The 62,626-nt window shown below is 39.5% G+C and overlaps 1 long non-coding RNA gene and 2 pseudogenes across 3 annotated transcripts; 1 reads left to right on the top strand and 2 right to left on the bottom strand.

The window, feature by feature from the left end:
• Positions 1-2,414: 2,414 nt before the first annotated feature.
• Positions 2,415-4,017, bottom strand: LOC311070997 (baculoviral IAP repeat-containing protein 2-like; annotated as a pseudogene). Its single transcript has one exon. The product of its transcript is annotated as a baculoviral IAP repeat-containing protein 2-like (transcript).
• A 2,294-nt stretch (positions 4,018-6,311) lies between these two features.
• Positions 6,312-7,913, top strand: LOC311070996 (baculoviral IAP repeat-containing protein 2-like; annotated as a pseudogene). Its single transcript has one exon. The product of its transcript is annotated as a baculoviral IAP repeat-containing protein 2-like (transcript).
• A 20,403-nt stretch (positions 7,914-28,316) lies between these two features.
• LOC311071335 lies at positions 28,317-30,338 on the bottom strand. Its single transcript, XR_014603815.1, has 2 exons — positions 30,128-30,338; positions 28,317-29,602 (listed from the first exon to the last, which is right to left on the bottom strand). It is a non-coding gene; the product is annotated as an uncharacterized lncRNA (long non-coding RNA).
• Positions 30,339-62,626: the final 32,288 nt, after the last annotated feature.

Genomic DNA, 62,626 nt, shown 5'->3' with positions numbered 1-62,626 from the left:
GGTTTAGTATTCGTACATTTTACAACGTTATCTGAAAAAAGTTAGAATGTGGTCCTTCACATACAGATTCAAAAAAACGTTCAAAACAACATCAACTAAAATACAATATGGTAGGCTACTAAAGTTTAGTTTTAAGTTCCGTATGATACATCACTCATCGACGGTAGAAACATGAATGAGTATAGATCATGTGTGAAGCTGAGTCTCCGCCCACCTAACACTAGATTTATCTATAATTACACTAAATAACATTTATAAAATAACAGTTGTTTAAAAAAAAATAAAAACTCATGTTTTAGTTAATTTTGGACTTTTAGTGAAGTTAACAAATATTCACTAAGTAGGCTAGTGCTTTCTGTCCCTTTAGTTTTTCAAGATGGCGGAACGACATAGAAGCCTCCATGGACTTACCCGCCATGTAAATAAAGATAAGAAATGTTTCGCTTACGAGGATAAGTCGGATTATTGGCAGAGGTCATTTTACACCAGTGAGGACATATTTTATGAATACAGGCAAATTTCAGATGTTTAATTTCAGATGTTTAGATGACATAATACCATTTTTTCAACCGAGCGAATCTGCACATGAGAGGCCTTCAGAAGTCATAACTTCAGTGGTCAACGGTTTAGGCCAGTTGACGAATGTGTAAAAATCAAATACTGTATTACACTTTTTCAAAGGATAATCTAGCTTTAAAGTTACAATAAAAAGTAAAAAACCAAACGTATCTTCATACCTGTTGTGTTCTGACACAAGGCCATTAACTTGTTCTTTTTGTTTTATAAATGTATTTTGCTTATTTCTACAAATATCAACCTGATAAATATATGGACTGAATACACGATGATAACAGTCAGATGACAGTCGTACATAAATGCATGTTGATGACTAAGTTTCAGGCAACCACGCAATGTTCGAGAAATCTAATATCGGTGTAATCTTTGCAAGGTCTCACTCACAACGCACAACGTTGTGTTGGGTGATCCAGGCATACCTTTACTAAAATAAAATATTATGGAAGTCATTTTTAAACTGTAATTATACCATATTTTATATATTAATATTATGGATTCATGATGATTTAAAGTTTTTTGTCTGTTTGTTATTAACTTATACCTTTATCTTTTAACCAACACTTCAACATCCAGCACAAAATTAAAGAGATGTATGAGCTAAGGATGTTCTCTGACCCCAAATAAACAGATCTACAATACAGTTAGATATTCTCCTACTTAGTATGTGTGTAAATAGTTGTGCTTAATTCTTTGGGTGTATTTTTACACACCCTATGAACTAGCTTTAAAACATAATCTTTATACAGGAATCACACATGTCCTTACAAACCATGTAAGATTCAAAAGACCAAATCACTAAGAAAAGAGCCGTTTATAATAAATACACAAAAGTTTCCAAATGATGGTTTTATTACTCCGCTAGATTTAGTCATCTTGTTCAGATAGCACAATGCTGTTTCACATGTTGTATGTTGGACTGTATGTTTTAGGTGAAGACGTTTCTTTGAGAGCTGTCTGTAGAAATAAATGACAATTAAGAATTTAAGTGATAGTCTTTCTGTCTGACTAAATTGATACTTCATTTAGTGCAACTTTCCCTCTGTCTACGAATTACACAGTGCATGCTGTTTTACACTTAAAACTATTACAACAGAATCACATCTGACTATTGCACTGAGAGATGTATAGGGCCTATACATTAAAGGTTGAGACTGTTAAAGTTCCACACTCTGGTAAAACCTGTAGATACAATTGCACAAAAGTAAATTCTAGAGGTCAACTTACTAGAAAGTAAATACAGCATGAGTCATTTAAAACAAATATACAGAAAAGCCACTATAGTGATCAGTTTTAGCGTTTGAATTGACATTTTACATATTACACTGTTTACATCTTGTTTTTGTACAGTTTGCAAAAACTATAGTCTCCGAGCGTGGTCTAACATGTTCATATAGGAATTTATGTAAAACACAAACAAATATAGCATAAAGTGAATTAAATGACAGTCATTCTACATGAGAGTGTTTAAGGCTAAACAAATCATATTTATTTTAGAACATCTTTCTGCTATGTCTATGAAACATTGACGTGAAAGATGAGTATTACACTTCAAACTCGTCTAACTATTACACTTATTTTGTTATTATTACACAGTTATTTTGTGTGTGTCACTAAACAACATGGTTAAGCTAATGAATTACAGTTGATACGTGGTATTTTTACGTTAAAGGGGGGAAAGGAATATTTAACATATAAAAATAAAAATATTTTAACCTATCGTCAATTTCAATTGTTAGATAAATCATCTAACAATCAACAGTTATATGTGAAACAATTAGAGTTGGTGTAAATTTGCACATCCAAAAACTGTTGTTACTTGGATGATCAATATCTTCACTTTATGATAGGAAAGTACGGACTCCGCCTTTGACCAAGCCTCTACATATGGGGCACTTGCGCAGAGAAGGCACACATTCTTTGCACACAACTAGGTGACCACAGGGGATGAACACAATGTTCACTTCCTTATCCATGCAAACTTTGCTGTAACTGTTCCTCCATAGGCAAGTCTGAAAGATCTTGACTCGGTGATGCAGCTTCATTTGTCTGGGCCATCAGTTCTCTCAGCAGGCAGACATCATTCTTCTTGATCCAGTTGCGGAAGACCTCTGCTGCTGCACTTCCTTTCGACAGGACTAACTCAATGAGCTGCCCTGTCTGCTGCTTCACTGTAGTGCAGTTACGAATAATGTCATACTCTTTCTGTGAGATGATGTTCTCCTCTAGAAGATGGTCCATTAAGCTCTGCACACTTTTTAGCTGCTGTTACATGACAAGATGATGTTTCTTAAGAAAAGTAAAACCATCTGATGCCATCTCCTCAGCAAGAAGCTCTCGCTCCTCCTCTCTCTTCTCATCTTCTGCACTTAGTAAATCAGACACCAACTCTTGAACGGTTTTGTAATTTTCTCCACTTGCGAGAATTTTGCTCTGCACGGTTTGCTTCACCAGGCCACGCTCACATCCCATCTCTAAAGCAGACTTCACCACAGGATTGTTCATCATCACTGCATCTTCTGAACGGTCTTCTCCAGGACCCAGGTGTACAACAGGTGGATCAACAAATTCTCTCGAGTTGCTGTCTCCATTAGTCAATAGCTGTTCAAATAGTCTTGAAAATCTTGATTGAATCTGATGAACAAACTCTTGGCCCTTTTCTTGCAACAGGTATTCACATCTTGGAAACCACTTGGCATGTTCTACCCATGGATCATCACCAGACTCCCAACATCGGAGTCCACCATCACAACAAAAGCACTTCACGTCATCATTACGACCAACATAGTAAAAACCAGCCTTAGCCAATTGGTCTGGTCGAACAGTTATTCTTAAGGGCCAGTTGACAAATGTGAGCAATCTTTCTTCACACTGTTGCATTGCAGAGTTAGATACATTGGAAAGGTCGCCGCCAGATAAAGGTACATTATCTGCACGGTCACCTCGAACGAAGCGACAGTTGGGGTAATGCCTCTGGTGCTCTGATACTGCGCGATCTCCCGGTTCCCAGTTGCTAAGCTGGCCTCCACAACTGAAGCAAGCCACTCTGTCGCCCTGGCCAAGGTAGTAGAAAGCACTTTTGGCAAGCTCGGCTGGAGTTACTGTAGCAAGAGTCCAATTCTGAAAGGTGTCAAGGTGTTCCTGTTCCCGACGCATGTCAGGATTGTGACAAGCCGGAGGTCGCTGGCGAGACATATCCTGGTGAGACATATCCAGGTTTAAGTAACCCACCTGCTCCTCCGTTTGGCCTGAAACGGATGCCGTGGTGGTCGATGTTACGGCTGTCACAGGGGCGGAAAGCTGTAGGATGGCTACGTTGCGAAGCGGGGAAAAGGCAGAGTGAGAGGACGACAGGAGGTTTGCGGTGGGGGGTAAACTCTGGATGAAGACATAAAAATGTGACCACAGGGCGTGTCCACTCAAGCCCTTCTCTCTGATGGACATCCCATGACTAGTGTCTAGTCATCCATGACAGAACACATAATCTTATTAAAAAAATTTAATGAACTCCTGAACAGATAGAAGATCGACGTAGGGGGTATGTGCTTCCTCCCTCTATGATGCAGGAACTGATGCTAAGAACAAAATCGAATTTTGTTCAACACTACAAAATGTCCTTTCTTCTGTTCTGTTCTGTACACAGCGGGCAAATTAGTTGTATCATTTGAAAAATCACCACACATTTTTCAGAGACGCGATGTGCCTCTGTGGTCCGTGGCACAGCGCATCCAGACATGGTATGGAAATGGTTGCCACCTCGGGAATACAGTAATTAAAATGCAGAAAACATTCCGCAACTCTTTTCAAGGATCTCTGAAATATTTTATAAGTATTTTTAATTATTCTAAATATTATTATTATGTATACTATTATAATACTATTTTTATGAGCTCAGACATTAACACAACAGAAATGTTTGTTATTTTTTTATTTTTTTATTTTTTTATTTTTATTTCAACATTATACTTTCGAGTATACATTGAAGTAGTGAAGAAAATGATAGACTGGCAAACCGGGGTTGTGTGCGAAGTCCTGAAATATTTATCAGGACAACAGCTCACCCCGCCCCGCTGGAGGGGTTGTCATCATGACGCCGTAAACAGCTGTATAGGATTACATATAATGCCACATTGAATCAGAAGTAGCGTCATGGAGAAGTTATGCATATGCCACCGGAGAGATGTCTATAATTACACCAAAATATTTATATATATAAATATACAAAATATTTTTAAACATATGCATGGGTGAATTGTACGCCATAAGTTCTGTAACAAGCATGTAGAAAGTAGTTAGGATGTATTTCATTTTGCCTAGGCTTTAAGTTAATTTTACCAACTATTAAGATGTTAAAGTTCATAGACCTTTAGCGCATTCAAATGTATTGAGTTAAAATTAAAACGTGATATCAATATAGCATTACCGAAGTCAGGGGTGTTTAATAGCTTCAATAGTTATCAACCACCTGCTGATTTTAACCCTAAAACCGTATTCTGGACAAATGTGGGCAAAATAATTCCTTGATCTGAGCGGTACAAGACTTGGCCACTTTTCCTAAGTTTGCCTCCTGAACACACACAAATTTGTTTGACTCAATTCTACAATGTTAAGTGGGTAAAAAAAAAAAAATCCTTAATCTTGTATTTGGGTCAAAAATGGGCACCCATAGAAATGAATGGGAAAAAGTGGCCAAGTCTTGTACCGCTCAGATCAAGGGAAGTATTTTTTTTTTTAAAATAAATCAAAATTATTTTGCCCACATTTGTCCAGAATACGGTTTAAGGGTTAAAATCAGCAGGTGGTTGATAACTACTCTAAGGTCTATGAACTTTAACATCTTAATAGTTGGTAAAATTAACTTAAAGCCTAGGCAAAATGAAATACATCCTAACTACTTTCTACATGCTTGTTACAGAACTTATGGCGTACAATTCACCCATGCATATGTTTAAAAATATATGTATATTTATATATATAAATATTTTGGTGTAATTATAGACATCTCTCCGGTGGCATATGCATAACTTCTCCATGACGCTACTTCTGATTCAATGTGGCATTATATGTAATCCTATACAGCTGTTTACGGCGTCATGATGACAACCCCTCCAGCGGGGCGGGGTGAGCTGTTGTCCTGATAAATATTTCAGGACTTCGCACACAACCCCGGTTTGCCGGTCTATCATTTTCTTCACTACTTCAATGTATACTCGAAAGTATAATGTTGAAATAAAAATAAATAAATAAATAAATAAAAAAATTACAAACATTTCTGTTGTGTTAATGTCTGAGCTCATAAAAATAGTATTATAATAGTATACATAATAATAATATTTAGAATAATTAAAAATACTTATAAAATATTTCAGAGATCCTTGTAAAGAGTTGCGGAATGTTTTCTGCATTTTAATTACTGTATTCCCGAGGTGGCAACCATTTCCATACCATGTCTGGATGCGCTGTGCCACGGACCACAGAGGCACATCGCGTCTCTGAAAAATGTGTGGTGATTTTTCAAATGATACAACTAATTTGCCCGCTGTGTACAGAACAGAACAGAAGAAAGGACATTTTGTAGTGTTGAACAAAATTCGATTTTGTTCTTAGCATCGGTTCCTGCATCAAAGAGGGAGGAAGCACATACCCCCTACGTCGATCTTCTATCTGTTCAGGAGTTCATTAATTTTTTTTAATAAGGTTATGTGTTCTGTCATGGATGACTAGACACTAGTCATGGGATGTCCATCAGAGAGAAGGGCTTGAGTGGACACGCCCTGTGGTCACATTTTTATGTCTTCATCCAGAGTTTACCCCCCACCGCAAACCTCCTGTCGTCCTCTCACTCTGCCTTTTCCCCGCTTCGCAACGTAGCCATCCTACAGCTTTCCGCCCCTGTGACAGCCGTAACATCGACCACCACGGCATCCGTTTCAGGCCAAACGGAGGAGCAGGTGGGTTACTTAAACCTGGATATGTCTCACCAGGATATGTCTCGCCAGCGACCTCCGGCTTGTCACAATCCTGACATGCGTCGGGAACAGGAACGCCTTGACACCTTTCAGAATTGGACTCTTGCTACAGTAACTCCAGCCGAGCTTGCCAAAAGTGCTTTCTACTACCTTGGCCAGGGCGACAGAGTGGCTTGCTTCAGTTGTGGAGGCCAGCTTAGCAACTGGGAACCGGGAGATCGCGCAGTATCAAGCACCAGAGGCATTACCCCAACTGTCGCTTCGTTCGAGGTGACCGTGCAGATAATGTACCTTTATCTGGCGGCGACCTTTCCAATGTATCTAACTCTGCAATGCAACAGTGTGAAGAAAGATTGCTCACATTTGTCAACTGGCCCTTAAGAATAACTGTTCGACCAGACCAATTGGCTAAGGCTGGTTTTTACTATGTTGGTCGTAATGATGACGTGAAGTGCTTTTGTTGTGATGGTGGACTCCGATGTTGGGAGTCTGGTGATGATCCATGGGTAGAACATGCCAAGTGGTTTCCAAGATGTGAATACCTGTTGCAAGAAAAGGGCCAAGAGTTTGTTCATCAGATTCAATCAAGATTTTCAAGACTATTTGAACAGCTATTGACTAATGGAGACAGCAACTCGAGAGAATTTGTTGATCCACCTGTTGTACACCTGGGTCCTGGAGAAGACCGTTCAGAAGATGCAGTGATGATGAACAATCCTGTGGTGAAGTCTGCTTTAGAGATGGGATGTGAGCGTGGCCTGGTGAAGCAAACCGTGCAGAGCAAAATTCTCGCAAGTGGAGAAAATTACAAAACCGTTCAAGAGTTGGTGTCTGATTTACTAAGTGCAGAAGATGAGAAGAGAGAGGAGGAGCGAGAGCTTCTTGCTGAGGAGATGGCATCAGATGGTTTTACTTTTCTTAAGAAACATCATCTTGTCATGTCACAGCAGCTAAAAAGTGTGCAGAGCTTAATGGACCATCTTCTAGAGGAGAACATCATCTCACAGAAAGAGTATGACATTATTCGTAACTGCACTACAGTGAAGCAGCAGACAGGGCAGCTCATTGAGTTAGTCCTGTCGAAAGGAAGTGCAGCAGCAGAGGTCTTCCGCAACTGGATCAAGAAGAATGATGTCTGCCTGCTGAGAGAACTGATGGCCCAGACAAATGAAGCTGCATCACCGAGTCAAGATCTTTCAGACTTGCCTATGGAGGAACAGTTACAGCAAAGTTTGCATGGATAAGGAAGTGAACATTGTGTTCATCCCCTGTGGTCACCTAGTTGTGTGCAAAGAATGTGCGCCTTCTCTGCGCAAGTGCCCCATATGTAGAGGCTTGGTCAAAGGCGGAGTCCGTACTTTCCTATCATAAAGTGAAGATATTGATCATCCAAGTAACAACAGTTTTTGGATGTGCAAATTTACACCAACTCTAATTGTTTCACATATAACTGTTGATTGTTAGATGATTTATCTAACAATTGAAATTGACGATAGGTTAAAATATTTTTATTTTTATATGTTAAATATTCCTTTCCCCTCTTTAACGTAAAAATACCACGTATCAACTGTAATTCATTAGCTTAACCATGTTGTTTAGTGACACACACAAAATAACTGTGTAATAATAACAAAATAAGTGTAATAGTTAGACGAGTTTGAAATGTAATACTCATCTTTCACGTCAATGTTTCATAGACATAGCAGAAAGATGTTCTAAAATAAATATGATTTGTTTAGTCTTAAACACTCTCATGTAGAATGACTGTCATTTAATTCACTTTATGCTATATTTGTTCGTGTTTTACATAAATTCCTATATGAACATGTTAGACCACGCTCGGAGACTATAGTTTTTGCAAACTGTACAAAAAAAAGATGTAAACAGTGTAATAAAATGTCAATTCAAACGCTAAAACTGATCACTATAGTGGCTTTTCTGTATATTTGTTTTAAATGACTCATGCTGTATTTACTTTCTAGTAAGTTGACCTCTAGAATTTACTTTTGTGCAATTGTAACTACAGGTTTTACCAGAGTGTGGAACTTTAACAGTCTCAACCTTTAATGTATAGGCCCTATACATCTCTCAGTGCAATAGTCAGATGTGATTCTGTTGTAATAGTTTTAAGTGTAAAACAGCATGCACTGTGTAATTCGTAGACAGAGGGAAAGTTGCACTAAATGAAGTATCAATTTAGTCAGACAGAAAGACTATCACTTAAATTCTTAATTGTCATTTATTTCTACAGACAGCTCTCAAAGAAACGTCTTCACCTAAAACATACAGTCCAACATACAACATGTGAAACAGCATTGTGCTATCTGAACAAGATGACTAAATCTAGCGGAGTAATAAAACCATCATTTGGAAACTTTTGTGTATTTATTATAAACGGCTCTTTTCTTAGTGATTTGGTCTTTTGAATCTTACATGGTTTGTAAGGACATGTGTGATTCCTGTATAAAGATTATGTTTTAAAGCTAGTTCATAGGGTGTGTGTAAAAATACACCCAAAGAATTAAGCACAACTATTTACACACATACTAAGTAGGAGAATATCTAACTGTATTGTAGATCTGTTTATTTGGGGTCAGAGAACATCCTTAGCTCATACATCTCTTTAATTTTGTGCTGGATGTTGAAGTGTTGGTTAAAAGATAAAGGTATAAGTTAATAACAAACAGACAAAAAACTTTAAATCATCATGAAGCCATAATATTAATATATAAAATATGGTATAATTACAGTTTAAAAATGACTTCCATAATATTTTATTTTAGTAAAGGTATGCCTGGATCACCCAACACAACGTTGTGCGTTGTGAGTGAGACCTTGCAAAGATTACACCGATATTAGATTTCTCGAACATTGCGTGGTTGCCTGAAACTTAGTCATCAACATGCATTTATGTACGACTGTCATCTGTTATCATCGTGTATTCAGTCCATATATTTATCAGGTTGATATTTGTAGAAATAAGCAAAATACATTTATAAAACAAAAAGAACAAGTTAATGGCCTTGTGTCAGAACACAACAGGTATGAAGATACGTTTGGTTTTTTACTTTTTATTGTAACTTTAAAGCTAGATTATCCTTTGAAAAAGTGTAATACAGTATTTGATTTTTACACATTCGTCAACTGGCCTAAACCGTTGACCACTGAAGTTATGACTTCTGAAGGCCTCTCATGTGCAGATTCGCTCGGTTGAAAAAATGGTATTATGTCATCTAAACATCTGAAATTAAACATCTGAAATTTGCCTGTATTCATAAAATATGTCCTCACTGGTGTAAAATGACCTCTGCCAATAATCCGACTTATCCTCGTAAGCGAAACATTTCTTATCTTTATTTACATGGCGGGTAAGTCCATGGAGGCTTCTATGTCGTTCCGCCATCTTGAAAAACTAAAGGGACAGAAAGCACTAGCCTACTTAGTGAATATTTGTTAACTTCACTAAAAGTCCAAAATTAACTAAAACATGAGTTTTTATTTTTTTTTAAACAACTGTTATTTTATAAATGTTATTTAGTGTAATTATAGATAAATCTAGTGTTAGGTGGGCGGAGACTCAGCTTCACACATGATCTATACTCATTCATGTTTCTACCGTCGATGAGTGATGTATCATACGGAACTTAAAACTAAACTTTAGTAGCCTACCATATTGTATTTTAGTTGATGTTGTTTTGAACGGTTTTTTGAATCTGTATGTGAAGGACCACATTCTAACTTTTTTCAGATAACGTTGTAAAATGTACGAATACTAAACCATTGCATTTTAACTTTATACAGTGTTTTTAAAAAGTTTTAAATATATATGGAAAACAAAACTTTTCTTTAATTAAAAACAACTCGCTGATCTGTTACCCAATAGGCCTACATTGCTTCACTTTTTTAAAAGTTTAAAGCACGTTGTTTTTAACGTTTTAACATTTTACAAATGAACGCTAAATACGTGTATTTTAAATGTATACAACGTTTTAATGACTATAAACATTTTATAATTGTGAAAGTACAACTTTTCTTCAAATGTATGTTAGAAAATAGAAATATTTGCTTGATATAATTTTAATACATGTTGTTTTAGATGTTTTAATTCTAGAACATGTTTGCAATTCAAACTTTTTTAACATTTTACAAATGTGTGTTTACCACCCTTTGTATTTTAGTGATAAACATTGTTTTAATGTCTTTTTTGTATGTGATTGTGAAAAGTACAACTTTAAATGTGGACCGTGGGAATTTTCCCACGTTGGAGGGCTCAGTCCAAAAGTGGTGGGGTGGGGTGTTTGTGTGAGTGTGAGCCAGTTCTAGCGAGAGCATAGAGTTGTAAATTAAATATAATTTCTCCTGTGACATAGGCGAAGCAAGGTATAGCAAGTTTATTAATATAGCACATTTTATATACTGGCAATTCAAAGTACTTTGCATAGAAAGGATTAAATAATCACAAAATTTATTCAGCCAATCGATGCTTTTCTGTGGGTATCCATTCGTTGCAGCCGGTAATCCTATTGGTGCGTATATCCATCAACAGATCCAAATGCGTCGCTCCATTTAAAAAAAAGCTACGTGATTTTAGAAAAAATCTGTTCCAACACGGGTAAACCTTCCATTGAAACATGAATTTTAAATCGTAGTAGGCTATTTTAAACGCTCATCCTCAGAAATAGGCTACGAACATTTGGGTACATCCATTCCAAAAAAGTATGTAAACGTAATCCTCTGGGTGTTTTTTTAAAATATATAATCCGCGAGAAGTCGGTATCTTGAAACCGTGGTTAATCCAGCCCACTCTGCTATGAAAACCGGTTCACTCCCATCATCTTTCAAATCTCTCCATACTCATACATGTATAAAATAAAATCCAATCCCTTTCAGTAAAAAAACTAATTGGGATCCTCTGTTGTATTCGTTGTGAATCGCTCGTCATCCATTAACCAATCTGACTTCGCACGCACGTCCTCCAGACAAGTGAAAAGTATTTCACTTGCGCTCGGCCGGCTCATGGAGAAATCGAGTTAAACAGGGTCCATGTTTATTCTGCGGCACTAAGGTCAAATCCTCCATAGCTTCATCAATGTTTCTTTCAGGTGTTTTGGGGTCTGACGTAGCCATAGTGTTCTACTTGAATAAAACCACAAGTAGGCCTAGTATTTCACTTCAAGTTTGCGCTTCTTTTTAAACACTAGCTGTCACTGTGGGAGGGACGAAGGGAGGGAGGGGATTCCCCCGAGTGTGATGTCATTTTAGGGAGGCCCCTTAAATCGAAATTGGCCTCTCAGCTTTGAGAGGGGTGTGTTAGGGGGTGTGGTCTCTTCGAGCCGTTGCACCGGTTTTCTATGGCCATTTAAGTTCGGACACCGAGATGACCGGATGTGTTTTCTATTTGGGAGCTGAAAGGGACTGTGGGAATTTCCCACGGTGACATCTGTTGTGGGTGGGGTAGGGGCGGGGTTTGTGTGTGTCTCTCTGTAACCTTCAAAGAGTCTCATACCTGCCAGACCTCCGGAGTGAGTGGACGTTCTTTTACTCCAACACAAGGAAAACAGTTATATATCTTTTAAGCTCCGAGTCTTTAACAATTGGGTATGTCAAAACGTAAGACTTTTTAAACTAGTTTGTGTTTTATGTAAAAGTTTTACAAATACTGTCTGAAAGTTAAATGCTTACATTTACTTTTCTGTATATGACTGAACATTGAATTTTTAATGTTTTAACATCTTAAAATAAACACTAACTCATTTTTTTAAATAACTCTTTTAGAGAAAAATGCAATTTTAAACTAATTTCACTGTTGTTTTAACGTTTAATATGTAATGAATGTACATATGTCTTCTTTAATAAATAAAAACACTGATCTCATCTCTGACTATGTCTTTATTGTACAGTTCTTAAGAAGTTTTAAAAAGTCTTAAAAAGTTCTAACACCCGTTTAGAACTACTGAGCATGGGAGATTTTCCCACGCTTCAGATGTTCAACCCATAAGGAGGCGTGCCACAAGTCCGATTTTCCCACGGTGTACGTACAGCCCATAAGTGGGAGGAGCTAGCGTGGGAATATTCCCACGGTCAAAAAGGGGGTGGGCTTAGAGGGGCCATAAATCACTCAAAAGTGACATATGGTATCCCTCTATACTCTCTCTTAGGCCTATGCAATGTGATGTCTGATTAAAATAAATCTGAGAAAAAACATGAACTTTTTCTTTCATTTCCAAACTTCAATTTTGTCAATAAGGCCTATGCAAAAATGACAATGGAAATGTTCAATTAAACATTTACATTGTTTCATTTAGCAAACGCATTTATTAAAGCGATTTAAATCGCATTTAATGTATTTTCCCCCGAGGTACAGCTTGTATTCCCTGAATAGCGACGGTACATGAAGGGGAGATTATGTTTTTCTTGTCCATTGCTATATCATGAGTATAAAAGTGAATTAGACCAATGACTCTGAAAGAAACCCGCCAGAAAACATCACTTAAGCGGACGTTTCTAAAATAACAGGCCTAGGCCTAGGTTTGTTCTTACATGTCTGTTTGTTTTATTGCTTTTAGCGTGTATATAGCATATATAATTATTACAATTCATATTATTAGAATTATGTAATTATTAAATGCTACAACCCTGTGTATAATCATGATATTGGCAATCATCTAAAAATACATTTTGGTTACACTTTACATAAAGCCTTTATGCATTATGAAGGTATACGTTATACTTCATCATATCTTTTCATAAATAATTGTAACAAAAGTTAAAATGCATTATAATATTTACAGATTCCTTGTTACATCTGAAAATGGCTGTTTGTCATGCAGTTTTTCATTATTCTTTCCAAAGGGGTATTATAATAACTGCTACAATATTCATATGAACACAATGCAGTATAAGGTGTATTACGAGGCATAATTAATTATTAATACTTGTATAATGCATTATAAAGGCTTTAAGTGATGCCCAACCGAAGTTTTCAACTGGAAAGAAATCGATGAGATATAAAGGACTTTATGATCTTTTAATAAAAAATATATACATCTTTGACAAAGTCATGCTAAAAACTCAAACACATAATCGTTAATGAGCCACAAAGCACAAATGAATGGTTTTACATAATAATAGTGCCCGGGACGACTCGGACGAGGTTGTGAAAGTTCAGGAGATGAGATCAGATCAGGCGTGGGTTTCTCGTCTTGGTCAAAGTGACAGGCTGTCAAGATTGTCTGTCGATCCACTTTTGCAGATTGCGCCGTCAATAGTCCAATCGTCAGATTCAAGTGTGGATCGTGGATGAATGGAAGGAAAAATGTCTGCTGCCACATCTTTGTTCCAATCAGTTGTTATCTCCAACTCTGTATGGGGTGAGTATGATCCACTGCCAAACACGCCGAAGCGCGTATAAGATGGCGCTCAGACGGAACTGAGTTGGAGAGTTAAAGGCAGTGCTCACTCTCCACTGAAGTCCACGCCCATCATTCGTTATATCCACTTCCACTTTAACACTCAAGTTGAAAGTAACTGTGTCCATGCTGTAGATATGGTTCTCTTCAGGTTTTTGGAGAATAAAATGACATTCAATCCATCCGTGCTACAGTATTTATAGACTGGAGTCCGGCTTTTGATTTTCGGCTTACATTGCGGCTGCAAGATTTCGGCTACACACTGCATGGCGGGTGGACTTTCATCCCGTACTTGGTCTGGATCTCTGTTTCGGATCCGTTGTGCAAATGGCCTCAGTCCCGGACCTGTTTTGCGGAACAGGAAATTTCGGCTTCAAGATTTCGGCTACACACTGCATGGCGTGCACGGACCTCCTCTGGTGCAGTGGCGGAATTACGTTCCGAATCGCGGGTCTCCCTCTGTTGAAATCTCGTTCCGGGGGTCCCGCCACTTCGGAAACAAGGTTTCGGCTAGAAAATTTCGGTAAAATAAATGAATAAATAATAATAAAAAAAATCTATAAATGTGGTATAGCTTAGCACAGATGGATTTGAATGACATTTTTCTCAAAAGAAACTGAAGAAACCATGTGTAAAGGCATGGACACAGTGATGGTGATGGTAGAGCTCTCATATTATCGTCTGTCAAATGTCTTCAGAAAGCTCTTCTGATGTGCATCCACTGCCAAACACGCCGAAGCGCGTAGAAGATGGTGCTCAGACGGAACTGAGTTGGAGAGTTAAAGGCAGTGCTCACTCTCCACTGAAGTCCACGCCCATCATTCGTTATATCCACTTCCACTTTAACACTCAAGTTGAAAGTAACTGTGTCCATGCTGTAGATATGGTTCTCTTCAGGTTTTTGGAGAATAAAATGACATTCAATCCATCCGTGCTACAGTATTTATAGACTGGAGTCCGGCTTTCGATTTTCGGCTTAAATTTCGGCTTCAAGATGAGCCTACGGCTACGGCTTTTTAATTTATTTATTTATTTTTTAAATTACGCAGTTATTATGAATGAGCTTTTGCAGTTGGATAGTACCAACTGTGTTCAAGCCTGGTTGGATAATACCAACTGTGTTCACTTCTGTAAATGTAGCACAGATGGGTGCGAATGTCATCTTATTCTCCATATATATGTTTGCATTGTTTTAAGGGTAGATTTAGGTAAAGGGTATGTATGGATGTTAATAAAGCATCAAAAGAGAGCAGTTCCCCCAGCCCGCTGCTGAGAGAGCAGTACTCCGAGCCCGAAGCTGAGAGAGCAGTTCTCCGAGCCCGCCACTGAGTGAGCACGAGCCCGCTGGTGAGAGAGCAGTTCCCCCAGCCCGCCACTGAGAGAGCAGTTCCCTGAGCCCGAAGACCAGAATTTCGTTACAAAAAAAAATAAAAAAATATTTAATAAATAATATATATATATATATATATATATATATATATATATATATATATATATATAAATGTGGTTGCCTAGCACAGATGGATTTGAATGACATTTTTCTCAAATGCAGAGCAGTTCCCCCAGCCCAAAGATGCGAGATGATCGTGTGATAGAATCATTAATGCGTTATTTAGAAGTATTTCAGCGCATGAAGATAATTAGGCTACAAGACATATTTTAGGGCTAGGCCTACCTGTAAGGGCCATGAGCTAATGATATTTTCTTTCCCTAACCCTCATAAAATCTGTGTAGCCTACATTTTCTGATTTCTTAAGATGTTCTTAAGTGTATTTGTAAGCCCTTTGTCTGATCCGTTGAATAGAGAACATGACAGATAGATAGGTATGTTCTTAATAGGACTAAAGGAATATCACCAATTCATATAACTAAACAGTCAAATTAATAAAAAATAAAAAAAAATGTTTTATTGAGATTGAAAATAAACAAATTAGGCTAAATAAATGCCTCAAAGTTTTTAAAGGCACATGTAGCCGACTTAAAATAAAAATGAAATAGGCCTATGCAATATGATGTCTGATTAAAATAAATCTGAGAAAAAACATGAACTTTTTCTTTAATTTCCAAACTTCAATTTTGTCAATAAGGCCTATGCAAAAATGACAATAGAAATGTTCAATTAAACATTTACATTGTTTCATTTAGCAAACGCATTTATTAAAGCGATTTAAATCGCATTTAATGTATTTTCCCCCGAGGTACAGCTTGTATTCCCTGAATAGTGACGGTACATGAAGGGGAGATTATGTTTTTCTTGTCCATTGCTATATCATGAGTATAAAAGTGAATTAGACCAATGACTCTGAAAGAAACCCGCCAGAAAACATCACTTAAGCGGACGTTTCTAAAATAACAGGCCTATTGTTTAAAACATGTAGACCTAGGTTTGTTCTTACATGTCTGTTTGTTTTATTGCTTTTAGCGTGTATATAGCATATATAATTTTTACAATTCATATTATTAGAATTATGTAATTATTAAATGCTACAACCCTGTGTATAATCATGATATTGGCAATCATCTAAAAATACATTTTGGTTACACTTTACATAAAGCCTTTATGCATTATGAAGGTATACGTTATACTTCATCATATCTTTTCATAAATAATTGTAACAAAAGTTAAAATGCATTATAATATTTACAGATTCCTTGTTACATCTAAAAATGGCTGTTTGTCATGCAGTTTTTCATTATTCTTTCCAAAGGGGTATTATAATAACTGCTACAATATTCATATGAACACAATGCAGTATAAGGTGTATTACGAGGCATAATTAATTATTAATACTTGTATAATGCATTATAAAGGCTTTAAGTGATGCCCAACCGAAGTTTTCAACTGGAAAGAAATCGATGAGATATAAAGGACTTTATGATCTTTTAATAAAAAATATATACATCTTTGACAAAGTCATGCTAAAAACTCAATCACATAATCGTTAATGAGCCACAAAGCACAAATGAATGGTTTTACATAATAATAGTGCCCGGGACGACTCGGACGAGATTGTGAAAGTTCAGGAGATGAGATCAGATCAGGCGTGGGTTTCTCGTCTTGGTCAAAGTGACAGGCTGTCAAGATTGTCTGTCGATCCACTTTTGCAGATTGCGCCATCAATAGTCCAATCGTCAGATTCAAGTGTGGATCGTGGATGAATGGAAGGAAAAATGTCTGCTGCCACATCTTTGTTCCAATCAGTTGTTATCTCCAACTCTGTATGGGGTGAGTATGATCCACTGCCAAACACGCCGAAGCGCGTATAAGATGGCGCTCAGACGGAACTGAGTTGGAGAGTTAAAGGCAGTGCTCACTCTCCACTGAAGTCCACGCCCATCATTCGTTATATCCACTTCCACTTTAACACTCAAGTTGAAAGTAACTGTGTCCATGCTGTAGATATGGTTCTCTTCAGGTTTTTGGAGAATAAAATGACATTCAAATCCATCCGTGCTACAGTATTTATAGACTGGAGTCCGGCTTTTGATTTTCGGCTTACATTGCGGCTGCAAGATTTCGGCTACACACTGCATGGCGGGTGGACTTTCATCCCGTACCTGGTCTGGATCTCTGTTTCGGATCCGTTGTGCAAATGGCCTCAGTCCCGGACCTGTTTTGCGGAACAGGAAATTTCGGCTTCAAGATTTCGGCTACACACTGCATGGCGTGCACGGACCTCCTCTGGTGCAGTGGCGGAATTACGTTCCGAATCGCGGGTCTCCCTCTGTTGAAATCTCGTTCCGGGGATGGGTCCCCTCGGGTGGACTTTCACCCCGTGTCTGGTCTGGATCCGCAATAATTATCTGTTCCGGATCCGTTGTGCAAGTGGCCTCCGTCCCGGACCTGTTTTGCGGATCCGTTCAGGAGTCAGTTTGCGCGGCCATAACACGGCATGCACAGACGTTAATTCTGTTAACGTGCTGGGGCAGGGTCGGAATTAAGTTTCGAATCGCGGTTCCCTTCGGTTGAAATCTCGTTCCGGGGATCCCGCCACTTCGGAAACAAGGTTTCGGCTAGAAAATGTCGGTAAAATAAATGAATAAATAATAATAAAAAAAATCTATAAATGTGGTATAGCCTAGCACAGATGGATTTGAATGACATTTTTCTCAAAAGAAACTGAAGAAACCACGTGTAAAGGCATGGACACAGTGATGGTGATGGTAGAGCTCTCATATTATCGTCTGTCAAATGTCTTCAGAAAGCTCTTCTGATGTGCATCCACTGCCAAACACGCCGAAGCGCGTAGAAGATAGTGCTCAGACGGAACTGAGTTGGAGAGTTAAAGGCAGTGCTCACTCTCCACTGAAGTCCACGCCCATCATTCGTTATATCCACTTCCACTTTAACACTCAAGTTGAAAGTAACTGTGTCCATGCTGTAGATATGGTTCTCTTCAGGGTTTTGGAGAATAAAATGACATTCAAATCCATCCGTGCTACAGTATTTATAGACTGGAGTCCGGCTTTTGATTTTCGGCTTACATTGCGGCTGCAAGATTTCGGCTACACACTGCATGGCGGGTGGACTTTCATCCCGTACCTGGTCTGGATCTCTGTTTCGGATCCGTTGTGCAAATGGCCTCAGTCCCGGACCTGTTTTGCGGAACAGGAAATTTCGGCTTCAAGATTTCGGCTACACACTGCATGGCGTGCACGGACCTCCTCTGGTGCAGTGGCGGAATTACGTTCCGAATCGCGGGTCTCCCTCTGTTGAAATCTCGTTCCGGGGATGGGGTCCCCTCGGGTGGACTTTCACCCCGTGTCTGGTCTGGATCCGCAATCATTATATGTTCCGGATCCGTTGTGCAAGTGGCCTCCGTCCCAGACCTGTTTTGCGGATCCGTTCAGGAGTCAGTTTGCGCGGCCATAACACGGCATGCACAGACGTTAATTCTGTTAACGTGCTGGGGCAGGGTCGGAATTAAGTTTCGAATCGCGGTTCCCTTCGGTTGAAATCTCGTTCCGGGGGTCCCACCACTTCGGAAACAAGGTTTCGGCTAGAAAATTTCGGTAAAATAAATGAATAAATAATAATAATAAAAATCTATAAATGTGGTATAGCCTAGCACAGATGGATTTGAATGACATTTTTCTCAAAATAAACTGAAGAAACCATGTGTAAAGGCATGGACACAGTGATGGTGATGGTAGAGCTCTCATATTATCGTCTGTCAAATGTCTTCAGAAAGCTCTTCTGATGTGCATCCACTGCCAAACACGCCGAAGCGCGTAGAAGATGGTGCTCAGACGGAACTGAGTTGGAGAGTTAAAGGCAGTGCTCACTCTCCACCGAAGTCCACGCCCATCATTCGTTATATCCACTTCCACTTTAACACTCAAGTTGAAAGTAACTGTGTCCATGCTGTAGATATGGTTCTCTTCAGGTTTTTGGAGAATAAAATGACATTCAATCCATCCGTGCTACAGTATTTATAGACTGGAGTCCGGCTTTCGATTTTCGGCTTAAATTTCGGCTTCAAGATTAGCCTACGGCTACGGCTTTTTAATTTATTTATTTATTTTTTAAATTACGCAGTTATTATGAATGAGCTGTTGCAGTTGGATAGTACCAACTGTGTTCAAGCCTGGTTGGATAATACCAACTGAGTCATTCTACGAAACGGGTGCCATTTCCACTTTGCAATTTTCCAAATTTTCATTAAGAACAAACTTATTTTTGAAAAACTTACACCTTTAAAGATATGTTAATCCTCCCAAAAAATATATTTTCCCACCTCAGGCACGAAATCCTTAATAATATTATCCTTTTTATTCAGGCATGGGAGTCTTTCTTGTACCACCCCGTCACGGACAATATGCCATTAGAGTAGTAAAACAAGAAATATATTTTTAAAATCTAATGTTTTCCTTATAGTAAATTGTCCCTTTTTTGTAAACCATCAACCGAAAGTCTGTAATTTAATCCATTATTTTTTTTCTTAGTTTTTTAATCTTGAAATATGAATTCGACATGTCAATGGCCTCATTGTTTGTACTGAAAAAACAAATTCACTTAAAAAATACAAATAAAGTTACATTTATTTGATTAGTCCTCACAACAAGAACATCATTCAACATTAATTTATGCAAAATTGTATTTCCTTTCCCTAAAATTTTAACAAAAATGACCCCGTGACGGGGTGGTAACTGATGTCACGGAGTGGTTCACTGTGACAGGGTGGTATGGACAAAGTGTTTCTCTATATGATCTGTTGGTTTTAAACTTTATAAAACATATATAATATATTTAGAATATACACATATACACATTTATAATATACACATATTTATATAAACATTATAATTATATAACATAATAATTAGAGATTTAATGGAAAACTTTGGTCATGCTCTGAAAAAAAGAGCATCATATTAGTATTAGTAGACTGTCTGCTTAATATCTGCTAACAATTTATTGGTCTTTTACTTTTACAACTACTTGTCACTTTTACTAACTCGTACCCTGATCTATCAGTCTACTAACACTGTACTACAGTCTACTAATACTCAACTGAGAGTTAGTTGACATGTAGTTGAAAAATTACTTTTTTACTTTGTAAAGTAAATTGTACAGGTGAACAGTAGTGAAGTATTTTTACTTTATCAGTGTTTTTCTTTGGAAAACCTTGAGTGAGTGAGTGAAAGCGATATAGTGAGTGAGTGACATGTAGTGAGTGAGTGAGTGAGTGAAAGTGATATAGTGAGTGAGTGAGTGAGTGAGTGAGTGTGTGAGTGTGTGAGTGGGTGTGTGAGTGTGTGAGTGAGTGAGTGAGTGAGTGAAAGCGATATATTGAGTGAGTGAGTGAGTGAGTGAGTGAAAGTGATATAGTGAGTGAGTGAGTGAGTGTGTGAGTGGGTGTGTGAGTGTGTGAGTGAGTGAGTGAAAGCGATATAGTGAGTGAGTGACATGGTGAGTGAGTGAGTGAGTGAGTGAGTGAGTGAGTGAAAGCGATATAGTGAGTGAGTGAGTGAGTGAGTGAAAGTGATATAGTGGGTGTGTGAGTGTGTGAGTGAGTGAGTGAGTAATTGAGTGAGTGAGTGAAAGCGATAGAGTGAGTGAGTGAGTGAGTGAGTGAGTGAGTGAAAGCGATATAGTGAGTGAGTGAGTGAGTGTGTGAGTGGGTGTGTGAGTGTGTGAGTGAGTGAGTGAGTGATTGAGTGAGTGAGTGAGTGAAAGCGATATAGTGAGTGAGTGACATAGTGAGTGACGGTGAGTGAGTGAGTGAGTGAGTGTGTGAGTGAGTGAGTGAGTGAGTGAGTGAGTGAGTGAGTGAGTGAGAGCGATATAGTGAGTGAGTGACATGGTGAGTGAGTGAGTGAAAGCGATATAGTGAGTGAGTGACATGGTGAGTGAGTGAGTGAAAGTGATACAGTGAGTGAGTGACAAAGAGATGGTGAGTGAGTGAGTGAGTGAGTGAGTGAGTGAGTGAAAGCGATATAGTGAGTGAGTGACATGGTGAGTGAGTGAAAGTGATATAGTGTGAGTGAGTGACATGGTGTGTGAGTGAGTGACATGGTGAGTGAGTGTGTGAGTGTGTGTGTGTGAGTGTGTGTGTGAGTGAGTGAGTGAGTGAGTGAGTGAGTGAGTGAGTGAGTGAGTGAGTGAAATCGATATAGTGAGTGAGTGAGTGAGTGAGTGAGTGAAAGCGATATAGTGAGTGAGTGAGTGAGTGAGTGAGTGAGTGAAAGCGATATAGTGAGTGAGTGAGTGAGTGAGTGAGTGAATGAGTGAAAGCGATATAGTGAGTGAGTGACATGGTGAGTGAGTGAGTGAGTGAGTGAGTGAGTGAGTGAGTGAAAGCGATATAGTGAGTGAGTGACATGGTGAGTGAGTGAAAGCGATATAGTGAGTGAGTGACAAAGAGATGGTGAGTAATAGGTGTGTGAGTGATATAGTGAGTGAGTGAATGGAATAAAACAGGATTGAGTTAACAGTAAAACAAAATTTTGATTAGCCTATCTTAGAATCCTTGATCCTTGATCCTCGAAGCAGAACCACCCCGTCACATCCCTTACCACCATGTCACAATAAAATATGTTACGGGGTGGTATGTGACGGGGTGGTAAATTTCATCCCAAAATGGCCACAGATCTTCCATGTGGTCAAGTTCCTCACCTAGCATACATGCATTCAATCTGAAATACAATTTTCTTTGCATTAATAATGTAAAAAAAATAATAAAAATCAGTTTTCCCTCTTTATTTTGCGTGACGGGGTGGTTGATTTGAGCTTGACGGAACCTGCCTAATATGAAAAAGGAACAAATAACGAATGTAAAAGAATGTCAGTACTTGCCTGCTTTTGTTCTTGGTGGCTACAAGGTTCAAATGATGTCACTTCCACTTTGTGATGTCATTTAAATCAACAGTCCATGATTTATAGATAAAACAAGTTAGTGTGACGGGGTGGTAAGTCAAACTGAGGGACGCACACAAATCATAAAATATTTACAAAAAAAATAAGGTTTATTTTGAATAAATATATCTTATGTAAAAAGGGACACACATATAATCCTGAAAATAATAAATGTTTTATAAAAAACAATAACTTATTTGGTGATATTTTAGATGCAAATGTCATGTTGGTCAACACGGACATGTGAAATTGGCTATGTACTAGTGAAAAAAGTATTAAAAATAGTATGTTAATCTTTAAGAATAGTATTTTATCATATATCATGTTAACAAGAACACTTGAATTAATAACTTTAAGCTTTGGAAACACATTTTGGGACATTTTTGTGCCTTATGCATCTCATCAAATGTTGCGGACACAAATGGCACCCGTTTCGTAGAATGACTCAACTGTGTTCACTTCTGTAAATGTAGCACAGATGGATGCGAATGCCATTTTATTCTCCATATATATATATGTTTGCATTGTTTTAAGGGTAGATTTAGGTAAAGGGTATGTATGGATGTTAATAAAGCATCAAAAGAGAGCAGTTCCCCCAGCCCGCTGCTGAGAGAGCAGTACTCCGAGCCCGAAGCTGAGAGAGCAGTTCTCCGAGCCCGCCACTGAGTGAGCACGAGCCCGCTGGTGAGAGAGCAGTTCCCCCAGCCCGCCACTGAGAGAGCAGTTCTCCGAGCCCGAAGCAGTTCCCTGAGCCCGAAGCCCAGAATTTCGTAAAAAAAAAAAAAAAAAAATATATATATATATATATATATATATATATATATATATATGTGGTTGCCTAGCACAGATGAATTTGAATGACATTTTTCTCAAATGCAGAGCAGTTCCCCCAGCCCAAAGATGCGAGATGATCGTGTGATAGAATCATTAATGCGTTATTTAGAAGTATTTCAGCGCATGAAGATCATTAGGCTATACATCCAACGCTATCTCACGACCAATTCGTACGAATTCGTACGAATGATAAAAAGTTGGCTAATTCGTACTAATTCGTACGACCTAACTCGTACGAATTTGTACGATTTGTCTAAACCCATGTGATGGGTAGGTTTAGGGGCGGGGTCAGGGGTAGGTCATTCGTATGAATTCATACGAATTGGCCAATTCGTAAAATATGTACGATTTTGCAAAAATCGTACTAATTCGTACGAGTCAGGTCGTATGAATTCGTACGAATAAGCCACCTCGTAGAATTTGTACGTTTTCCCGTGAGATGATATTTTCTTTCTTTAACCCTCATAAAATCTGTGTAGCCTACATTTTCTGATTTCTTAAGATGTTCTTAAGTGTATTTGTAAGCCCTTTGTCTGATCCGTTGAATAGAGAACATGAAAGATCGATAGGTATGTTCTTAATAGGACTAAAGAAATATCACCAATTCATATAACTAAACAGTCAAATTAATAAAAAAAAACATGTTTTATTGAGATTGAAAATAAACAAATTAGGCTAAATAAATGCCTCAAAGTTTTTAAAGGCACATGTAGCCGACTTAAAATAAAAATGAAATAGGCCTATCCAATGTGATGTCTGATTAAAATAAATATGAGAAAAAACATGAACTTTTTCTTTCATTTCCAAACTTCAATTTTGTCAATAAGGCCTATGCAAAAATGACAATAGAAATGTTCAATTAAACATTTACATTGTTTCATTTAGCAAACGCATTTATTAAAGCGATTTAAATCGCATTTAATGTATTTCCCCCCGAGGTACAGCTTGTATTCCCTGAATAGCGACGGTACATGAAGGGGAGATTATGTTTTTCTTGTCCATTGCTATATCATGAGTATAAAAGTGAATTAAACCAATGACTCTGAAAGAAACCCGCCAGAAAACATCACTTAAGCGCACGTTTCTAAAATAACAGGCCTATTGTTTAAAACATGTAGGCCTAGGTTTGTTCTTACATGTCTGTTTGTTTTATTGCTTTTAGCGTGTATATAGCATATATAATTATTACAATTCATATTATTAGAATTATGTAATTATTAAATGATACAACCCTGTGTATAATCATGATATTGGCAACCATCTAAAAATAAATTTTGGTTACACTTTACATAAAGCCTTTATGCATTATGAAGGTATACGTTATACTTCATCATATCTTTCCATAAATAATTGTAACAAAAGTTAAAATGCATTATAATATTTACAGATTCCTTGTTACATCTGAAAATGGCTGTTTGTCTGGCAGTTTTTCATTATTCTTTCCAAAGGGGTATTATAATAACTGCTACAATATTCATATGAACACAATGCAGTATAAGGTGTATTACAAGGCGTAATTAATTATTAATATTTGTATAATGCATTATAAAGGTTTTAAGTGATGCCCAACCTAAGTTTTCAACTGGAAATAAATCGATGAGATATAAAGGACTTTATGATCTTTTAATAAAAAAATATATACATCTTTGACAAAGTCATGCTAAAAACTCAATCACATAATCGTTAATGAGCCACAAAGCACAAATGAATGGTTTTACATAATAATAGTGCCCGGGACGACTCGGACGAGGTTGTGAAAGTTCAGGAGATGAGATCAGATCAGGCGTGGGTTTCTCGTCTTGGTCAAAGTGACAGGCTGTCAAGATTGTCTGTCGATCCACTTTTGCAGATTGCGCCGTCAATAGTCCAATCGTCAGATTCAAGTGTGGATCGTGGATGAATGGAAGGAAAAATGTCTGCTGCCACATCTTTGTTCCAATCAGTTGTTATCTCCAACTCTGTATGGGGTGAGTATGATCCACTGCCAAACACGCCGAAGCGCGTATAAGATGGCGCTCAGACGGAACTGAGTTGGAGAGTTAAAGGCAGTGCTCACTCTCCACTGAAGTCCACGCCCATCATTCGTTATATCCACTTCCACTTTAACACTCAAGTTGAAAGTAACTGTGTCCATGCTGTAGATATGGTTCTCTTCAGGGTTTTGGAGAATAAAATGACATTCAAATCCATCCGTGCTACAGTATAGACTTGAGTCCGGCTTTTGATTTTCGGCTTACATTGCGGCTGCAAGATTTCGGCTACACACTGCATGGCGGGTGGACTTTCATCCCGTACCTGGTCTGGATCTCTGTTTCGGATCCGTTGTGCAAATGGCCTCAGTCCCGGACCTGTTTTGCGGAACAGGAAATTTCGGCTTCAAGATTTCGGCTACACACTGCATGGCGTGCACGGACCTCCTCTGGTGCAGTGGCGGAATTACGTTCCGAATCGCGGGTCTCCCTCTGTTGAAATCTCGTTCCGGGGATGGGGTCCCCTCGGGTGGACTTTCACCCCGTGTCTGGTCTGGATCCGCAATCATTATCTGTTCCGGATCCGTTGTGCAAGTGGCCTCCGTCCCGGACCTGTTTTGCGGATCCGTTCAGGAGTCAGTTTGCGCGGCCATAACTTCACGGCATGCACAGACGTTAATTCTGTTAACGTGCTGGGGCAGGGTCGGAATTAAGTTTCGAATCGCGGTTCCCTTCGGTTGAAATCTCGTTCCGGGGGTCCCGCCACTTCGGAAACAAGGTTTCGGCTAGAAAATTTCGGTAAAATAAATGAATAAATAATAATAAAAAAAATCTATAAATGTGGTATAGCTTAGCACAGATGGATTTGAATGACATTTTTCTCAAAAGAAACTGAAGAAACCATGTGTAAAGGCATGGACACAGTGATGGTGATGGTAGAGCTCTCATATTATCGTCTGTCAAATGTCTTCAGAAAGCTCTTCTGATGTGCATCCACTGCCAAACACGCCGAAGCGCGTAGAAGATGGCGCTCAGACGGAACTGAGTTGGAGAGTTAAAGGCAGTGCTCACTCTCCACTGAAGTCCACGCCCATCATTCGTTATATCCACTTCCACTTTAACACTCAAGTTGAATGTAACTGTGTCCATGCTGTAGATATGGTTCTCTTCGGGTTTTTGGAGAATAAAATGACATTCAATCCATCCGTGCTACAGTATTTATAGACTGGAGTCCGGCTTTCGATTTTCGGCTTAAATTTCGGCTTCAAGATTAGCCTACGGCTACGGCTTTTTTTTTTTTTTTTTTTTTTTTTTTTTAAAATTACGCAGTTATAATGAATGAGCTGCTGCAGTTGGATAGTACCAACTGTGTTCAAGCCTGGTTGGATAATACCAACTGTGTTCACTTCTGTAAATGTAGCACAGATGGATGCGAATGTCATCTTATATATATATGTTTGCATTGTTTTAAGGGTAGATTTAGGTAAAGGGTATGTATGGATGTTAATAAAGCATCAAAAGAGAGCAGTTCCCCCAGCCCGCTGCTGAGAGAGTTCTCCGAGCCCGCCACTGAGTGAGCACGAGCCCGCTGGTGAGAGAGCAGTTTTCTCAAATGCAGAGCAGTTCCCCCAGCCCGCTGCTGAGAGAGTTCTCCGAGCCCGCCACTGAGTGAGCACGAGCCCGCCACTGAGAGAGCAGTTCTCCGAGCCCGAAGCTGAGAGAGCAGTTCCCTGAGCCCGAAGCCCAGAATTTCGTTACAAAAAAATAAATAAAAAATAAATAAATAAATTATATATATATATATATATATATATATATATATATATATAAATGTGGTTGCCTAGCACAGATTGATTTGAATGACATTTTTCTCAAATGCAGAGCAGTTCCCCCAGCCCAAAGATGCGAGATGATCGTGTGATAGAATCATTAATGCGTTATTTAGAAGTATTTCAGCGCATGAAGATAATTAGGCTACAAGACATATTTTAGGGCTAGGCCTACCTGTAAGGGCCATGAGCTAATGATATTTTCGTTCCCTAACCCTCATAAAATCTGTGTAGCCTACATTTTCTGATTTCTTAAGATGTTCTTAAGTGTATTTGTAAGCCCTTTGTCTGATCCGTTGAATAGAGAACATGACAGATAGATAGGTAGGCTATGTTCTTAATAGGACTAAAGGAATATCACCAATTCATATAACTAAACAGTCAAATTAATAATTAAAAAAAATGTTTTATTGAGATTGAAAATAAACAAATTAGGCTAAATAAATGCCTCAAAGTTTTTAAAGGCACATGTAGCCGACTTAAAATAAAAACGAAATAGGCCTATGCAATATGATGTCTGATTAAAATAAATCTGAGAAAAAACATGAACTTTTTCTTTCATTTCCAAACTTCAATTTTGCCAATAAGCCCTATGCAAAAATGACAATAGAAATGTTCAATCAAACATTTACATTGTTTCATTTAGCAAACGCATTTATTAATAAAGCGATTTAAATCGCATTTAATGTATTTTCCCCCGAGGTACAGCTTGTATTCCCTGAATAGCGACGGTACATGAAGGGGAGATTATGTTTTTCTTGTCCATTGCTATATCATGAGTATAAAAGTGAATTAAACCAATGACTCTGAAAGAAACCCGCCAGAAAACATCACTTAAGCGCACGTTTCTAAAATAACAGGCCTATTGTTTAAAACATGTAGGCCTAGGTTTGTTCTTACATGTCTGTTTGTTTTATTGCTTTTAGCGTGTATATAGCATATATAATTATTACAATTCATATTATTAGAATTATGTAATTATTAAATGCTACAACCCTGTGTATAATCATGATATTAGCAATCATCTAAAAATACATTTTGGTTACACTTTACATAAAGCCTTTATGCATTATGAAGGTATACGTTATACTTCATCATATCTTTCCATAAATAATTGTACCAAAAGTTAAAATGCATTACAATATTTACAGATTCCTTGTTACATCTGAAAATGGCTGTTTGTCATGCAGTTTTTCATTATTCTTTCCAAAGGGGTATTATAATAACTGCTACAATATTCATATGAACACAATGCAGTATAAGGTGTATTACAAGGCATAATTAATTATTAATACTTGTATAATGCATTATAAAGGCTTAAGGTGATGCCCAACCGAAGTTTTCAACTGGAAAGAAATCGATGAGATATAAAGGACTTTATGATCTTTTAATAAAAAATATATACATCTTTGACAAAGTCATGCTAAAAACTCAATCACATAATCGTTAATGAGCCACAAAGCACAAATGAATGGTTTTACAGAATAATAGTGCCCGGGACGACTCGGACGAGGTTGTGAAAGTTCAGGAGATGAGATCAGATCAGGCGTGGGTTTCTCGTCTTGGTCAAAGTGACAGGCTGGGTCTTCTCAATATCCCTCCTCGTCTCCTCACTCCTCCGTCCTCCATCCTCCGCTCAGCCATCCTCCCTCGCATCCTACAGTGGGAGGAGCTGAGACGTGAGGAAAGGAAGCGAGGAAAGGAAACGAGGATGCACAAATAAGAATTGAGAAGCACCCGCTGTCAGATTGTCTGTAGATCTACTTTTGCAGATTGCGCCGTCAATAGTCCAATCGTCAGACTCACTGAGTGTGGATCGTGGATGAATGGAAGGAAAAATCTCTGCTACCACATCTTTGTTCCAATCAGTTGTTATCTCCAACTCTGTATGGGGTGAGTATGATCCACTGCCAAACACGCCGAAGAAGATGGTGCTGGAACTTGTTAAAGTGAACAGCAGTGTTTTACTGTAGCATAAGAAGTGTTATTTTAACATCAGTGTAAACCACGGGGTTCAGGTTATCCTACATTAGGTCTATTTAACAACAGAAACTGAATAATCAAATGTAAAAATAAAACACTGCTTAGTTTTCACTGTATGAATTAAATATATATACTGATTCTTATTAAAGCTAAAAAAGTTATGCATATTGCGATATATACATTTGCGATATTTTGATATATTGTGCAGCCCTACATGTTGTGTTTGGAAATTGCTCTCTGAAACACTTCTCCTCCATGATGTCAAGCGAACGCGAAATCACCTTGCTTACAATGGACTGAGAAACACCAAACCTTTCAGCAAGATCACCCTGCAATAAATTAAGACGCAGCTTCATCAGAGTCATCAGGAGCTGATCCCAAGTGTGTAGCTGAAAGCTATTGGTGTGTGAATTGGTAAGGTGCTCGGCAACTGAATGGAATGCATCCAATGTCGACCCTGTGTAGAGCTGACAAAGGTGGTCGTTTCTCAGCAGAGTTATGTACTATGGCGCTGGCTCAACGCATTGTGTTCCCATTTCAGATGTTGGTAGCTTCAGGTTGAGTTGAGATTTTGGAGCGTAGTTGTGGTCAGAGACAGATGGATCCTCCCATTGTTTCTGCATCACAGGTCTGGGGCATGTGGCTGTGATCCTCCTCACAGTTGTCCACTGCAACACTGGCACTCATCGAGGTTATATGGAAGTAATATAACCATAAACATTTTTACATTAGTACTTAAAATAGATCATGAGAATTAATTTATGATGGCACTCATACTTAGAACAGTGTGAAAAAGAGAGATGCATTAAAAACGAGACAGTATACACACAATCTCCTAACTCTGGGTAGGTCAATATCAATATCTGAATGAGAGATGTAGCTAGCTGGCCTCCTTACAGGAATAATGTGAGCTATTGTAAGACTGTAATGTACCATAATATATTGTACTATCGTGAATATTCATTCATTCATTCTTTATTTCAGACCCTTAGGTCCATATCACAAAGTAAACGTAATATAAGAAATATGATATAGGTGGGCAATGGTAATCATGCAAGATTCGTTGTATTTTGTTAACGGCTCATTACTAATCTTAAATGTATTCATAGAACGGACTTCACGAATCTAACGTTAGGCTAACAAGCACATAGATAGGTAAGTTAGGTAACAACAGTTAGCTTATCTTAATAAGTTAGCTTACCTGAATCTGACAACCTGTTCAGCACCCGGCGGGACTTCTTTACTAGAACATCGTAGCCGAGCCATTTCTCGGGGTAAGGGTGTTCGTCAATCGGCTCCCCGTCCATAAAATGGTACGAACACACATAAGAGCGCTTGGGTGGGCACTTCAAGTTTAGCACCTTCCGCCATTGCCTCAGGTGCTCCTCGTCTTCTTCTTCTTCTTCTTCTTTGGCTGCTTAACGGCGGATGCGGACTAACTTAGCGCACTACCGCCACCCTCCAGATAAATTGTGCCTGATCATCACTATGGCTTACATCTTTGGGAATAATGTAGCCTGCAAGCTAAAAAAAAAAAAAAAAAAAAAAAAACCGCTCTGTCACTGAGTCCGGTGTTCTTTCAAAATTCAAACATATATTTTATTAGGCTACTCTATGATCGGAAGCCTTAGACAAAATATCTCTAAAAATAAACCTTTCCCCACTGTCCTCTATTTTCCTTTTAATTAAAACCCTTTCTATATTAAATTTCCTACACATCATAAAGACATGTTCCACTGTTTCTGGCACATTACAAATCTCGCAGTTTCCTGAATTATGTTTTCCTATTAACTGTAATGTTTTGTTTAGTCTGGTGTGCCCTATTCTCATTCTTGTAAAAATTTCCTCTTCTCTTCGACACCTTGTTACTAGACGACCCTGACCAACCTCAGGATTTACAATGTAAAAACCCCTCCCTTTATCTCCCCTATCCCATTTATCTTGCCACAACTTTTTAACATGTTTTTTAATCATTGACTTAGCCTCTGATTTTGATATTTTACACTGGATAGACACATTTGTCGCTTTCAAAGCCTGTTTAGCAAACTTGTCTGCCAACTCATTACCAGCCATACCTACATGAGTAAACTAAATTCAAAATTTTCTACAGCCGCTTGCTTTACCTTCATTTTTCATTCATTTCTCTTTTATTCCTTTCATGAAAATGCATTATTTGTACAAGGCACATACAATTAATTTGAGTTTTCCTTTACATTTCCATGATCAGAAAGGAGCAGATGGAAGAATAATATTCTTATATTTATCTGCCCCCTTTATAAACATAAATAGTAGATGGCATTAGCATTGTTCCCTCCACCATCACCCAAAATTTATTAACTTAAATAGTAGATGACATTAGCATCACCCAAAATATATTAACATAAATAGTAGATGGCATTAGCATTGTTCCCTCCACCATCACCCAAACTCCAACATATCTGATATTTATTTAAACATTTTACAATGATCACATACAAACAAAATCAAAATTCAGTTTGATATAATTCAAGCTGTTTCTTTTTATAACTCCTTTTAAATTCCAAAATATTTTTGCAACTTTTTAAATCTTTCCTTAGAGAATTCCATGCTTTTACTCCAGCAACAGACAAACACATTTGTTTCAGGTTTGTTCGTGCTATTGGATGTTTAAAGTCATACGGCCGTCTGTGATTTCCATCTTCAGAAGTAAAAACAAATAACTTTTGTAAGTCATGTGGAAGAGCTTTGCTTCTAGCTTTGAACATTACTAATAAAGTTTGTAATTCTAATTCTATATTTGTAACCTTTTCATGTATACTTGCACTAAACGACTCTCTTTTACTTTTTGCCTGCTCCCATGTTGAAATGAGGACACTTTTAGTTGGATGGTCTTCCATATGCCCCTTTAAATTAACATAATATGACAATGACATTTGCAGTCGCCTCAACTCAAATGGCATTTCACCTACTTCAACCTGAAGCGCTGATATGGGGGAGGTTCTCATTGCTCCTGAACATATCCTGAGGGCCGAACCCTGAATAACATCAAGCTTCTTTAATTCAGACTTTGTAGCAGACCCATAAGCCATGCACCCGAAGTCAACAATAGACCTAATTAATCCAACATATAATCTTTTCATTGAAGTCATATCTGCTCCCCACTCCTTATTGCACAAGCACCTAATTATGTTAATGACTTTTTTACATTTGTCAGCTACCTTTTCAATATGATTAGGCCTATGCCAGGTAAGCTTAGAATCAAAATGCATACCTAAAAATCTCATACAATTTACTCTTTCTAAATCTCTACCATACAATTTAAATTTAAACCTTTCTTGGATTTTTTTAAACGAGAAAAATACTACCTTGGTTTTCTCAACAGAGAACCTGAATCCCCATTTCCCAGCCCATTCTTCAACAGAGTCGATAGCTTTTTGCAAATTTTTAACAATGAATTTAACATTTTTACCCCTTTTCCAGAGAACGCCGTCATCTGCAAACAATGATTTGCCTATACTATAATCAAGTGTATCATATATATAATTTATCATAATAGAGAACAGAATTGGTGAAATAACACTTCCTTGGGGTACACCATTTTCCACAAATACGCAATCAGAGAAGCTACTGTTTATCCTCACCTGAATTTGTCTATTGCTTAAAAAGTCCTTAATCCAGTAATACATTTTCCCGTCTATTCCAAGCCTTCAGATTTTAATTAACACACCATCTTTCCAAAGCATATCGTACGCTTTTTCCACATCAAAAAATATAGCAGCAACTACTTCTTTACACACTTGGGCCTTCCTTATATCACTCTCCAATTTAATAACTGGGTCCATAATTGACCTTCCTTTCCTGAAGCCGCTTTGGAACGGCGTTATCAAATTCCCAGACTCAACATAAAAATTCATTCTCTCCACAATCATTCTCTCCATTACCTTACCTAGGTGGGATGACAAAGCAATTGGCCTATAGCTAGAAGCCACAGTTGGATGTTTCCCCGGCTTTCTAATTGGAATAATAACAGCCATCTTCCAGCTCTTTGGAATTTTCCCTTGTTCCCACACCTTATTAAATAACTTCAACACAGTATTAAGAGCCTCGTTACTAAGATGTTTCAACATTGCATAACTTATTCTATCTTTTCCCGTAGCTGTTACCTTCGCCTTGCTTATAGCCTTTTTTAGTTCACTTACTGAAAAACTTGCGTTCATGCTATCATCTCGATCCTCTACATCACATGTGTCAAACTCAAGGCCCGCGGGCCTAATCCGGCCCGCCACATTATTTTATATGGCCCGCGAGAGCATATGGGTGTGTTAAAATTAGGGATGCAACGAAATTTAGGCTGCCGAAAATAACATTTTCGTTTTTTGGCCGAAAGATACTAAAAGCCGCCGCAACCAGTCCGCTTCCGAAGATGAATAACTTCTAAGCGCGTTCCGCTGTGTGTGTGCGCTGTGCTCTCCGCTCCGTGTTCACAGCGCGTTTTGCTCAATGTTCCGCAAGCAACCTCCGTGTGTGTGTGTGTGTGTGTGTTGCGAGCTCTGCTCACGCTCACCGGAAAGGCAAAGTCCGCTAAAAAAAAAAAAAAAAACGTGCCGACATGAAATTTCTCTGGACTTGTTTCTTTTTGCGATAGCACTACTGTGCTGTAACATGGTGTGTATAGCCATGCTGGGCAACACTGTAAAATTACACGAAACACGATCCTCTCCTTCTCCCTGCTCTGCTCATGCTCTGATAAAGATAGCTTTGTAGGACTACAATTGGTCAAAAAATAAATCTGTTAAATCTGATTCTGCTGCATAGAACTGATTGAAGAATAATATATTGATATTTTATAGTATTTTAATATAATAATATATTTATTTAAATATATTAAATATATTACATAATATTTAATATAATATGTACCAGTATTAGCCTTTTCACCATTTGTATCACTCCGCTTGTCTGTGTTTGCGCCACTTGCATCATTAAGCCAGTAGGTGGCGACAAGTGACTGTCTTTATGAGTGAACAATTGAACTTTAAACTAATTATTGCCAAAAACATTGATTAACTCAGGAAAGAAACAAGTTGCTGAAACCAATCTTTAATGCTAATATTGCTCATTTGCCTCTGGACACAAAAAGATTGCACTGGTTTTTGATTGAAATGTAACATCTATGCAAAATAATCCTTGAAAGATTTCTCATTTAAGGCCATTCCTGTTTGGAATATATGATTGTGTATTGTCAACAATAAGCAGAAACATTCTGCATTTCCATTTTGTAGTGTGGATCATTCATTGCAATATTTATCCTCATTCTCATTTTTAAGAATCTGTTATCTTGACAAATAATTTATGCTACTGCCCACTGACATGCTTTTAAAGCTATTGTTATCCAATTTTTTTTGGCCTTTAAACACCTTAAAATGCACATATGTAGGTCCGAGAAATCCAAATTTTATCGGGGGAGCATGTCCCCGAACCCCCCTAACTACCTCACATTTGAATATGACTGTGTGGTAATGTGTGCTGGTGTGGCTACAGTGCCAGGGCTGAATTTTTGAGCCAGTTTACCCCTGCATATATACAATAATACAGTATTCTCTGTATCAAATCATTACAGCCCCTGGTGTTTCGGGCTCATCCACTGAAGTTTTTTAAACCTAGAAACACCCCTGCAAATGCATATACAATATTTGTAACTTAAATAAGTAATAATCAAATAAAGAGACAATATATTAACATTTTAAAAGTCTTACAGTTACAACCGGCCCTTTGAGGGCAGCCATAATGCTGAAGTGGCCCTCAGTGAAAATGAGTTTGACACCCCTGCTCTACATTTTCTAAAAGATATTGATACTGTCTTTTTGTTGCCGCTCTTTTATGTCTTTCATCATCAGTTAAGTTGAGACTACTATGAACATTAGCTATATCTTTGACCATTAACGCTGCTTTATCTTCATCCTTCACTGCCACAGTCTCACCATTCTTAAGGACTGGATAGTTCCACGATTGCCGCACCCCACTCATTTTTTTAACAACTCTCCATACATCATTTACGGAGGTTTGCCTTCCTATAGTGTTACAATATTTTATACAGTAATCCTTTTTTACTTTCCTAATTACTTTCCTCACCTTAGTCTGCTCTCTTTTATATTCCAAATACTTTTGAAAGCTTAAACTATTTTTAAAATCTTTAAACGCTTTATTTCTACTGCTTATTGCTTGTGTGCATTCATCTGTCCACCAGGGTACCAATTTCCGCTTCTTACTTCCCGGCCTCGACTCTGCAATATAAGCTTTTGTAGCTTCCACCATAGCTATACTAACATTTTCAGTAAAATCATCCACATCATCTATCACCTCAACTTGACCCATATTTCTATCACTTATAAATGTAAACATTATCCAATCAGCTTTATTAAAATTCCATCTTTCAGAGAAACACTGGGTCACATTGCAGCTCCTGCTACCCATCCTACACATAATCGGATAGTGGTCACTTCCAATCGTTGCCTTACTATAAACTTCCCATATTATTTGACCTGCAAGAGACTGAGAAAATAAAGTCAGATCGAATACGGACTGCACCCTCACCCCAATACGAGTAGGCCCATCATTTAAACAAACCAACCCTTTCCTATCCATAAGTTCTTCTAAAACCAAGCCATTGTGATCCGTTTTATCCCCTCCCCACAGGGAACTATGTGCGTTAAAATCTCCTAACCATATTATTTTGCCACCTTCTTGCCCTTCAACCATCTCTAGTGCATCAATATCAAAGTCTTTTACAGGGATTATAAAAAATTACAACATTTAAGCTACCATTATCACACCAAACCTCAGTAACTAAATACTCTAATCCTTCACCCTTACCTAAAACTCTGTAGGGAACCCCCACCTTAATAAAAGTAGCACATCCACCCCCACTACTATCACTCCTATCACTTCGCTCACACACATACCCATTTAAAACAAAATTCAGATGAGGTTTCAACCATGTCTCAACAATGCAAATAATCTCAGGTTTAACCTCTAATTCGGAGATAAACCTCTTGAGCTCTTGCCCATTTCTAGCATTCCACTGTAGAAAATATATATATATATTTTTTTATTTAATTTTATTTTAGGTTTTTGCTTGTAAAATCGACGCAGGCAACTGTGAAGACGGCTGTGATAGGGATGCTAGCTTCTCAGATTTATCTCTGTTCTGAAGTTCTTCATAAATACTCTCCCACGTAATATCTTTAATACCCAGATATCTATTGGGTCTTTTAACCACAATGGCTGTCTTCTCAGACCTGTGTTTTGCTTGTGACGTACAATTTATAACTTCCCAAATAAAGCACAGAAACTCTTTCTTTTTAACAATCAGGAATTCCTCATCAACAACGGCTCTTTGTTCGGCAACATTTTTCCGGCTCTTGCTGCCTGTCTGACTAAATTAGGCTCGGCTTGAACTCTCTTAGCTGCCTCAGCATAAGACAACTTTCCTTCAGCCCTAACATGCTGGATTTCAACTACAGTTACAACTACACTCCCTGTACCCGACACTATGCGCTCCTCCACAGTTGACGCACTTCTCTTGCACCCCAGTTCCACATGCACCATAGACATGTTCTCCTCCACAGCACCCACATGTTTGTGTGCCTTTGCAGTAAGCAGCTATGTGACCATATTTCTGGCATTTAAAACACCGCAACGGAGGGGGCACATACATCCTTACATTGTAGTTCAGATATCCAACAGTGACATATTTAGGCAGCTTTTCCCCTTGAAAATCCACTAATACTGATAGACAATCAACCTTCTCTCCAGACCTCCATATTTTGAGCCTCTTCAGGCTAATCGCACATCCTCCCTCAATACTATCCTTCAGCTTTCCCAAATCCTCGTTTATGGGAATACCATAGATAACTCCCCTACACACCTCTCCTGCCGCCATTCTTTTCTTCACCTCCAAAACTTCTTTTTTGCAAACACTCTTCAGCTTTAATGCTTTCAACTGCTGGCCCTCGTCTTTACACACTATCATCAAATCACCGTCAGAAAGTCGTAACAAACTTCAGTTGCAGCGGTCACCAGCCTGTACCGGGCTCTCTGTGCCCTTCTCCGCATGCGAGTGGTTAGGACGTGATGATGATTGCGCACTGATAGTTAGAAAGTATCTCAACCTCCTTTCACCTGCTCCTCGTCTTTAGGTGATGGTGGGTGTAAATCGTAAAGTACACCACAACATTCCGATTGCTTTACATTGTGTTCGTAACACCATTGGTTAAATTGTTCTATCCTCTTAATCCAATTGTTATGGCAGCCCCTAACGGAGCATATAATACTTTACATATTTTACCGTTACAACTATAGAATTACGTCTAGAAACTAGCGTATGTCCTTTCAGCCTGAAGTTGAAGTCCCTCTCAGCCGGAAGTAAGATGACAAAATGAACGTAATGGCGTCACCCTTGTGGTCATGGAAAATAAGGTGAATATCCTCCATCTAGTTTGGAAGCTAAGCTAACAGGCGCTATGGAGCCAGATATGAAGTTACGACAATGGCGGAAGGTACTCAATATGATATGGAAGAAGAGGATTTCGAAAGTCTGATGCTCGAATCAGATGTTAGTGTCTACTATTACGAGCCGCAATATAGCGAAGAGCAGCTGAGGCTGATGGAGGAACAGGAGGCAGAAGACCTGCCTGTCGCGGATGAGGAGCCCGGACTGGCTTGAGCTGGGGCGGACTGGTGGTGCCTGTGCTCTCACTGTGCGACTACGGACACAGAGATAGAGTCCGTCTGCTGCAAATAATTTCAACGATGGCAATTTCTCCTGGATGAAATCTCTGAATCAGACGAGGACACGGACGTTTGTGTTGTGAACCATCCTAGTTTCGCACCGCATATGTTCTGACTGAACATCCCGGTACCATGCAATAATTCACCATTTCGAAAGAAATACAAACGAGGAGTAATTCACTAATGACATTTTTAGACATTTTGTGTGAAGTGAATTTCAAGCTCTGGTGGTAGCTAGTCTTGTTGATGGAAGAGTGATTTCTCTGATTCATAGATGCCACCTACGTCTACAAATAGAACGCCCGGTATGGCCGCCCAAACTGCCCATTTGAATGAGAGAGAGAGACAGAGATACCTGGAGAAAAATACAATTTTAGGCTCCGATCCTTATTTGTTACCCCCAGTTTTCTTTATTCCATTAGTATCTGCCCCAGGCTTGCCCCAATTGGCCTTTCATGATATAGAAATACTTAAGTCATAGAGCTTCATGGCACGCGTTCATGAGAGTCGAGGCGATGTCATGAATGAATCTATGAATCTGCAGCTGTCCAGCTGAGACACCACCATCAGCACAGCCAGAGACATCAGCCGAATATCATAAAAGACTGCCATATCTGTCCGAAAGAACAGATGTTCAATTATAGAGAAGGTTTAATACACACAAATATCGAAATGAAAGAATCTTTCGAGTCGAATCTTTTTGAATGATTCACTCACGATTCGGCTGCGATTAAAAGCTATCAAGAGGTAAAGCTCATCAGTGATTATAATATAACGACTTAAATTGCAGTTTGTTCGTCACATAAAGCTATCATATGAATAAATAACGATATTAATATAACGGACGAGTCGTATTAGATCACTTTTATGATACTTTTGTGATGTTTTTTTGTCTTTTATTATTATTATTTTTTGTGTGACAGCCCCCAGTAGGCTATAACGTTACTCATTCACTTTCATTACATCGACAAGAAGAGTCTCCATTAGGCTACATATTCAAAAATGTCCCTTTGTCTTCCACGGAAAGTAAACTTAAGGATTTGCACATGAAGGTGAGTAAATGACTGCAGAATTATCATTTTTGGAAGAACTAGTCCTTTAATATGCATTTCAAGGCTGAGATTATGCATCGTCTGCAGAGCTAACGTTACTTACACAAAATAACATCTAAAGCGCATGTGACGAAGACAATATCTTTATGAACTTCAGAAAACTATTTATTAGATTTAGGTAGGTATTAACTAACAGACAGACAGATATTCAAAACAACTCCAAATCTTACTAACTTACCATGATAAAGTGCTTTAACATTTAAACAGATCCAACAAATAAAATGAAGAAAAAACATTATCTGTCGATATCTGTCTGTATAATGTTGGCCATTGAGAGTATAATGGAAATATAATTAACCACAAACCAACATGAGACTTCAAGTCTTTTAAATAAATGATTCTCTCTTCTATCCTTTTCTTTTGGTATAGAATAAAATACCAGTTCAGGGTTCCTCTTTCGGCTGTTGTTGCAGCCAACTGCACAACATATTGCAGGCATTACTGAGACCGTCGGTCGTAAAGATGGCGGCGCAAAGCTACAGTGACGTCATGTGAGCCGAATAAGAGAGCCTAAGTCCCTCCCCTCCGCTTCCGGCTCATGGGACCTTATTTCGGAAAAAATATGTATGGTAGTCAATGGCGAGAGACAACTTATCTTTTTATTCCGTCTGAACTGTGCCCTGAATTACACATATGATGTTTGTCAATTTAAAAGATAATTATGAAAGTCAAGAAAGTCGCTTGTCATAAAACAGAAGAGTAACAGTTAGTTTTATGTGAAAATCGCTCAATGAACTACATCTCTCGTCTCGCACTATGTACGTAGCAAGATCCGTTGCTCGTATGTGTGCAGTCTGGTACAAAACACTCAAGCATGACGGCGTAACGTTACGATTATAACGTAAGACTATAGAAAAAATGAAAGACGTTAGCTTCAGTAAAGTTAGCTTATTCATTGAGAGAAAAGGTATGACGTCGCATGTGCGCCTTTTGGGTTTGTAGTCTTTGTAATTACGTATTTTCACAGTCTTATACCTCAACAGTTTTACATCAAACTGCGACTTTCTTGACTTTAAATTAAAATGTATATTTTAAATTGACAAACATCATATGTGTAATTCAGGGCACAATTCAAACGAGATCAAAATATTTGTTGTCTCTCGCCATTGACTAGCCTACCATACAATATTTTTCCGAAATAAGGTCCCATGGTGGTCGACCGGAAGGGGAGGGACTTAAGCTCTCTATAGAGCTGGTAAGTCCCGCCCCTTCCGCTAACCCCACTGGACCTCTAGGTTGAAAAATCGTCAATGCAAGTAAATGTGAGAAAATAATTATTTTCTGGTCTCGTTTGAATTTTGCCATGAATGTGAACATATGTTGTCTGTGAATTTTTAATATAATTTTTTCGTGTGAAGAATGCTACAATTTAGCGGGTAGAAGTTTTATACGGTTAGACTTTGTGTGAGAGCACTTTGTGGAGTAGCCTACAACTATTGTTTACATCAGACGGGAATCTGAAGAAAGAACAGCCCATTTGGTTTGAATGGTGACATTTGGGTACAAAACACACAGGCATCTCGATCTGTCTCCATAGATTATCGCAGCATTAGCACCGTGATTTGACAAGTGGAGGGAAAATGTGTTATGGGGTGACGTCACATAGGCGACATGTAGTCTTTCTCATTATGTCTTTTCCACAACTGCTAGCCAAAGAATCATACAATATACTGTCAAACTCGTAACATGAAAAATTATATTAAAAATTCACAGACAACATATGTTCACATTCATGGCACAATTCAAACGGAACCAGAAAATAATTATTTTCTCACATTCACTTGCATTGACGATTTTTCAACCTAGAGGTCCACTTGGGGTTAGCGGAAGGGGCGGGACTTACCAGCTCTATAGGCGCATATGCGCTGTTCTGGATTAGTGGGAGTGGCTTGCGGAGCTGTGCAATGTGGTGCATTGTGGGAGTTGTTGTCTTTCATACAAATGCACCCTAAAGTTACTTTCAGTCTTTCTTCAGTCAAGAAGGCACCAAATTCGAAATTTATTTTACATTTCGACTACATATATGACCCACTTTCAATAAAGATCAATGTTCCCACGGGTGAAATGCTCCTTTAAACACAAAGCCTCAGGGCCGTCGCCAGAACAAACCAAATGGGGGGGCATTTAATTTTCATAGGGGGGCACACTTTTTTTAATGATCTGAGACATGCAACAACCCATATTAGGCTATAACTAAAATAGACCACAATAGTCTTGTTTTGTTCAATTATTCAAATAAAATACTTCACCGTATGATCTCAACGTCTCTGTTTATTTTCTCTTAACATTTCCACATTTAGCTAGTAGCCTATATTTTTTGTTAATCTGCATTGTTCGTCACATACATAACACACAGTGCCATCTAGTGGCTTTCTTGAGTAACAGGCACAATCAACGTAACGTCAGAGAATGTCTAATAAGGCGAGAAGTTTCACTCTCAGTACACTTCCGCTTTTGAACTGGTTGCAGTTCCACTCTGATTCCATATGAGGGCGCTCACAGGACGAGTGCAGAATGAATGGAGGTCTATGGCGCTATACACATCAAAATCCACTTTTCTCAGGATATATTTTTTTGTCTAGTAATTTGAATGTTGTATTCGAAAGGAGATGCAAAGAAATTACACATTGCTGGGTGTTAGATTTTTTAGAGTCACTTATTTGCTTTAAAAAGTCTTTTAATGTGTCAATGACGTCATACACATCGTACGACCAGAGATACTGCTTTACGGCAATCCTTCAGTCACCTTGGTGCTTTCGCGCTCTGCACTTTCTTTTCACTCGAGGCATCGACAACACAGCTGACACAGGTAAATACACGTGCTAGAAGAGTTTTTGTTTTGTTTGTTTCTGGTCCCGCTTCGGATGCCACGATGCCATCAAGCGGCATCGCTGGTCGTAATCAGTCCTTCACTGACCAATCAGTGTTCATTAGCAGAATGCTAGCGTGTTATGGGCAACAACAACTCAACCTGTAAGAAATCAAAAGGACTTAACTACTCATTCATTCAACTTGCGACCTATAACCCATGTTGAACTTGCAAAACCTACAATCAAATCTGAGATTTCTCAACGGCAATCGGGTGAAAGAGACAAATTTAGCCATCTAGCCCCATAGACTCCCATTCATTCTGCACTCATGGGCGATCGCCCCCAGTGGAACTCTGGTGGAACTACAACCAAAATTCGGTACAATAGGACTTAATAGTGGGTGGGCAGGCTCTCCGTAGATGGGCTCTGGTAACGTATTCACCTTATTTTCCACGACAACAAGGGTGACGCCATTACGCTCATTTTGTCATCTTACTTCCGGCTGAGCGAGACTTCAACTTCCGACTGAAAGGACCTACGTTAGTTTCTAGCGTAATTCTATAGTTGTAACGGTAAAATATGTAAAGTATTATATGCTCAGTTAGGGGCTGCCATAACAATTGGATTAAGAGGATAGAACAATTTAACCAACGGTGTTACGAACACAATGTAGGCTAAAGCGATCGGAATGTTGTGGTGTACTTTACGATTTACACCCACCACCACCACCTGGGTGTCGACGAGGAGGAGCACCTGAGGCAATGGTGGAAGGCGCTAAACTTGAAGTGCCCACCTAAGCGATTTTATGTGTGTTCGTACAATTTTATGGATGGGAAGCAGACTGACAAACACCCTTACCCCGAGTAAAGGCTCGGCTACGATGTTCTGGTAAAGAAGTCCCGCCGGGTGCTGAACAGGTTGTCAGATTCAGGTAAGCTAACTTACCTAGTCTAACTGTTGTTTCCTAACTTACCTATCTATGTGCTTGTTAGCCTAACGTTAGATTCGTGAAGTCCGTTCTATGAATACATTTAAGATTATTAACGAGCCGTTAACAAAATACAACGAATCTTGCATGATTACCATTGGCCACCTATATGTCATATTTCTTATATTTCGTTTACTTTGTGATATGGACCTAAGGGTCTGAATTAAAGAATGAATGAATGAATATTCACGATAGTACAATATGTGGTATATTACAGTCTTACAATAGCTCACATTATTCCTGTAAGGAGGCCAGCTAGCTACATCTCTCATTCAGATATTGATATTGACCTACGTAGAGTTAGGAGATTGTGTGTATACTGTCTCGTTTTTAATGCATCTCTCTTTTTCACACTGTTCTAAGTATGAGTGCCATCATAAATTAATTCTCATGATCTATTTTAAGTACTAATGTAAAAATGTTTATGGTTATATTACTTCCATAGATCATCGATGAGCGCCAGTGTTGCAGTGGACAACTGTGAAGGATGATCACAGCCACATGCCCCAGACCTGTGATGCAGAAACAATGGGAGGATCCATCTGTCTCTGACCACAACTACGCTCCAAAATCTCAACTCTACCTGAAGCCACCAACATCTGAAATTGGAACACAATGCGTTGAGCCAGCGCCATAGTACAAACGACCACCTTTGTCAGCTCTACACAGGGTCGACATTGGATGCATTCCATTCAGTTGCCGATAGGGCTGGGGTAAACGATTATTAATTAAACGATTAGTCGGGTGATTATTTTATCGATTAGTCGACTCATCTAACGACTAATTCGAATTAATTATCCTGTCTGTTATTCGCATATCTCTCGAACCATTAGTCCGATGGATTAGCCCCAAGAAGGTTGTGGTTTAAAAATAAACATTCTGACATAAACACTCTGTCAGCTACACTGTTTACTTCTGAATACTGTAGTATAAACGTGATAAATCCATTTTGATTAATTTGAGTAAAAAATGTGTTTTCTTTACCAAGAAAGTGGCAAGATGAAAACCACTATTTTCTGTTTCAAACTTTCACATAGCATCTTTAGGTTATAATAACATAAAAAAAATTCAAATCCAGATTTAAATTTTCAAAGATGTATTTAAATAACGGATTCATTTTTGTCCCAAAAATGCAATAAATTCATGACACTTTTTTTTTTTCAAAATGCAATTAATCCATTGAATCAATATAAAAGTTATTTTTCATATTGAAACTGTTGAAAATACACAACAAAGTAAGTTGATCCACATATGACAGCCTCTGAACTCGGTCAATACTAATCTTATATAGATGGGTTTCCGTTTCTCGAATTACCCATTATCCTCTGCGGCGCGCCGCCATGTTGTGTGTCAAAGCTATCATGCTCATGTTTACGCCTTTTCATTTACCCAAGTATTTTTGACTCTTTTGTGTTGAGATAACGATGACAAATTCCTCCAAACCTGGCGACAAGGTGAAGGTTATTTACAGGGACACATTAGACGATGTTTGCAAGGCAAGATATGATGAGAAATTGAGTTATATCGATGGAAAGGATCCTTACACAATGTCGAAAGAGGACTGGTCATGTAATCCTGCGGTACCCCGATATTCAGGAAATGGACATTGCCAAGTATCTCATCCACACCGTTAGTGCATACACTTTTGACGAATTAAGAGGAAGAAAGTCTCTGGAAGCATACAATTATTTTGTAAGTGGATGGGTACAAGATATAAAGCATGCTGCCATCGGAGAAAGGTGTGTTTTGACCGCCTGAGTGCGCCATTCTCAACGTACCACAGACCCCTTTTCTGGTGCCCTGGTTGATAGCGGAGAAGAGTGGCAGCGTGATTTGTGGACATTGTACATGCATGGCCAGATTGGGTGAGGTGTGTTCCCATGTTTCGGCCCTTTTATTTGCCATTGAAGCAACAGTGAAGCTGAGAAACAGCAAAACAGTTACACAGGAGAAATCCTATTGGCTACTTCCATCAGCTATCAAAAAGGTAATTTTTTTTGTATGTGTTTTTAATCCGTGTGTTATTCGTTCAATCAAATTACAATTTCTAAACAAACAAAATTAGCCAGAAGAAACGTAATTTCCAAGATGCTACTGTAGCTCACATTGTCACATTGCAGGGTTCCAGACTGCGACCATTTTTGGAGAATGTGCAAGTTAAAATTTTATGTGGTCACATTTGTGCGAAAGTGTAAACAAGACTTAACCATCTCCAAACTAAGCGCTGTCTTGCTCTCTCTCCCTCGTGGAAAAGTTAGTCTGGAGCCCTGCATTGACGGTTCACATCGCTGTAGCCAGGCGGCTGATATCTGCATAGCCCTTATTATACGGTACATTTAGACTCAGTGTCAAGACAACACCATCTGGGTAAAAAAAAAAACAACAACAACAACACAACGCTCCGAACTAATTTAGTGTAGGAGAGAGATGGAGAGCAGAGGCACGGAGCGATGTGCTCCAGGTGTAGCCTCTGCCTGGCTCGACCAGCTGATGTGGCCACAGAGAAAGTGATGAAGGTGGACAATCGTCAGAGTGTGCTTCTGCCCAGCCAACACAAGGGCTGTGTCGATAGTAGCCGCCTGGGTACAGCGATTTGACAGCCGATGAGAGCTAGCGCATTTAGCTAGCCCATCTTGGAAATGATTAGATAAAGTGTCACATCTCCAGAGCACAAAACCTCTAAATGTTCTCAAGAGCAGCACTGAACATTAACTCCAGCCAAACGGAGAATAATCATATGATTTTCATGTTCAGAATAATGCCCAGTTTAATTGACGATACACAAGCTTTTAAAAAGTTCCATGAGAGCAACCAGGACAATAATATAAAGTGTACTGGGACAACTTTCTTTTGGCAAAAACAAATCAAACTAAATTGATGATAAATTGATGATAAAATCAGGCTCCCAGTCAGTGCTTTAAATTTTTACTGTTCAATGTAAGCATCAAAATGAAAATAGAAAGTTTAAGCAGTTTTTTCTTTATTTTTTATTTCCATCCCTTTAAAACTGCTGATAATGGTACATATACTAGACTAGAAAATATAAGATAAGATATTAATATCATTATCAATGTGCATGTATAATTAAGGTTAAAGTTTGTAATAATTAATTAATTTCTGCTTCATTTTATATTTTTCAGGTTGGATATAAAACTATTCAGGAAATCGATTTTACCTCGGCAAAGACACAGAAAAGGAAGCTGGACTCTGCATTGATAACTGGAGACACCCCTGCCCCATTAAAGCAGAGAAAACTCCCGGATGTAACAGCTCCGACTTCAGAGGAACTAAGTATTTTTTTATAGGGATTTGCATAAACTTAGATCAAAAGGAAAGAAACCTGTGATTTTGTCCTTTACTGCCAAATTATGCACAAGAATATCGGCCAGCATCACTGGACAAGAAGTACCCCTTGGTACTTTCAGTGAAAGAAACTGTTTGATGAAAATTACATCAACGCCGAGGAAGAAGAGCTGAAAGCCAAGTGTGAAACCGTATTTGATGAGTTGAGTGTAACGGAGGAGGAAGTGAAAAACTGTGAATTAGATCAAGAACACAAGCAAATTGCAAACAATGGTTCCGTCTCAGAGCAGGTAGAATTACAGCTTCAAAAATCAAAGCAGCTTGTAGGACTTCACTTGACAAACTATCGTTAAGTCTAGTAAAATACATATGCTACCCAATGACAAACAGTTTTTCAAATCCTGCTACGCAATGGGGCTGCCTGTCAGAACCAGGACTTGAACTCGGGTCTCCGGTGTGAGAGTCAGACTCTCAAACTTTGAGCCACTGGAGGATGGTGAACCCAATAGAAAGACGCACTATGGAGAACCTGAGATGCAGAAAGTCTTTTAATAAGAGTTCAAGCAATAGTCCACAGCTGGAGCAAAAAACAGCAAAAAGTAGTTCTCAAACAAAATAAGTCCAAAAAGGGTATTCCAGAAAATATCCAAAAGATTCAAAAAATCTTAAAGCAAAAAACCTCCAAAGGAGTAAGGCCACAAAAACAAATAAAACTGATAAGGAAAAATCCACAGGCAAAGGAAAATACAAAGTCTCAGATTTAGAGAACACCTACTCAGGCAACTGGCTTCAAAACAAATAAACACCAAGCAAAGAAGCCATGAGACAGAGTCACTTAAATACACACGGCAGAACGAGACACATGTGAACCTAATAACATTAATTACAAGCTGAGTAAGCTGGGCATGAGGGCACCATGAGGACCTCTAGAGGCCAAAACACAACATGACAAGCAAAATACTGACAGGACCCCCCCCCCCCCCCCCCCCCTCTAGGAACGGCTCCTGACGTTCCTCCCAGGATGACCAGGCTTATGAACATGAAAGTCTCGAATTAACTTGGGATCCAAGATGTCTCTGGCAAGGAACCCAGGAGCGCTCCTCCGGGCCATAGCCTTCCCAGTCCACAAGATACTGGAGTGATCCTCGCACACGACGGGAGTCCAGTATACGGTGGACCGTGTAAGCTGGTTGGCCTCCAACAATGCGAGGAGGAGGAGGAGGTTTACCTGCCGGAGTAAAGGGAGAAGACAAAACAGGTTTTAGAAGGGAAACATGAAATGTGGGATTAATCTTTAGAGACCTAGGTAAGTATAAACGGTAAGTAACAGAGATAACTTTCCTCGCCACTTTGAAAGGCCCAATGAACCGCTGAGAGAGTTTGCGGGACTCTACTCGTAAGGGAAGGTTCTTTGTGGAGAGCCAAACTCTCTGTCCGGAACGCAGGGTGGTGGCAGGTCTGTGTCTACGGTTAGCCTGTCGCTGGTACTGCTGAGAGACTTGAAGAAGCTTGTGTCGAGCTTTCCTCCAAGTCAGATGACAGCGTCTGACAAACTGCCGAGTGGAAGGAACTCCAACTTCAACTTCTTGATCAGGGAACAATGGAGGGGTATAACCAAACTGGCATTCGAAGGGAGACATGCCTGTAGCCGATGAGCATAGAGTGTTGTGGGCGTACTCTGTCCACATAATGAAGGATGACCAGGAGGATGGATTATTGGCAGCCATGCACCTCAGAGTAGTCTCCAGATCCTGGTTTAACCTCTCCGTTTGGCCATTGGACTCAGGGTGAAATCCAGAAGATAGGCTCACGGTTACCCCCAGAAGTTGACAGAATGCCCGCCAGAATCGAGAGGAAAACTGAGGACCTCAATCAGAAACAATGTCCTGTGGGATGCCAAAAACTCGAAAAACATGGGTAATGATCAACTCTGCAGTCTCTTTAGCAGTGGGCAACTTAGGCAAGGGAATGAATCTGCCAGCTTTAGAAAATCTGTCAACAATGACCATAATGGTGGTGTTACCTTGGGATGGCGGGAGTCCAGTAATGAAATCCATGGAAAGGTGAGACCAGGGTCTTCGAGGTATGGAGAGAGGATGGAGCAACCCCTGAGGCAAGCGGTGAGAGACCTTCCCCTGATTGCAAGTTGGACAGGCGTTTATAAAGGTCTTAGTATCCTCTTTGATATTTGGCCACCAAAACCGTCTCTGGAGGAATTCAAGGGTGCGAGTGGTACCTGGATGGCAGGTCAGACTAGAGGAATGACCCCACTGGAGAACCTGGGAGCGAACAGCTTTAGGGACAAACAAGCAGTTGGCTGGCCCCCCTCCTGGGTCTGGTTCCCGGGTCTGGGCTTGTCTTACTGTATTTTCAAGTTCCCATCTTACGGGGCCACAATCTTGGAGCTTGGGATTATGGGTGCGATGGGATCTTCTTGGTTACTGCTTGCGTATACTCGAGATAGAGCATCAGGTTTAAGATTTTTGGAGCCAGGGGTATAAGATAAACTGAAACCGGTTGAAGAATAGAGACCAGCGCGCCTGACAAGGGTTGAGTCGCTTGGCCTGCTGAATGTACTCTAGATTTTTGTGGTCAGTGAGCACTTGAAATGGGTGTTTGGCCCCCTCAAGCCAATGTCTCCATTCTTCGAGCGCCAGTTTAACAGCCAGTAACTCACAGTCTCCCACATGGTAATTCCTCTCAGTTGGTGTAAGACGGTGTGAAAAGAATGCACATGGATGAAGTCTGTTATCCTCCCCCCTCTGGGAAAGCACTGCTCCAACACCCACATCCGAAGCATCCACCTCCACAATGAAGAGTTTGTCTGGGTCGGGGAGATTAAGAATGGGTGCTGAAGTAAAGCGGAGTTTGAGTTCATTAAAGGCTGACTCTGCTCCAGCAAAAGACTGCCTTATTTCCTTTAGTGAGAGCTGATAGTGGAGCCACCACAGAGCTGAAGTTCAAAATGAACTTGCGGTAAAAGTTGGCGAAGCCAAGAAATCGCTGCACCTCCTTCACAGACGTGGGAGTGGGCCAATCCGTAACTGCTTGAACTTTCTGAGGATCCATTTGAATATGACCAGGCTTAGTGATGAATCCCAGGAACTGTACTTGGGTCACATGGAATTCACACCTCTCAGGTTTGACAAAGAGGTGATTATCGAGAAGGCGTCTAAGAACCTTCCTGACATGCTCAATGTGTTCACTGAGGGAACTTGAAAAAATGAGAATATCGTCCAGGTAGACGAATACAAACTGATTGAGCATGTCTCGAAGGACATCATTTATCAGAGCCTGGAAAACTGCAGGAGCATTGGTGAGACTGAAGGGCATAACTAGGTACTCATAGTGCCCGGTGGGGGTGTTAAATGCAGTCTTCCACTCATCACCTTGTCTAATGCGCACTAGATGGTAAGCATTGCGCAAGTCGAGTTTGGTGAATATGGATGCTCCCTGCAGTATCTCAAAGGCTGTGGCCATAAGTGGCAACGGGTAACGGTTCCAGATAGTGATTTTGTTGAGGCCTCTGTAATCTATGCAGGGTCGAAGGCCCCCATCCTTTTTGCCCACAAAGAAAAAACCAGCACCAGCAGGTGAAGTGGACTGACGAATGATGCCTGCTGTGAGGCCCTCCTCAATGTACTTGTCCATAGCAGCACGTTCGGGAGAAGACAAGGAGAATATGTGGCCTCCTGGGGGGACAGGTACCTGGAAGCAGGTCAATGGCACAGTCATAAGGACGGTGTGGTGGTAAAGAGGTGGCTCTCTTTTTACTGAAGACTGCCTTGAGATGGTGGTACTGAGTGGGGACTTGAGATAGGTCTAGGGGATCTTGAGACTCGAGAATAGTGTCAGGGGAACTCTGGACCAAACAGGTGACATGACAAGTGGGACCCCAACTGAGGATAGCGCCAGTGGCCCTGTCAAGGTGAGGGTTATGGTGAAAAAGCCAGGGGTGGCCAAGGACCACAGGGAATACTGGAGATTGTATCAGGTGGAAACACAACTCCTCTTGGTGTTGGTGAATAGAGAGGCGAAGGAGAGAGGTTAGAAGGGTTACCTTCCCGGGACCCAGAGGTCTTCCATCCAGTCCAGTAACCGTCAGAAGGGTAGTGAGTGAGTCAGATGGGATATGGAGACTCCTAGCAAGAGATAAGTCCATAAAGTTCCCGGCTGCACCTGAATCCACCAATGCCTTGAGTTGATGCTTATGATTTCCCCAAGCGAGTGTGATGGGGAGAAACAATCCTGAATTGGAAGGTGGGGCAATGCAAGTAACTCCCGTTACAGTCCTTTCTTGCCTGTACGGGACCGAGCGTTTCCCGAGAGCTCTGGGCAGGCAGAACGAAAGTGTCCAGGCAGTCCACAGTATAGGCAACAACGCTCCCTTATGCGGCGGTCACGTTCTGATGGGGAGATCCGGGTACCACCCAACTGCATGGGTTCTGGAAATCCTTGGGACGGAGGTAAGTTCTCTGTGGGAACTGAACTGACAGGAGGTTTGAAAACAAACTGGCGACTTGAATTCCTCTCCCTCAGATGATTATCCAGCCGGTCTGCCAGGTCAATCAGAGTCTCTAGATCATGGGTAGGTTCTCGTGTTGCAAGTTCGTCTTTGAGTGCCTCAGAGAGACCATTCTGGAAGCAAACCATGAGAGACTCCTTATTCCAGCCACTCCCTGCTGCAATGGTGCGAAAATGGATGGCATATTCTGCAGCACTGCGACTACCCTGCTGGAGGAACAGCAGTCGTTTAGACGCCTCTCGGCCACTGATGGGATGATCAAAAACCCGTTTGAATTCCCCCTCGAATGCAGAATAACTTGAGCAGAAAGGACTCTGGGCGTTCCAGACAGCTGTTGCCCAGGAGAGAGCCTTACCGGAAAGGAGCGTGATGACATATGCAATCTTGGCCCTGTCTGAAGGGAAGGATGATGGCTGTAGCTCAAATGTGAGGGAGCACTGAGTGAGGAATCCACAACAAGCACTGGGGTCTCCCGAGAATCGTTGTGGTGGAGGTAGTCGAGGTTCTACAAGGGGAGCTGACATTTGAGGGTCCGGAAGTGGTACAGAAGCAGCAGTTGAGACAGTAGCTTGAGTAGAAGACAGCCGATCGAAGATCTGATGGACAGAGGTCAAAACATCAGACATTAATTGTGAATGCTTAACCATCAAGGCCTCCTGTTGGACTAGCACTGCTTCGGTAGTGAAGAGCTCTTCCGCGCTGGGCGTCTCTGGGTTCATGTTTGGCTTGGTGTTTCTGTCAGAACCAGGACTTGAACTCTGGTCTCTGGTGTGAGAGTCAGACTCTCAAACTTTGAGCCACTGGAGGATGGTGAACCCAATAGAAAGACGCACTATGGAGAACTTGAGATGCAGAAAGTCTTTTAATAAGAGTTCAAGCAATAGTCCACAGCTGGAGCAAAAAACAAAATAAGTCCAAAAAGGGTATTCCAGAAAATTTCCAAAAGATTCAAAAAATCTTAAAGCAAAAAACCTCCAAAGGAGTAAGTCCACAAAAACAAATAAAACTGATAAGGAAAAATCCACAGGCAAAAGAAAATACAAAGTCTCAGATTTAGAGAACACCTTCTCAGGCAACTGGCTTCAAAACAAATAAACACCAAGCAAAGAAGCCATGAGACAGAGTCACTTAAATACACATGGCAGAACGAGACACATGTGAACCTAATGACATTTGGCGCTTTTCCACTACACAGTACCAGCTCGCCTCGGCTCGGCTCGGCTCGGCTCGGCTCGACTCGACTCGGCTCTGTTTGGTTTTCCACTGTGTAAAAGTTGTACCTGTACCTGCTTCCAGGTACTTTTTTTCGTACCACCTCCGGCGAGGTTCTAAGCGAGCTGAGGCGAGCTGAGGCGATACTAAAATGTGACGTGAAATCACGGCAGACTGCTGATTGGTCAGAGAGAATCGTCACTATTCACTGCGTCATCATTGCACGCGCCAGACGCAGTATCCTGAATAAAAAACAGCAAAAACAAAAACAAAAACATCCAAAAACAGCATACACTCGATTTCCTCCATTGTCCTGTGTGTGTGGGTAGCGGGTGTGTCTCGCGTAAAAGATTAAGTCACGGCAGTTTCCTGCGGCGTTGCTATGACGACCCGGTACTATTGTGGAGGTACTATCTGCAATGGAAAACGGAGCGAAAAGCGAGCCGAGCCGAGCTGAGTCGAGGCGAGGCGAGTCGAGTCGAGCCGGTACTGGTAATGGAAAAGCGCCTATTAATTACAAGCTGAGTAAGCTGGGCATGAGGGCACCATGAGGACCTCTAGAGGTCATGACAAGCAAAATACTGACACTGCCAACACGTGAAAACTGCCAGAGAACAATACAAGAAAGAGATGGAGGAATTACATGAAAACTTTGAGATCAGAGACAGTGGCTTGGCTATAAATCCCAAGTATCCATTTCTTGGTGCATCTCCAGATGCAGTAGCTGTGGTGTGGTGAAATTGTGGTTGAAATTAAATGCCCATACTGTCGGAGGGACAAATCCATAAGTGATGAAATAGACTGTCTAGAAAAAATAGATGGGCAACTTCGTCTAAAAAGATGCCACGAATACTATTATCAAGTGCAGTGTCAGTTGTTGTTAACAAAAACAGAATGCTGTGACTTTGTGGTTTGGACTGAAAAGGACTTTTTCCACAGAGAGAATATGTTTCGAAGAAAACTTTTGTGCTGAAATGGTGGCACGTGCTTCACTGCTTTTAAATATGCCATTTTGGGTGAACTGATAGGACTGCGGATCTGGAAGAGGACAGCTTTTAGGTAACTCTGGTCCCATTTTCTGAGATGGAGCCCAGTCTGGGTTTGTGTAGTCATAAAGATCTGCCTTCTTTCCTGTAATATATGAAAAATGCAAACACATATAATATTTAAACTTGAAAACTTAATATTTAAACTTGAATCAAATGTATTGTATGAAATGTTTTTTTAGAGCATACATTGTATCAGTTTGATATATTTTTAATCCTAATGTACAAAACTTCACAATACTTCTGTGCCACATCTATAACTAACATACAATACACATATTTTATTATAATGTACACAAGAGAGTGAATATTTACAGTTTAACTTTGTATGTTCTTTTTAGTGTGGAGGGAGTAGAGGTGCTGGGATTATCTTTGTTCACCTAAAACACAGTCATTCATTATTAAGCCAATTTATCACTGTGATAAAATATAGAACTATATAGTCGTTTTCAATCGACAACATGTACGTACGGCTCGCATGCATTTAATGTATTTGTGTGTACTCTTCTCTGGGCGTACTGTCGTCGCTAGTGTGTTTTTGCACTGACAAGGAGCCATGTGATCAATGGCTAGGCTAACACAATCATCGTAATGTGCATGTGCATGATAATCATGAAAATAAAACAACGTAGAAGTAAAGGAACTCAGCTGTTTATCAATTTACCTGAGATAAAATGATCGGAGCAGACTTTATAGTGTCTTTTGTTTGGGTCAGGATCGAAGCCCTCTCTGTTGATTCTCGCCAGCCATACGTTACGTCTCTTGTACGAAAGCCTTTCTGTCTCTGTTTCTTGGTGATAAATCACTTTTGGAATATCGAAATATTGTCTCTTCGTCGTGTCGGGATCAGCACGATTCGTACAGCCCCACACAACACAGGTGTGACCCATTGCTTCAGGATATTATCATGCTCCGTAACACAAACGCTTGACCCACTTGACACACAAGATGGCACCGTAAGGAGTTGCGGGAGAAATGTGACGTCATCGTAAATCTATCTATATCATTACAAGTCCAACCTAAAACTACACCAAAACCAATTTGATTTATGACTCTACACTTCATAAACATGAGTCACAAAAGCTCCTGGTTTCCACCAAAAACACAACAATAATAAAAGCAATGCATACCATACTGCAATAAAAATTTAGCAATGTAGCAGGCAAGCAGTGTATTCACAATTGATTAAATTCACGAGTTCACATCTACATATAATTAGTACAATAAGTTTATGTGTATTTGGCGTGCTGTCCGGGGGGAGGGCTCCGAGCGCGGAGTTAGGCCCGAACCCAGAGTACTCCCCCCAGTTGGTAAGTGTAGATGGAACTGGAAGTGAGGAGATGGGGTGGAGGAGGGATGCTGACAAACTTTCAATGAACAGAGATAGGTCTGCTGTGAATTTATACTCTGTCATTGAGTTGATTACTGATTAATCTCCAGCTGTGCATAATTTGGTTAATTATCTGAACCTGCTCCTCCCGAACTTTGTTAATAAAACATCATATAGTTGAAGGCGGCGGGTCTCCAAGTGAAATCTCCGAAGAACTTTATCTTTCCATTCATGTTGACACTTGCGTGTGAGATCCTTCTCAAATGCCAGCTGAATGAGCTGGGCCTTGCGTGTGTGGCGCATAGAACGTCTGTGGTCGGTGAATACATTCCTCAGAACTGAAAATGAATTTTCACACATTGCGGTTGAAGCACCAAGCGTCAACCCGGTCTTCAAAGCTGTCAGTACACTTGGCATTGCTTCTAATGTTTTGTGGTACTTTGAAAGGAGATTTTGTGTTGTCAATTTCACGTTTCCTTCTTTGTTTATTTGTGTAGAAATAAACTGTTTAGCAACAATACATTCTGTCTCAACGATGGTTGATTTTGTTAATGACATGATGTGCTGAAGTAACTTCGGATTCAAAAATTTATCGCTCTCTGGGTTCAAAGCAATCAGTGATTGCGCAAGCTGTGTGTTGCGCTCACCGAAGCGATGGTTGATTTCTCCAAGAAGTGTGTCAAGTGCACTGTAATAAAGCCTTCGTAGCTCTGGTTTGTCATTGTCCTTTTGTCCTGTTGTTTCTTCAACGAAATACTGGTGTAAATTCTTATTTACTTTGCGCTGCCATTTTGAAGGTGCGGAAGTAACATCCAAATCGGTGACCGCATCCCACAGCTCTGTGAACTTGGCCTCACAGCGGAGTTCACTCACACACTTAGTGGCACTCGCGACCAGTCAACAGGTCCATGTCCTCACTTTGCAAAAGCTTGTTAGGGCCATCCAGCAACATCAACACTGTCTTTACAAAGTGTGCGATGAACATAAACGCAGGCTGAGAAATTTCCCTCAAAATCCCAATGGCCTCCATCCTCACCTCAGCACCATATGTGCGCTCTGCGTCAATCTCCGAAAGCAAAGAAATGATCTCCTTGGCCCAGCTTTTCTTGGAGTAGTTTCTGCACACCGCCATTCTTTCCAGCCATAACAGAAGCAAATCCATTGTCCATTGGAAGAAACAACTTCACGTAGCATCACAAAATATGCGAGTGTTAGTGAAGGCCTGTCGGTGTGCAAGTTTGTGCACAAAGCTAAAATATACACAATGTACCTGTATACACAGTATATCTACCTGAAATTCAACATTTCTTCTTTTCTTGTTACAAAGCTGAAACCTAATACATTCCACATGAACCTTCAACCTGATAACAAAACTTATTCAAATATATTATACAAAAATTAAGAACAAATCGTCTGTAGATTTTATGACTTTCCAATTGTCACGCTTGGATTCCAAATGACAATGACAATGAAGGCAATGCTGCTCGACAGCTGCTCCCGATGAGCTGGATGGCTGACACCACCGTCGGTGTATGAATGAGTGAATGAATGAATGGGTGAATGTGAGGCAATATGTAAAGCGCTTTGGAGGCCATGGGTCTGTTGGAAGTGCTATATAAATGCAGTCCATTTACCAATGAGGATACAATTAACAAGATGATTTATTCCAAACACGATTATAATCCAAGATGCGAAACAGTATGTGTGAGACACAAACAGTGTGCACAAACAATAACTGACCATGAACATTGAACAAAGAGGAACTTAAATACACAGATGAACAATGGAGACAACAGCTGAAGACGATGATAGCTGGCAGGTGTGGGTAATGGTGAAGGAGGTGCAGGTGTGGGCCAAGGAGGATGCTGGGAAATATAGTGCAGACCTAGACTAACAGATGACAGTGACGATGACAGAGACAGTGACAGTTAGCTGGTGACTGTGACACCAGTAGACAGTGTAGAATCGACAATACATGTTATTTTTCTTTTCTTTTATGTTTTTTACATCTCAAAACAACAAAATATCAGTGTGAATTCAAAGATATCGACTTTATAATGCCTATTAATTTTTACAAAATATTTTAGTTTTCTTGGGATTAATATTAGATCACTGTTATTACAGTATTGGATGTTTGTGTATTTTTCAAAAATAATTCTAATGCATAAAAGTAGGAAAATTACTAATTCTAAAAAAGGATAAAAAGCTGGGCCTGTGGAAAGGTTATCATATTATAATTAACTTATTAACCCCATAAACAATTTAGTATAGGTGGTATAGATGGTACCAATATCTGGTCTGTCCCATGGACTAATAATACAGAATGGTCTGTTAAAATTCTTTAGTTCTTTATGTCCTGAATGATTTTTTTTTAAATAACTTTCTGCAATAAAATATTATTATTAATAAATTGTAATTATCCAAACTGTATATTGAGTTCAAATGGCTTTTAAATGAGCTTTGAAGTCGAACGCAAAATGTAAGAGAAGGACCAGTGCCGCTGCAACAAGAAGGACCAACCAGGGGTGCGTTTCCCAAAAGCATCTCTAACCCCTTGTCCCTGTGCTAAGTATTGTAGTGTATGTAGCAAACCCACTTTAGTTTAACATGGGGGCCCTGGGTCTGGTTCTAAAATAGAGAATAATAAAACAAATAACGCATGTGTTGGTTTCTTTTATAACTAATTGTTTAAACAAAACTTTGTAAACACTTACTTTGACAGTGCCTCCACTTTGTAATTTTAACTTTAATTCCAGTTATCCCACTAAGAACGCAGACTTTTTTACTCACAGTATTAAATCCAAATAACACACCGAAATGTGAATGGGAGAAATTATATACAATTTACTGAAATAAAGGGGAAATAAAGTATTCAGTTTATGTGATTAAAAATGTATAAAGTTAGAAAACAGTTACACAATATGCAATACAAAATTAAACAATTCCAATATGAATCCTCAATTCAGTTGACACCAAGATCAATGAAATTGCAAATCAGTAGAACATCTGTGACAATAAATCAACTGGGCCCACACACTCAAGCTGTGTCCGAAACTGCTCACTCATTCACTAAAACATGTAGGCTTGTTCTGACATGTATGTTTGTTTTATTGCTTTTAGCGTGTATATAGCATAATTATTATTCTTTCCAAAGGCATATTACAATAACTGCTACAATTATTCATGAGAAAACAATGCAGTATAAGGTTTATTACAAGGCATAATTAATACATTATTAATAATTTTATAATGCATTATATATAAAGGCTTTAAGTGATACCGAACCGAAGTTTTCAACTGGAAATAAATTGATGAGATATAATGAGACTTTATTGTCTTTTATTAAAGAATATATACATCTTTGACAAAGTCATGCTAAAAAATCTATCACATAATCGTTGATGAGCCACAAAACACAAATTAATGGTCATAGTGCCCGGGACGATAGGACGAGGTTGTGAAAGTTCCGAATATGAGATCAGATCAGTCGTGGGTTTCTCGTCTTGGTCAAAGTGACAGGCTGTCAGATTGTCTGTCGATCCACTTTTGCAGATTTCGCTGAGTGTGGATCGTGGATGAATGGAAAGAAAAATCTCTTCTGCCACATCTTTGTTCCAATCAGTTGTTAGTATAGTGCTCACTCTCCACTGAAGTCCACGCCCATCATTCGTTATATCCACTTTAACACTGAAGTTGCATGTGGTATATGATTTTCTTCAGTTTTTTTGGAGAATAAAATGACATTTGTATCCATCTGTGCTACATTTACAGGCTTGAACACAGTTGGTATTATCCATCCAGGCTTGAACACAGTTGGTATCCAACTGCAGCTGGTCACTCATCATAATTGCGTAAAAAAAAAAAATCTAGATATATATAATAATAATAATAATAATAATAATAATAATAATAATATATATATATATATATATATATATATATATATATATATATATATATATATATATATATATAGGCCTATATATAAAAAAATATATATATATAAAAATCACATAATCGTTGATGAGCCACAAAACACAAATGAATGGTTGTACAGAATAATAGTGCCCGGGACGACTCGGACGAGGTTGTGAAAGTCAGGCTGTTAGATTGTCTGTCGATCCACTTTTGCAGATTTCGCCATAGTCCCATCATCAGACTCACTGAGTGTGGATCGTGGATGAATGGAAGGAAAAATCTCTTCTGCCACATCTTTGTTCCAATCAGTTGTTATCTCCAACTCTGTATGGGGTTGTGAGTATGATCCACTGCCAAACACGCCGAAGCAGGTAGAAGATGGTGCTCAGACGGAACTGAGTTGGAGAGTTAAAGGCAGTGCTCACTCTCCACTGAAGTCCACGCCCATCATTCGTTATATCCACTTTAACACTCAAGTTGAAAGTAACTGTGTCCATGCCGTAGATATGGTTCTCTTCAGGTTTTTGGAGAATAAAATGACATTCAAATCCATCTGTGCTACAGTATATAGACTTGAGTCTGGCTTATGATTTTCGGCTTACATTTCGGCTGCAAGATTTCGGCTACACACTGCATGGCGTGCACAGACCTCCTCTGGGGCAGTGGTAGTCTGGCTATCACCAGACTAAGCTCAATCTTTTAAGATTGAACATTAGTTTGGGCAGTCTGCTCTATATTTTCTACTGCACAAGAGGCGTAATCAATGGGCATAGTTCAAATGACTCTTTACTCAATTGGATAGTCCTTCAACCAATCAGACCAACGATCCGGGTGACATAGGCCTACTTTGCTTCTCTATAGTCATAAACCCGCCAATAGCGCGCAAGGTGGATAAGCCAGTTTGTGATTGGTCCCCGTAGATTTTTAACGGAAGCAGGATAGAAAAACGTACAGGTTTCCAGACTGAGCAACAGGGCGAAATCAAATCTCCGGCAGATCCGGCTGGGTTTACCCAGTCTAGGACAGTGGCGGACTTACGTTCCGAATCGCGGGTCCCCTTCGTTGAAATCTCGTTCTGGGGATGGGGCCCCCTCGGGTGGACTTTCATCCCATATCTGGTCTGGATCTGCAATCATTATCTGTTCGTGATCCGTTGGCGTTGTGCAAGTGGCCTCAGTTCCGGACCTGTTTTGCGGATCCGTTCAGGAGTTAGTTTGCGCGGCCATAACACTTCACGGCATGCACAGACCTCTGCTGGGGCAAGGGCGGAATTAAGTTCCGAATCGTGGTTCCCCGCGGTTGAAATCTCGTTCCGGGGGTTCCGCCACTTCGGAAACAAGGTTTCGGCTACAAAATTTCGGTTTCAAAAAAGGTCTATAAGTGTGGTAGCCTAGCACAGATGGATTTGAATGGTATTTTTCTCAAAAGAAACTGAAGAAACCACGTGTAAAGGCATGGACGCAGTGATGATGAGAGCTCTCATAATATCGTCTGTCAAATGTCTTCAGAAAGCTCTTCTGATGCGCATCCACTGCCAAACACGCCGAAGCGCGTAGAAGATGGTGCTCAGACGGAACTGAGTTGGAGAGTTAAAGGTAGTGCTCTCTCTCTCCACTGAAGTCCACGCCCATCATTCGTTATATCCACTTTAACACTGAAGTTGTCCATGTCCTATATAGCCTAATTTTCTTCAGTTTTCTTTATATTTATTTTTATATGATTTTCTTCAGTTTTTTTGGAGAATAAAATTACATTAGAATCCATCTGTGGTAGGCTGTAAATAGAAAAAGTAAATGAAAAAAGGTTAAATCGCATCTTTCTAAAAAAAATGTTCAAACACAATCTAACATTAAAACGTGTTAAAAATCACAGTATCAAAAATAGCCTTACGTTTTACATTTCCATTGTTAAAGAAGAACAAAACTCTTATCCATCTCCAAAGGTTTAGAGTTTTTAACTCCAAAAGTTACAAAGTCCTCGCGCAGCAGTAGCGTTAAACGTGCTTATACCCTTCTGTCCCAAAATCAAGAATGGCAGATTTTGGCTGAAGTAAGTGGCTAGACGCAGGATCCGCCCATAACACTCCCACACCAGCTGGTGAATAGGCGAGAGGGGGTGAACCAAATTCCCACGCGCAGCTCAGAGAGAGAGAGAGAGAGAGAGAGAGAGAGAGAGAGAAAAAGAGAGAGGTCCAAACGCACCCCAGTCAAAACTTAAAATGACACCTGCAATGAATGCACAGCTGGCACACCCAGACTCCGCCCACCTAACACACCCACACCAGAGGTAATGGAGACAGAGACAGAGACAATTGAATGTATTCCAAACTCTTTTTATTTTAACAGTAGCTACTGGTTTTTAATGGCTTTAAACACTGTGATTGTGAAAGTACAACTTTCTTTAAATGTATGTTAGAAAACAGGGCTATTTCTGATGTCATTTTAACACTAACAAATTTTGGTAACTTAAAAAAAAACAACCTTTCTTTAATAAAAAAAACAAAACAAAACACTGATCTTACGTGTCTCTGTCATCCCTATACAATGCTTCACTGTTTAAAAGTTTAAAATACATTGTTTTTGAATGTTTTTTCGCCGTTTTCGAACATTAAACTTCAAAAACACACTCGCATATAGAGTCGTAAATACCTCAGGATGAGGGGTAGTGGGGGTGATAAACAAATGGCCGAAACAGGCGTCTAGTCCGAAGGTGGCAGGGAAGGGTGGGGGTCAGTTGGGAGGGGTAAATGAATTTTTATGCCTCTTGGCTTTGATGGTGGCGTGGGTGGAGACTGTGGGAAGTGTTGCGCATTATTCCAGTCTCATTCTAACTTTTGAATTAGAAGCGTGCGGACTTGTTTCACGGTGCTGCGTAAGCGATTTGTTTTCCCTAAAACTTTTTCACGGAGCAGCGTAAAGCGATTTGTTCTACCTAAGACTTTAACAGATGATTGTAATACAACTTATTTGCTTGATGTTTTTTTTTTTTTTACATGTTGTTTGATATGTTTTAGAAAAGGCAATTTAAACTTTTTCTGCTTTCTTTACAAACGCTTGTGAAAGGAATTATCTTAACTTGTTTTACTTTTCTGTAAATTACAGATTTTTTACGTTTTTAAAAGTTGTATGTGAAGAAAAAGCTCTCTAACTTCTCCTGTAACATCTTAAATTGAATGTATTCCAAACTCTTTTTATTTTAACAGTAGCCTATACACAGGGGCGGTTCTAGAGGCGGGGCCACAGGGGCCCTGGCCCCTGCTAAAATCTGATTGGCCCCTGATTGGCCCCCGTTCCTAGGGGAGGGGGGAAAATCGATTCTTAGATGCATCGCGATGCGGACGTGGACGATTCTGAATCGATTCACAAATGTCAAAAATCGATTTCTAAAAAATATATATATTTTTTTTTTCCTAATAACGTAATATTGACGGAATGCAAAAGGCGGAACTCTAAAGTGGACGTGCAGTGCGCGGACAGTCTGTGGCGCGCACATAACAGACGCATGATGGCTGAGCGCCAAATCCGAACGGCACCCTCTTCATTAAAAGCTAACGTATGTAAAACTGGCAATTTCATTGTGACCTATTTAGTATTTTTTGTATGAGAGCTTCTTTCTGTATTGTTTAGTTTTCACATCAATATGCTGTAAACCGATCTGTTATACGCACGTTACTGCCCTCAACACTCACAGTGTGTATCAGTGCAATGTCAGTCACACAAAGTTACATTTTGACTGTGCTCTCTGCAGATGTTCATTCACTGTATAAGCTGTTTTTGATTGTGGTATACAGCAAACATTTCAAGTCATAACTCTTTATTATTTAGTTGTGTATATTAAAGAGCGGCTTTGTATATTCAGAAAATGCGTAAGTCCACAAGCATTATATGAGAGCTGCTGGTAGCCTACATAATTCTATATTTTTGAACGAAAACGGTTTGTGAATTTGCTACAGCAAAATGTTTTTTTTTTTGTCTGAAGGATTATATTGCTCATTGGAAATAACAGGAGGATGTTGGTTAGAAGTCTATTATTAAATGCTAGAGATTCAGAATATGCTGAAGTGTGTATTAATTTACTACAAGTATGCTGCTAGTACAGGCACACCTTTATTTTCCTGTTGGTTCTTTGGTTGGGACATATGCTGGCAAATGTAACCTTACAGTTGACTTGCCAAATCACTTCCATTTGTTTTATTAATAAAATTTATATAGGAAGTATTGGAAGTAAGTTCATTATGGGTCATCATAAATACTTGGCTTTTAAAGTACCAAGTAGTAAAAAAAAAAAAAAATTGTTAATAATCTATAATCGCTACCCTCTGAATCGTAATCGTAATCGAATCGAATCGTGAGGTGCCTAGAGATTCCCACCCATCAATCGTCGACGAGAAGAGATGATTTCCACAGATGCAATTCCACCCCCAAACAATTAAAAATAATTTACTTTTTATAAGCGACGACATGATTATGAAACTTGAAAGGTGGAATTCAAAAAGAAGTGCATTGTGTCCTTTATGCACAGTATAAATAAATGAAAAAAATCATTACGAACTTTACTGGCTCATAATTTTTTATTAGAGCGTTTGAAAAAGGAATGACTGCCGAAATGTATTTGCACCGTACTGAATAAATGATTTTGTGTGCTTGAATGTACCCTGTATTTGGCCCCTGAATGTAACAAGTGGCCC

Source organism: Abramis brama (assembly GCF_963993115.1).
Source record: "Abramis brama genome assembly, chromosome: 20".
Lineage (NCBI taxonomy): Eukaryota > Metazoa > Chordata > Actinopteri > Cypriniformes > Leuciscidae > Abramis > Abramis brama.
This window is presented reverse-complemented; position numbering and strand designations above follow the sequence as displayed.